The 72,089-nt window shown below is 36.0% G+C and overlaps 3 protein-coding genes and 1 long non-coding RNA gene across 10 annotated transcripts; 3 read left to right on the top strand and 1 right to left on the bottom strand.

Moving 5' to 3' along the window:
- Positions 1-31,801: 31,801 nt before the first annotated feature.
- LOC149380908 (Aldolase superfamily protein) lies at positions 31,802-37,030 on the bottom strand. The gene is made up of 8 exons (XM_089630527.1): positions 36,601-37,030; positions 34,766-34,955; positions 34,228-34,435; positions 33,836-34,018; positions 33,068-33,148; positions 32,687-32,987; positions 32,393-32,508; positions 31,802-32,264 (listed from the first exon to the last, which is right to left on the bottom strand). The coding sequence occupies exons 2-8, from the start codon at positions 34,930-34,932 to the stop codon at positions 32,016-32,018; spliced, it is 1,305 nt and encodes a 434-aa protein (XP_089486653.1). The 5' UTR covers positions 34,933-34,955; positions 36,601-37,030; the 3' UTR covers positions 31,802-32,015.
- A 1,137-nt stretch (positions 37,031-38,167) lies between these two features.
- Positions 38,168-38,814, top strand: LOC149380907 (uncharacterized). Its single transcript, XR_016302041.1, has 3 exons — positions 38,168-38,200; positions 38,424-38,559; positions 38,695-38,814. It is a non-coding gene; the product is annotated as an uncharacterized LOC149380907 (long non-coding RNA).
- Positions 38,815-47,062: 8,248 nt separating this feature from the next.
- LOC149380906 (Putative methyltransferase family protein) lies at positions 47,063-49,860 on the top strand. Of its 2 annotated transcripts, none has more exons than XM_089630528.1 (8): positions 47,063-47,286; positions 47,380-47,447; positions 47,813-47,932; positions 48,168-48,241; positions 48,337-48,406; positions 48,487-48,588; positions 48,944-49,055; positions 49,464-49,860. In XM_089630528.1, exons 1-8 carry the CDS (start codon positions 47,225-47,227, stop codon positions 49,579-49,581), a joined length of 726 nt encoding a protein of 241 aa, XP_089486654.1. In that variant the 5' UTR covers positions 47,063-47,224; the 3' UTR covers positions 49,582-49,860. The 2 variants fall into 2 exon arrangements, with proteins under 2 accessions (XP_089486654.1, XP_089486655.1); XM_089630529.1 differs by having other exon boundaries at positions 47,064-47,286; positions 48,337-48,394.
- Positions 49,861-53,162: 3,302 nt separating this feature from the next.
- Positions 53,163-56,504, top strand: ALG10 (DIE2/ALG10 family). Of its 6 annotated transcripts, none has more exons than XM_089629700.1 (9): positions 53,163-53,354; positions 53,498-53,604; positions 53,687-53,775; positions 54,281-54,617; positions 54,705-54,978; positions 55,148-55,285; positions 55,381-55,585; positions 55,803-55,945; positions 56,036-56,504. In XM_089629700.1, exons 2-9 carry the CDS (start codon positions 53,515-53,517, stop codon positions 56,296-56,298), a joined length of 1,539 nt encoding a protein of 512 aa, XP_089485826.1. In that variant the 5' UTR covers positions 53,163-53,354; positions 53,498-53,514; the 3' UTR covers positions 56,299-56,504. The 6 variants fall into 6 exon arrangements, with proteins under 6 accessions (XP_089485826.1, XP_089485830.1, XP_089485829.1 ...); XM_089629704.1 differs by having other exon boundaries at positions 53,449-53,604; positions 55,803-55,863; positions 56,124-56,504; XM_089629703.1 differs by having other exon boundaries at positions 53,449-53,604; positions 55,803-55,863.
- The last annotated feature ends 15,585 nt before the right edge of the window (positions 56,505-72,089 follow it).

Below are 72,089 nucleotides of genomic sequence, written 5' to 3'. Positions count from 1 at the left end.
TCATGAGGAGGTGTCATATAAACTTATTCGTAAAGATCACCATACAAGAATGTATTCTTCACATCCGTCTAAGATATCTTCCATCGATGAACAGATGCAATTGTGATCAAAGTGAAAATGGTCATCACCTTCGCAATAAATGCAAGTCTCTTCATAATCTATGCAATAATCTTGTGAAAATCCTTTTACAACAAGACGAGCCTTGTACCGCTTCACGAACCCATCAGATTTGTTCTTTATCTTATAGACCCGACGCAAGCTATTGTTCGCTTCCTCGATTGCAACGGTATGAAGTCCCAAATGTGAGTCTAATGTAAAGTAATAAGTTTCTCGACCATAGTAGTGTCAACAACAGCCTCTCTATAAGATAAAATCTCAGACAGAAGTGAAGAGACACGACAAATGACACAAAAGGAGTAGAGTAAGTGGTTGGAATTCTATTGATGACATAGCAGTGGAAAGAATCGCTTCAACCAAAAAAAACACTACGAACCTCACTTGACAACAAAAAAGTTCGGGCTATTTCAACAAAATGACGTTTTCTCCTTCAGCAATTCCGTTTTGATGAGGAGTTGACGTATTATCCTATCAAAAGCAAGTAACTGCAAAACTCGTCAGACGTGTACTCACCCCCCAAGTCACAACGAAAAAATTAAATGATTGCAAAGAATTGTGTTTTTATGAGAGCTCAAAAATCACAAAAAACGGTACGAAATTAGATCTACGCTTCATAAGATAAACTCAATCATAACGAGTGAAATCATCATGAAAGAAACATAATACCTAGAACCCCTTTAAATGAACACGAGATAGAGTCCCCACACATCAGAATGCACAATGTCAAAAGGAGCGAGGGATGATGGAATACTTTTAGAAAATGGTAAGGCTGAAAAATTTGTCCAATTTACAACCACTATAATCAGAGATATCATGAATGTGCAAATTTCCTCTTGTAGATACCAAAAAAAACGCAAATGGACGCAGAAACATGACCCAAATAGATTAAAAAAAAAGAACGAAGAACTCAACCGAAAAGAGGACAAATCTACACTAGAGATTGCAACATCTGATACTTTGAGTTCATCTAAGACATACAGTCTCCCTAACCAATGGCATGTCCCAATCACCTTCGCGAGATAGCGGATCCTAAATACAACAGACGGAAGAAGATAAAGACATTGAGTAACACTAGGAGAAATATGACTTTCTGGTCGGGTGACTATCGGATGCAACTAGTCACATCCAAACAGGTCATCAGAAGGACAAAGTCGCATCTGATAGGTGTGACGTACTTTCGGATGTGACAAAGTCGCATCCGAAAGTCAAAATTCCAAGCGGACTAAAATTTCCCCCATTTTTCGTTCATTTAATGACATGGCATTTGTTTTTAATTTCATTATTTTTATACTTTTGGATGTGACTTGGCTCTTAGATTTAGTTTTTGGAAGCAACTAGTCACATTCGATAATACCTTTGGATGTGACAAAAATTAGATCAAGTCTGTTTTAACTCATCTTCTCTGCCTTCGTCTTCGAAGAACTGAAACCCATTTAAACTTTAGAAACCTCAATTTATCTCTCACTATTTCTCTTCTCTCTCTCTCTCTCTCTCTCTCTCTCTCTCTCTCTCTCTCTCTCTCTCTCTCTCTCTCTTTTCTCCAACCACCACTACCATCGTTTCCACCTCAGTCACTCGGAAACCCCAAAACTACCTTCACTTAGTCTTTGGAAGCGACAGATCGCATCCAATACTCTGCCCACCAAAACGCGGGAAAGACTATTGGATGCAACTAGTCGCATACAAGATCAACAAATGTGGACTATTGAATGCGACTTTGTTGAATGCGATTTTGTTGCATCCAATGTCGCATCCATTTTAATCATTGGATGCGTCTTTTGCACTTTTGGATACTACAAAAGTCGCATCCAAAAGTGCTTTTTGTCCTGTTATAACCATATTTACACAATTGACTAACAGAGATAAGATTTACCAACACCTTGAGATGTGACAACAGAACCAACACCTTCAATGATATATGAGTACCATCAATAGTCATAACATAAATAGAAGGATGATGAGACAACGAAATAAATGACGAGATATGAGGAGACATGTGATAAGAGGCACAAGAATCCAAGACCCACAAGGACGACAACATACCTGAGATACACGATAGTGACAATGACAAACCCTTAGAAGACATGATTGCCATGGCATGGGGGTGCGAGACAAACAACTACTCAAACATATATGTGTCCAATGATGAAAACTTCAAAAAATCAATCGATCAACTTCCAAGACCCTGAATTCGCAAACACAAATTGCAACCAAATAGCCAAAAGGCCCAAAGCAAATAAAATTGCTCAAACAATTTGCAGCTTTGTGATTCACCGAAAGGCAAACTTAGAAAGCTCAAAACTCTAATCCCACCGTTGAAAACATAAGTCTAATTGTCACAAATATTTTTTTATGTTTCATGACAATCCAACGATTGACGAAGGTGCAAACTAAATTTCGGTTGGACTAAACAGAGTTGTTGCAAAAAAAAAAATCATTGACGACAGACGAACTTAAAAAGCTCAGAATTAGCGATTATGTGTCACGAACATGATGTTCAAATTTCACGATGATCCAACGGTGAAAAAATGTGAAAAATTGATTTTTGTGCTCTGATACCATGATAAAATAGAGAGAAACGAGATTTCGAGATAAAATTGAATAATGAAAAATACATGAGTCTTTAGGCTTATAGAATAAGAAAATATATGAAAGGACTAATCTACCCTTGCACAATAACAAGAATAACTCTAATATGAATAAATGTTAATAGTACGGATTGTCATGTTACTTAAAAATATTAAACACTAAATAATATTCAAAAGAACTTATAACTCGTTTGATTCGTAGGGACATAAAGACCATGGATATAACTTGATGGGTGTTATGCCGATGCCGGACATCAACGACGAATTATAGAGTAATAATAATAATCTACCAATATATATATATATATATATATATATATATATATATATATATATATATATATATATAGAAAACAATTCAATGATATCATGGTTTAAGGGCCATACCCTAATGAAATATTTCATGTTGTAATGAGTGCATATTGAGCCATCATTAAGTTAGAGACCATAAATGAATTGCTCGGCAAGCAAAAATTGATAAAGTAGACAGCTTTTCTTTTGCCTTTGTTCTTGACCATTCTTTGAAGTGTCCACCTTTGGTGGTCAAAGTTACAATGGTCTATCATCATTGGGATCTCAACAACTTTTTGTAGACTGTTTTCACACCAGCAGACTCATGTTCTTCTCTTAATCATGTGCACCAAAAGATCATAGATTGTTAATTTTGAGTATTAGTGAGGGGTATAGTCTTACCATCAGCTCCAGTACATTTGTAAGTAAAATAGTGTTGCTAGCAGGAATTTATGGTAAACTGATTAACCAACTGTTTAACTGTATTCATAATCACGTTTTTTTACGTGGCGATATAAGCGATGCATTGATCGCCCGTTTTTATAGAAATTGAAACCGAATTTCTTGTGACATTATAACTTTATTTAAAATGTATAGAACGTTACTGGTTGAGATTATCAGATCACAATATTTAACGTCATATATTTTTTGTAACAGGCTACGAATCGCTGACTAAAGCATATATCAGCATGGATTTTGCACAACGGCTCCTCAAGATCTTCCAAGCAGAAAATGGTACTCTAATCCTAAAACATAGTACTTTGCAAGATGATTTTAAAAATAAATAAAAAAAAAACGTTGTATAATCTATTAAAAAAAGATTAAAGAAATGGATATCGCTGGGTGAAGTAATGAATTCTCAGCCGTGAACTCTACTTTGCATATGATGGTTCTATAAAAACCACCGGTTGATAACTTAAACGTTTGCACCGTTAGCAAATATTATGTAAATAATATTTGTATGTGCGGGATAAATAGACAAGCTTGCTGGAAATTAAATAAATAAAAATATGGCAGAATTACATTAAATAAAAGAGCAACAACAACATAATATGAAGAACAGAAATAAGAGAAAAGAAAAGAGAAACGCCGAAGACTGTTCGACAGTTTTCTTAAATTAATATTGATGTCTCACGGGTGCTGAAAACGACGAGCAATTTACCTCCCAGGATACAACGGCGGAGTGAGAAGACTTTTGCACCAACCGAACTTTCTCCTGCGAATCAAGACTATAGCAGAACCAAACACCGACTACAAATGAAAAGAGCAACTTCGAGAGGAGAGAAAGAATAAGAAAGAGTGCAATTTTTTGGTTTGTAACCTTGAGCCTATAAATACATGCCTTCAGCTCTCATTCAATTTCTAACCATTCAGACTTTGGTCTATAAATACAAGCCTTCAGCTCTCATTCAATACACACCCAAAATCACATTCTCTCTTATTCTTTCTCTTTTCCCGAAGTTGCTCGTTTCCTTTGTAGCCGGTGGTTGGTTCTGCTACAGTCTTAGTTCGTTGGAGAAGTTCTATTCGTGCAAAGCTTTTCTCACTCTGCTGTTGTCTCATGGGAGGTAGATTACTCGTCGTTTCCATCACCAGTAGGAGAGCAATATTACCATAAGGAAACTTTCGAACAGGCATCGGCATTCCTTTTTTCTTTTCGCTTATTACAGTTCTTTACATTGTGTTATTGTTGTTGTTCTTTTATTTAATTATTTTCTGTATAGTTTTATTGATTTATTCAGCAAGTTTGTCTACCTCGTGTATATTAATATTATTTACGTAATATTTTCTAACAATCTTAAAGTAATATTATGTTTAGACAGCTTGCTCGTGGAATGAGTTTTTGAAATAATTCCTATTATTTTGTGTTGATTATTTTTCATCTTGATACTAATATTGGTTGATTTCTTTTATAGTAATAGAAATCAACAACAACACGAATAATGATGTGGATGATCGAGTCGGAGAATCCGATCAATTGGCTTCCAACGTGGAGGTGTTAACTACCAACGCCGTGAATCTGAACATCATTGTGCAACCACTAAACTCGGTGGAGGCTTTGGCTGAGAACAGACCCGCGGGTCTTGTTCACTCGATGGCGGCTATGACCGTGAACGGACCCGCGGGTCTTGTTCCAAATACGGGCACCGCTTGAGGGCCTCCCGTGATGATGTCGTCCGAGAAGTTGGGGAAGTTTGATGGCTTGAACTTCAAAAGATCACAAAAAACGTTACTCTTCTATTTGACCACCATTGGTCTTGTGCAGTTTTTAACTAATGATCATTTGACTCTCCAAGAAAATGAGGCTGATCCGAAAGTGAGAATGGCATTTCTCACTTGGAATAATTTTGAATATTTGTATCAAAATTATGTGATGAGTTGTCTAGCGAACTCCCTATACAACGTGTATAGTTGCAAGGCATCTTCTAAAGAACTTTGGGAATCACTTGATTGGAAATACAAGACTGATCACTCGGGCTCAAAAAAATACATCATTGGTCGCTTCCTTTAGTTCAAAATGGTGGTCTATAAGATGGTTGTGAGTCAAGTGCAAGAATTGGAACTAATCTTTCACGAGATTCGGGCCGATGGAATGATTATAAGCGAGTCTTTTCAAGTTGCATTCGTCATCGATAAGCTACCTACGGGTTTGGAGGGAGTTCAAGAACTACCTCAAGCATAAGCGAAAGCATATTAGTCTTGAAGATTTGGTGGCTCGCCTTCGCATTGAGGAAGACAACCGTGGCTCCGACAAGAGGTTCAAGACCACTTTTGAGCGATCCAACATCGTCGATTTTGGTGAAAGCTCAAAAGACAAGAAGCCCGCTTACAAGCTTGGACCGAAAGAGGATGCCTTCAAGTTTGTTTGTAAATGCTTCAACTATGACAAAAATGGTCACCACGCCGTGGATTTCCGAAAGTCGTAAAAGAAGAAGAATAGAGAGGCCAATGTCATGGAGGTTGATGGAGATGAAAAATTCCTCATAGTCGTGGTCGCCGAAGTGAACTTGGTGGAATTCAACCCTAAGGAGTAGTGGCTAGACACTGGAGCTACCCGCCACATTTGCAACAAGAATGCATTTTTCTCTCTCGACGCGACGGACAGGAGAGAAGATGTTCATGGGAAACTTGACCACCTTCGATGTCATGGGGACGGGCCACGTCAGCCTCAAAATGACCTCGGAGAAAGAGATGAAGTTCACGAATGTTCTCTATGTGCCTGAGATTATGAAGAATCTCATTTCTGGAACTCTACTTTGTAACCATGGGTTTAAGATGGTTTTGGAGTCTCAAAATATTATTCTTACTAAGAATATGATATATGTGGGTAAGGGCTTTGCGAAAGATAATATGTGGAAGATGAATGTAATCGCCATTACTAGCAAAGAAACTATCAATGAAATATTTCTTCTACTTATATGCTTGAGTCATATAATTTATGGAATGGTTGACTTTGTCCTTTTAATTATGACACTTTACCTAAATTAATTAATTTGGATTGCATATCCAAATTTAATATTGACTCTAAACACAAATCTGAGATTTGTGTTTAAGCCAAATTAACGAGAACATCATTTCATAGTTCTAAAAGAAAAAGTGAATCTCTTGAATTAATCTATACCAATGTTTGCGATTTAAAATTCATGCCGACGATAGGTGGTAACAAATATTTTTTTAATTTCATTGACATGTACAAAATATTGCTATATTTATTTGCTTAAGAACAAAAATGAGGCAATCGAGAAAATCGCCATGTACAAATTAGAAGTTGAGAATTAACTTGATAAGAGGATTAAAATGGTGCGACGTGATCGTGGAGGTGAATATGTGGAACCATTGGTGCTTTTTGTCCACAACATGATATGTATTCATGAGATCACACCACCATATTCTCCTCAATCGAACGGCGTTGCCGAACAAAAGAATCGCACACTCAAAGAAATGATTAATGCGATGTTGCTTAGTTCAGGGTTACCATAAGAAATGTAAGGGGAAGCCATCTTATCGGAAAATTATCTTTTAAATAAGATACCTCAAAAGAAAGAGGACAAATCATCATCCGAGTTCTTTAAAGGAACGAGGTCTTCCTATAAATGTTTACGAATGTGAGGGTGTTTAGCCAAAGTTTTAGCTCCCGCGCCTAAAAAGATGAAGATTTGTCTGAGGACCATTGATTGTGTATTCATTGGTTATGCACATTATAGTAATGCTTATCGCTTTGTTGTGCATGAATCAAAGACTCCTGATATACACAAAGGTTCTATTATTGTATCTAAAAATGCGTCGTTTTTAACATGTTTTTTCTTATAAGTCTAAGGAGGATGAACCGAGTTCATGAAATCAAGATTTTGAGAATATTGAGGAATATCTCAAGAGATTGATGAAGAATCCAAGGATGAGACGGAATTTGAAGAATCTCGGAGAAGTAAACGATCTAGGGTAGAAAAGTCATTTGGGTTTAACTTTCTAATCTATATGATAGAGGCCGAACCACTAACATATAAAGTGGTTGTAAATTCAGTCGAGGATCACTTATGGAAAGATGCCATAAGAAGTGAAAATCACTCTATATGCATAACCCCACGTGAGAACTAGTTAACTTTCCACCTAGAAGTAAAACTCTTGGTTCAAGGTAGATCTTTACAAGGAAGATGAAAGTGGATGGTTCAATAAAAAAAATACAAGGCTGGAGTTGTAATCAAAGGCTATAGACAAAAGGAAGGCCTTGACTATTTTGATACTTATTTTCCCATGACTAGAATAACGTCTATAAGATTGATTATAGCCATTGCCACTTTGTGCAATCTTGAAATCCATCAAATGGATGGGAAAATTGCTTTCCCTACATAGTTATCTCGAGGAAGAGATCTACATGGATCAATCTGAGGGTTGTGTTGCACCTGGACAAGAGAAAAAAGTATGTAAACTGGTCAAGTCTTTGTATGGCCATAAATAAGCCCCAAAGCAATGAAATGAAAAATTTGACAATGTGATGATGTCAAATGGTTTCAAAATCAACGAGTGTGACAAGTGTGTTTACATTAAAACCACCGAACACGGTTATGTGATTTTGTGGTTATATGTAGATGGTATGCTCATTGTTGGAAGTAATGAGAATATGATTAAGTCCACAAAAGATATATTGAACTCTGTGTTTAATATGCAAGATTTGGCACTAATCGATGTTATCTTGTGGATCAAGATTAAATGAACATATAATGGACTTGTCTTAAGTCAATCACACTATGTTGATAATTCTAGACAAATTTGCAAAGAGTGGTTTTGGAGTCTCTAGAACTCCAATCGATGTGAGTCAACATTTATGTAAGAACAAAGGAGAAAACATGTCTCAAATTGAGTATGCTAGAGTAATAGCAAGTCTAATGTACTTCATGAATTGTACAAGACTTGACCTAGCTTACTCCGTAAGTAGACTTGCGAGATACACGAGTAATCCAAGTTCTGAACACTGGAAAATAATCCTGAAAGTCCATAGCTATCTACGATTTACTCGTAAATATGGTTTACACTATATTAGATATCCCGAAGTCATTGAAGGATTCACTTATGCAAGTTGGATATCTGATATACAAGACTCTAAAGCCACAAGTGGTATGTATTCACTTTGGGTGGTGCGGCTGTGTCTTGGAAATCCTAAAAACAAACGGTTATAACTAGATCCACGATGGAATCTGAGTTTGCTGCTTTAGATAAATATGGTGAAAAGCCTGAATGGCTAAGAAACTTCATAGAGCACATGTGCATGCAATGTGTATATATTGCGATAACCAATATGCAATTGTTAGAGCACAAAGAGTGAAATACAAAGGTAAGTCTAGACATAATACCATTAGACAACTTCTCTCTTATGGAGTCATTAGTATTGACTATGTAAAAGCCAAAGAAAATATTGCGGATCCGCTAACCAAAGGGTTAAATAGGGACCAAGTAGATAAGACGTCTATATGATTAGGACTAAAGCTCATGTAATAAAGTTGTGGCAAAGGAAACTCAATCATGATGACTGTGTTGTCAATGGTGCCCACAAGAAGAGTAGTAGTATCTATTTATGTACATTTGATGTAATATAGTCTCACGAAGACTCTTGCTTGTAAATGCTGAATCATTAATAAAAGTTGAAACGGTCATTCATTCTTCCTTGTCTGTTTGAAGCTTTATGATAATCTATAGTCTTTAGTCCTTAAACAAACCTAACAACATATGAAGAGACAAATGTAGATTTGCATGAACAAACTCTTCATGGTTTACTTAAAACTGTATATTCACAATCTAAGGATCAAAGGACTATTGATCTCAGTACGATTGTTAGGAGAATCTATGATGTCTGGTTATAGGACATTGAGACTTGGAGACTCTATAGTTCTTCCAGGTATCTTCTGAAGATACTGAATTGACCAGTGCACTTCTAGAGACAGAATAAGAACAAATCATTTAACCTCTTATGTCTCGAAGTCACTACGTATGAATTGCTTCATGCTTACCTCAATCCTGAAATGAGACATGTCATTTCTTAGCTTACGTATTCTCATTTGAGAAAGTCGGAGTTCGGATTCACTACATGATTCTGAACAGGACCTATTGATGAAGGACTAAGTTATGAAGATGTCATGAGTAACTTTGTGAAGATCTCATAGATACGGAATTCATGTACAAGATTGCTGAAATGCAATGTATATCATATCATGTTTTGTTCCTTGGGATGTGAATAAATGAAATGGTCCGTGTCCAAATTGAGTCATGACTCTTTTGGATGAATCAATGTTACTTGTTAGCTCCTCGTCAATACATTGTTTCTAACTTATTCACAAGCGACAAATAAGTGGAGGAAATAACAGCTAGAAGGGTAAAATGGTAATTTTGTAAATCCCGACTAGCTGATGATATTCATGAAGGGTAAACATAGATAATATTCAGTGGATCCAATCATCACAATTAAGTTGAATTCTTGAGTAGAAAATAAATTCATTTGAACCGAGAGATTCTCAGTGTCAACTCTTTAGTGGAGTCAGTTGACATTAAGCTGAACTTTGAAAAGGTTTGTGAACTTTTGAGTCCAAGTATGTTAGCTCAAGCTTTATTCATTTGGATCCATGAGGTCACTATCACAAATCATATCGAGTATAATTAGTTAAACTAGAAGCTAAGTCAAAACAAGAACGAGACAAGTTTTACGAAAATTGTCTAAATGGTGTTTTTGTCTTTTTGGACATACGATGAAATGAATGTCAATAAATTTTTTGACATTGTCATATGATGACAAATAAACCACTCGGCCATGATAAGATTTTGGGCCTTGAGGATTAATTTCATTTCATGGAATTTTACATGAAAATTCTTAATGGGTCTTTCTTATGTTGTCATGGACAAATGAAGAAACATCTAGAAGCTCCTTCTAGATGCCCCTTGGCCGTCCAACATAGCTAGAAAAAGAGAGATTATTTTGTGCACTGATGTATGAAGATACTTGCCAAAAGAAAAAGAGGAAACAAATTTCCTCTACAAGGAAAGAGGAATTTCGGCCAAAGCAAGAGGGGAATCAAAAGAGGAAACAACCTTGTTGAAGGTAATTCCTCTCCTATAAATAGAGCCCTCATTCCTCTCATTTTATTCATTCCAAAGTTTTAGAGATTGAGAGCTTCTTTCTTTAGAACCTCTTGGCCGCCCCCTCTCCCTCTCTCTCTCTCTAGTTATTTTTGTTTTTGTTTTGGCTCCTAGGTCCACATTTGACCTAGTGTTTTAGCTCTTCGACTCTTAGACTTGTTCTTGAGTCGTCGTGTTTAAAAGTGTCCACACACTAATTCATTTCTTTCTCGAGTGATTCATGTGATAGAAACTTTCGTGGTTACTCGAGTTTCCCGAAGAACGAAGAAAGACGAGCTGCGTGGGGAGACGAACGTTTCAACCTTCCTAAGGCTTCTCAACGTTCAAGTTTCACAAAGGTTAGTAAACGAGTATTGCTTTTAGATAGTTTTAAATATAAACATGTGCTTGCTCTTTATCTAGGTTAGTAAAATTGTTTTACTTGTTTAAAAGAAATTTTTTGTTTTCCGCCGGTTGCTCGAAGCGTCAAATATTTTCTCAACCCTAGATCAATTCCAATAGACTGGAGATCCCAAGAACTTGGTTCAAAGGTAAAACCTAACTGCTGAGACGAAGTGAGGTCAGTGTGGGCAAAAAACCCCGGTCCTAAAACGGTGACACCCGTACGAGGCTAAGCATTGTGCTTTTAATGACTCTGTGAAATCGGATCTTTAAGATTCCGAATGAGTAATATGTGAATACTCTTTGGATATAAGAATCACCAATGTGTGAGAGAGAGAGAGAGAGAAGTGGGGCCGCTTTGAAAGAAAATTAATGGGGCTTAATTATTTAAAAACTCTTACAGAACTAGGCGAATGTCAGGGCTGAAATGAACATAACCATGAGAGCTAAGCATGTAGCTGTGAGATATTAGTGGGATATATATATATATATATCGTTTATATACAAACGACTAACAATTCAAGGACATCGCGTCTTTTGAGTAGTCAGTAACATGACATATATATTTCAACGAGGGAAGGTTCAAGGACTCTGTCTACCTATCATATACTTGTACTGACCGTAGAATCAATCACCATATTGAGTTGTGTCTTTTGTTGTCGTCATGCAATTTCATTCACGTGGGGGATTGTTGGAATAAAGTGGAGAATATGATAGTAAATAGTATATACTATCATGTGAGCTGCTTTTTTTTACAAAGATTTGAGTGTGGTCTACTCATCGGAATTGCCTAATTCTTGCATATTATTATTCCTTGCGGAAATAGGTATAATATCGATTATAAGTTTTCCAAAACCAAAACTATAATGAATGAGAAATTGATGCTCAAAGTATGCTTAAAGAAACACATTAATTATGTACAACACACTAGTTATGTGTGAAAAGTAAAATGCAAGAGTCTCGCAGGGAGTGGGAATGAACAAATGTATGAGCTTATATAACTAATTTGTTCAAAAAGGTTTGGGTTCCCAAGGGTGACCTCATTTTGTAGAGGAGCGAGGGTTTAGAAAAGCCCAAGTGCACCACACGCGCACGCGGCGCCGCCGCCAGTCGTGCCATGTAGTGCCGAGCCAAACCGGGCTTGGGCTTGTTTGTGAATAACTATGTAGTTATTTTGGGAATTAAAATAGAAACCATGTGTTAATGTGGTAGTTAATGGCTACGGCTTTATTCCTTAATGAATTCAAACGGAATAAAACGTAACATAGCACATAGCAATAAAATGTTTGCATTAGTGCGTATTAATGCATTAAAAGCCAAAATGGCTTACCGTTTTTTTATTTGTAACCATTCAGCCCTTGACCCTATAAATACAGGCCTTCAGTTCTCATTCAAAACACACCCAAAATCGTATTCTCTCCTATTCTTTCTCTCCTTCCGAAATTGTTTTTTTTTTTGTAGTCGGTACGTAGTTGGTTCTGCTACAGTCTTGGTTCGCCAGAGAATTTTTGTTGCTGCAAAACTCTTCTCACTCTGCTGTTGTATCTTGAGAGGTAAAATGCTTGTCGTTTCCAGCATTCGTGGGAGATGAATATTATTATAAGGAAATTGTCGAACAAGTCTCGGCAATCCACTTTTCTTTTCTCTTATTCGTGTTCTTTATATTATGTTGTTGTTGTTGTTGTGGTTTTATTTAATTATTTTTTGCCATAATTTTAATTATTTAATAAAAAATTTAGAAAAATAGCCAACTTAAACGTTTGACATTGCTAAATAGCCAATGTTTGGTAAATCTTAGGTAAATAGCCGTAAATAATGACGTGGTCTAATATACGAAGGTGGCTATTTATCTAAGATTTACGTCTGTAAATACATAAAAATGGCTATTTACCTAAGATTTACCAAACGTTAGCTATTTAGCAATGTCAAACGTTTAAGTTGGCTATTTTCACTACTACAAATTAACATATTGGGTACGGAAGGGTATTAGGTGCGACATGTCGCACCTAAGCACATATTCGGTGCGACATGTCGCACCAGATAGTCCTCCAAGCGACTAAAAATTTCGCTGATGATTAGTGGTATTCAGTGCGACAACGTCGCACCGGATACCAATCTGTCGCACCGGATACTATTGGGTGCGACGGATGTCGCACCGAATACCATTAGGTGCGACACGTGTCGCGCCTAATAAGTTTAAAAATTGAAACGGTCAGAAAATCCCCCCCGAATATTTTTGGTTTTGTAATTTCATATTCGGTGCGACATTATATGCGACATGTCGCACCGAATAAGGGTATTAGGTACGACACTGTCGCACCTAATAGTTTTAGGGTATTTTAAATACCCGAGCGTCTTCTTCCTCGCCCAAACAGCCTCTCTCTCTCTCTATCTCTCTCTCTCTCTCTCTCTCTCTCTCTCTCTCTCTCTCTCTCTCTCTCTCTCTCTCTCTCTCTCTCCGACGTGCGTTCAACCTCTGCCGTAACCTCCCCCCCCCCCCCCTCCGCATGTGACCCCTTCGTCATCCTCCTCCAAGGTACGTCTCTCTCTCTCTCTCAATCACTCATCTCTCTCTCCATTTCCGACCAGCCTGCCGTGACCAGCCCGCCGCCCCGGCGCTGTGACCAGCCCATCGCCCAAACCGCCTCTCTCTCTCTCTCTCTCTCTCTCTCTCTCTCTCTCTCTCTCTCTCTCTCTCTCGTTCTTCTTCCTCCGTCGTGACCTCCCCCGCCGCCGTGACCCCTTCGTCCTCCTCCTCCAAAGTACGTCTCTCTCTCTCTCTCTCTCTCTCTCTCTCTCTCTCTCTCTCTCTCTCTCTCTCTCTCTCTCTCTCTCTCTCTCTCTCTCTCTCTCTCTCCGCATCTCTCTTTCAATCACTCATCTCTCTCTCCCTTTCCGACCAGCCCGCCGCCCCGCTGCCCCACCGTCCTCCCGCCCCGCCGCCCGCGACCCCCACTCCGACGCCGTGACCAGCCCACCGCCCCGCTGCCCCACCGCCCCGCCATCCCGCTGCTCTACCGCCCCTGCCCCACGTCCAGCCCCGCCGCCCTGGTACATCTCTCTCTCTCTCTCACCGTTATCGCCATCTCACTCGGTCTCTTTGCAGGTTCGTCCAGCTCCCAACGACAAGCCCCGCTCGTCAACACCGCCGCTGCCCCCACCGTCGCAACCCGTGCCCGACCCCAATAAGCGAGGCTGCCCCCACCGCCGCTGCCCGTCCTCGGCCCAGCCCCGACACCGTGTTACCTCGCATTGAAGGTTAGTGACAATACTTATATAATTGTTGTTTAGATTGAAATGAAAATTGAAATTGATATATGTTTAAATTAGAATATTGAGTTAAATGGTTGAAATTAAAATAAATAAATGTTGAAATTGGAATGTTGAGTTAAATTGTTCTATGTTGAAATTAGAAAATTGATTTGGAATATTGAAATGGATATTCGTCTGTTAATTAGTTAATTAGTATCATATGTAGTTAGATTAATTAGTAATATATTTTAAAATGATTAGTAACATGTTACATTTAATGTAATTATTGAAAATTTATTGCGACCGAGCCACAGAGGCTCGGTTTAGTATTTAGTATGTTAATAGGATAGACCTGGTTGGTTATTATATATGTATTTTTTTTTTAATTGCAGATTTTGGTTAGTCAATATTTTAGGGGAAACTCTGCCGAATTTTCGGTAGAATAATAAATATATGTAATATAACGAATTCTAACCATTTTTTCAAATTAATACATATTTTTCACAATTTCTCTTTCACTCTCACTAATTCGCTCTCGAATCTTTCAAATGTTAACGAGTCACTCTCAGATTTCTAACAATTCATCACTCTCAATTTCATAACAATTCACTTTAAATTTCAAATATTCACTCTCAGTTTTACCTCTCAATGTCAATAATTCACTCTTACAAAATAAATTCTAACGATTCATTTTTATCTCCCAACTTCCAGTCTCATTAAGAAGAATGTCAAATCCAAGTAGGGACTGGATTACCGAGAACAATCGGTTGAGTTTGCAATAGAAAACAGGGGTTAACGAGTTTATCCGCGTTGCAAGCAAACTCCCGAACGAAAACGGTCATTATCGTTGTCCTTGTAAGTCTTGCTATAACGTGAGATGTCTGGATATCGGGGTCGTAAAGAATCACCTTTTGGACAAGGGGTTTACCCCGGGATACACCGAATGGTATCATCACGGCGAACGTCATGAGCTTACCCAAGTAGAAGATGCCAGCGAGACTAACCAAAGAGGAGTCGGTGGAGTGCACGATGCTCTCCATGATATAATGGATCACGAGGACTTCGACGATTTTACGGATCCGACTCCGAATGAAGTGTGTGCAGATGAGCAAGTGGAAGATTTGTTCGTCGAGTTGGAAGCAGAATTGTACCCTGGATGCAAAGAGTTTTCGTCTTTGTCGTTCTTGGTTTCGTTGATGCACATCAAAGTCACGAACCATTGGACGAACAACTCGTTTACAGAATTGTTGCAGCTCTTGAGGAAGTCTCTCCCAATTGGTAACCGAATTCCGGAAAAACACTACGAGGCAAAGGCGAAGCTGAAGCGTTTCGGCATGGGATACGATATGATCGACGCGTACATCAACGATTGTGTGTTATTTCGAAAAGATCTTGAGAAAGCTGAAGTGTGCCCAATTTGCATGAGAGCAGATGGAAGCCAACCGGGAATAATATATCACAAAAGATATTACGATACTTTCCCTTGAAAGATCGATTGAAGTGATTGTACGCTTCTCGACACACGTCGCTTGAGATGCAGTGGCACGAACGAGATCACGTCAAAGAAGAAGGCGTTGTGCGACATCCTGCAGATGGTTCGACGTGGAAGAATCAAGATGAGAGATACCCAAATTTCGCTGCAAAGCCTCGTAACGTACGTCTGGGACTAGCTTCTGATGGGTTCAACCCGTTTGGGGAAATGAGTCTAGCGTATAGTATGTGGCCCGTGGTACTAACTGCGTACAACTTGCCACATTGATTGTGCATGAAAAAAGAGTACTTGATGCTGACGCTTTTGATACCTGAATCGAGCTCACCTGGAAAAGACATGGACGTGTTTTTAGAACTACTAGTTGAAGAGCTGAAAGAATTGTGGGATACTGGATTCCAAGTGCGAGACGGGGCGAACGATGAAAATGTTTCGGTTGCGTGCCGCGCTTCTATGGACGATAAACGACTTTCCGGCTCGATCGTATTTGTCGGGATGGAGTGGCCAAGGGTATCTTGCGTGCCCCACGTGCAACATTGAGACGTAATCTATGAAAATTAGAAACAGAATTCTCTACTATGACCGTTGTCGATTCTTGCCTACGCCTCACCGATTGAGGAAAAGCACTGATCACTACGTAAATCTTCATGAGAAGCGCCTGAAACCTGTCAAGTTGACTGCGAATTGAATTGGACCAAAAAGAGCATCTTCTATAAGTTGTCTTACTGGTCAGAATTGGAGTTGAAGCACAACATGGACGTCATGCATATAGAGAAGAACGTGTGCGAGAATATTTTCGGGACGATGCTCAGCTTGGAAAATAAGAACTACGATACGGAGAAGTCGAGATTTGACTTGATGGACTTGAAAATCAAGTCTTCTCTGCACTTGAGACAACAAAGGAATGGGTGGTACAAACCGCCAGTAGCGTACACGTTAACGCTTGAGCAGAGACACCGGTTTACCGAGTTCCTCCAATCTGTTAAATTCCCAGACGGGCTCGCTGGAAATTTGAAGAAAAATGTAACTGCTGACGGGAAGCTCACAGATTTGAAATCGCACGATTGTCACGTGATCATGCAGAGGCTGTTGGCTGATGGTATTCGCCCTTTTGTGCCAAAACCGATACAAGAGACGATCTCCGAGCTCTGCAACTTTTTTAAGTTGATCAGTTCTAGAACCCTGAGAGTGGACGATCTCGAAAAAGCACAAGATTCAATCATTGAGATATTTTGTAAGCTTGAGATGATATTTCCGCCAGCTTTTTTCACGATCATGGTTCACGTGGCAATTCATCTACCAGATGAAGCGTTGTGTGGCGGTCCGGTGCATATGCGATGGATGTACCCAATTGAGAGATACCTTGGAACGTTAAAACAATTTTTCAGAAATAGAGCTAGACTCGAAGGCTCCATTGCGGAAGCGTACGTTGTAGAAGAGGCATTGACATCTGTTGCAAGGTATCTCGAAGATAAGAAAACTGTCGATGAAGTTCAAGTGCGGGAACTTAGTGTTTTCCGGTCTGAAAATTGTGTGTCTTACGGGATGATGAAGCCGATAGTTTTAGACGACGACCAAAAAGAGAAGGCGGAGTGGTACATTTTTACCAATTGTGCAGAAATCAATCCGTATTTGATGTAAGGGAATCTTTCATTTAAATATGTACATTATCTAGCTCATTGATTTACATCTAATTACGTAATGTTAACAGTGAGCGTTTGGAACTTATACAAAATAACTATGAAGCGGGAACTGCAGATTCTGATCTCGAAGCAATGCACAGAAAAGAATTCAAAATTTGGTTTGCGAAAAAGGTAAACTGAAAGGATTCATTTGCTGAAAGCATACTAAAATTTCTAATGACATCATCTTAATTTGCATATTCCAGATTTATGACATGAAAGTTAGTGGTTCCGACGTGTCTGAAGAGCTTTACGCATTGTCTACGGGATCTATGCAAATTGCTCATCAGTATCCGAGTTGCTTTGTGAATGGCGTGAAGTTCATCACTCGTCGTCGTGATAACCAACGAATCACCCAGAATAGCGGTGTTTGTGTGCCCGTGAACGACTTCAACTTTTACGGTCGAATGGAAGACGTAATCGTGCTGAACTATACACATAACTGTCGTGTCGTACTGTTCAAATGCATATGGTATGGTGACAAGTACAATGCAGGACGTATAGTGCACGTTGATAAGACCACCGGAGCAACGAGTTCGTATACCGCCAAAGAGTGGTTTACAGAAGAGCCGTTTATACTCGCGACTCAAGCGAAGCAAGTGTTTTACATCCAATATCTCGTTAAGGGTCGCGAATGGGAAATCGTTCAGGAATGCAGTCAACGTGGGATATGGGACATTCCTGAAGTTGATCTGACCACTTCAGCATCGATTCCATTGACAATAGAATTGTCAAATATCGACCGTCTTAATCATCGACACGAAACCGCTACGGTCGAGCTGTTACTGTCGTTGAAGATGATGAAGAAGATGAGGCGCATACCGTTTTTGAGGGAGACGATGTTGATGTCAATACTAACATTACATCGAGTGACAACGATGAATGACTAACACCATGTAATAACCATAGTCGTCGAATACTAATTAAATAGTAAAAATACTAACTACAATTCATTTTGCAGGATGTCTACTTCAGGTCAGGACCCATCAGGAGGAGAACGTGACCCCCCGCAGATGCCGAGGAAGAAGCGGAGACCAATGACTGGCCTCGTTTCTGTGAGAGCTGGTGTTGGAACCCCTAGAGCGAACACAGTTCGCTACGATCAGATTGTGCAGGCGTTCTACCAAGACGTCGGGGAGCAAAATCCGTTGATTGGGACGTTCCAAAACCGATTAGGAAACCTGATCAAGAGTACCATTCCAGTCGACCTCCCAGACTGGAATCATGTGCCCGTGCAGAGTATGGCGGCTCTTATGACTTCGATTCATAACGAGTATCGCTTCGTTTATGAACATCCCGACAGTGGCGAGCTTGTGCCTGCAGATCCTATTCGTAACGAGATTGATATGGCTATCATTCGCGATGCGAAGAGGATGCGACGTGGCCAGAAGTCGAGGTTTTCGCAGCTCTTCTTCAAGACATTTTGCGGGAGTAAGGATCTCCCTAACCTCCGCATGCACCGCAACCAGGTGTGACTGATCAGCAGACGCCAGGTTCCACGCCGGGTTCTACGCCTGATTCTATGGATTTCTTGCGAGACCATCCTTACGGAAGCGGCGGAGCGAGCGGCAGCGCGTCAGGCAGCGGTGGACGAGGACGCGGAAGCGGTTCCCGAAGTTCTGGCAACTTATTCGGTAGAGGGAATTCTACTATCGATAAGTTTTACAGGAAAAAAAATTAGGAATTTATTTTTTCGCTTTTTAAGAATGAATTTGTATTTTTAATTAAGAATTCTATTTTCAGAATATTATTTCTAATTAATTTATAATTTTTTTAATTAATTTTTATTTAATTCTATATGAATTTTGATTTAATTTTCTAATTCTGTAATTTTTTTTTAATTAAAAAAACATATTCGGTGCGACAATGTCGCACCGAATATAATGGCGGGAACGGCATTAGGTGCGACATTGTCGCACCCGATATGAATTTACCCGCCAATTTTATTAAATTTGGCAGGAAAAAAGGTTGGGCATTTGGTGCGACATGTCGCACCTGAAATTGTCGCACCTAAAGGTGTACTTATTAGGTGAGACATGTCGCACCTAATGCCTTTAGCGACGGGTTTTTCGGTGCGACTCTGTCGCACCTAAAGTCGCACCTAATAAACTTTTAGGTGCGACATATGAAGTATTCGGTGCGACAATCGTCGCACCAGATGACGTTTTTTGTCCTAGTGTTTCCTAACGGAACCTTATTTAATTTCTAGAAAGTTTGTCTATTTATCTCGCGTATATAAATATTATTTACGTAATATTTTCTAACATGACTGTGATTAAAAATCGTCATGCATGCTATGGAGATAAATTTACAAAATAAATAAATCTTCACTGATCTGGCGGGACCTCGGACCATGATTTATACAACAAAAAATTGGTTGCTTAAGCCACGGAATGTGTAGCAATTTAAAATTGGCCAACGTTTTGTTAATAATCCGTAAATAGCCTAGATGCTTACGTGGTAGCTCATTTAAGAAGGATTGTTTACTGATTTGCCCTTGTTTGACCGATTTAGTAACTTCTTTTTTAGGCAGTTTTTTTGTTTGAAATTTGAAAAAAATTTCGGAAAGTTTTAATTAACCAATATTCATTTCGCGAGAATTTTGAAATTTCTCATTCAAAATTTTAATTTTGAATACGTGCAGGTAGTTATTATGAGCGCATATTTTTAGGATTTTTAGTTTCTAATTTTGTTACAAATTATTCTCTGGAAATCTGTTAATAATAAATATATTTATTGAAAATATTATCAGTTGATATTTGTTGAACGCTTTATTCAAATACATTTGGCCGCCAATAGTTGTTCAAATTTTTATTTCCCAGGTTTCAACGTTTGAAAAAAAAAATTTATTCCCAGGAATTAAACCGTCCCAAAGCATGGATGAATGGTCGTCTTTTTCTCTAATTGATTCAGGTATGTGTTTTTTATTCATTTCATGCAGTTTCGAAAATTGTTTCCTCATGCAATTTTACCCTATTTTCAGTGAATTTATTTGAGCAACAATGCCATGAATCGTCGAAAGCTTTAATGCCTCATTCTAGTCATGAAGAACCACCGGCAAAAATTGTTTTGTATGATGAACCGGATTTGAGGAATTTTCCTATGAATTTTGAAATTAATGTTAATAACGTATTTAGACGCAAAGATGTACTTCAAATGGCTATTGGCATGACTGCAGTTCGCAACAATTTTGAATTCAAGGTGTTGAGATCCAGTAAAACGCGTTATAGTATTGGTTGTTCGGATATGCAGTGTTCCTAGAAGTTAAATACGTCGGTTTGCGAGAATTCTAGATTATGGGTCATAATGTCATATGTTAAAGACCATACTTGTTATGGTAAATCTATTGTGCACAAGAATAAACATGCATCGTCTGTTCTTATTAGCAAATGTGTCAAAGATGATTTTCGCGGGTCATTGGCAAATCAAATTACGCCTTCCGGTGTGGCTGAAATTATGAGGACCCGATTTAATGTGGAGGTAACATATTTTCGGGCATGGAAGGGTCGTAAAGAAGCTTTGAGGGATCTTCGTGGTGATTTTGAAGAGTCATATAGTCATTTACCACTAGTTGGTGAAATGATCAAAGAGAAAAATCCAGGTTATTATTTATAGCTTATTTACTATAATTGTAGTCTGTAAATATTATATACATTTACAATATGGATTCAGTTTTCGTCGGTTATTTACTGAACTTGTTGTAAATTAATGACTTATTTACAATCCTAAAACTGTTATGTTTGTAGGGTCTTATACTGTGACCGAGATTGAACCTGATGGGACATTTAGGTATTTCTTCTTGGCATTTGGTGCTTCTGTTCAAGGATTTCAATATTGCCGCCCGGTAATATCTATTGATGGTACTTTCTTGAAAGGAAAATCTCATGGTACATTACTTCTGGCCACTGCTCAAGATGGTAATAATCATTTGTTTCAATTAGCCTTTAGTATTGTGGATTCTGAAAATGACAAATCTTGGTCTTGGTTTATGATGCATCTTCGAATTGTGTATGGTGTTCGAAAAGACTTGGTTTTTGTGTCGGATAGGCACAAGTCAATTAACAAGGCGGTTGGCAATGTTTTTCCGGAGGCGAAATTTGCTATATGCATGCAAACATCTTTGGGGTAATGTGAAGGCCAAATTTGGTAAAACATACATTCAGCCACTTTTTTATAGATGTGTTAAAGCTTATTTTGTAAGAGAGTTTGAATATTGGCTTAATATACTCTCCAACAACAAAGTAAAAATCAAAAAGTATCTTCTCAAAGCTAATCCAGAGCTGTGGGCTAGGAACAAGTTTCCGGGGAAGAGGTTTGACGTAATGACCACAAACATTTCTGAGTGTTTGAATGCTGTTTTGCGAGAAGCTAGAGGCTGGCCGGTTGCATGTCTTGTTTTGAGTTATAGGAGTCTAATTCAAAATTGGATCAACAAGAAGAGGGAGCTAATTCCAAAGATGCATTCATGACTTACAGGAATTGGGTTCAAGATGCTTTTTGATTCGCAGGAGGCTGCTCGATCAATGAATGTGAGTCCAGATTGTCTGTTAATTGCATTATTATTTACAACCTATTAACAACATATTTTGACAATACTTATTTACACGCTTTTGTAGGTTAATGCCATCAATGATAATGAATTTGAAGTTGTTGATGGGGCAATTCGTCGAGTTGTTGATGTTTCTCTTAGAACTTGCACATGTTGTTATTGGCAGCTTGAAGACTTTCCATGTTCTCATGCGTGTGCGGCTTTATATAGGAAAAATTTACGTCCACTTGATTTTGTGCCAGCATATTATAGTCAAGAATACTTTGTTGCCACGTATGAGAAAGATGTTTTCCCAATTTCTCATGAAGGCGATTGGGAGCTGCCTATTAACGCTCAAGTTATTAAGCCTCCCATTCATAAACGTCAAGCTGGGCGACCGAAAGAGAAGAGGTATCGGTCGAAGCATGAAAAATTCCACCCGTACAATCATAGATGTGGCAAATGTAGCCAGATTGGTCATAACAAAAGGGGTTGCCTAAGTTAGTTGGTTTTTGGGATGTTTTTAATTGTTTTTAATTTTTGCTGGTGATGTTTGTATTGTTTACTTTTTTGGTGATATTTTGAATAATTTTTTGTTTAATTGTTGAACATTGATGTTTTATGCTTATTGTTAATCTTGAGTACATGAGAAGTATTTTGTATTTTATTGTAATAAAAGATTTTACAGACATGTATGTTTTGAATATGTTGTTATGACGTTATTTTATTCAGTTGATAACTTATTTATTAACAACTTTTCAAACAACAGACTTGATTATACTGTTTTTATAATGTAAATAGATGGTAAATAAGATGACCATTAACAGAAATCTACACGAACTACTACTGTAAATAAATGGTAAATAAGATATCAATTAACATACTCGGAACGCTAAAATCTTTTAACATAGTAGGAAAGACTCAAAATATAGCTGACTAAAGCATAATACTGGATCTATCAACGACCTTAACACCCAAAATGAGTGTCATGTGCTAATTAACATTCATGCTTTAGCACTCACTCACATAATAGCTATGTTTATCAAAAGATAACTTAGGAACAATTACACTAGAGTTTTAGTAAATAACAAATTTTCAAATTCCTATATCAAAAGATGGTTGGCTGCTTTCTTCATTTTCCATGTTATCTGTGTCCTCGCCGTCTGGTTCTTTGTTAGGTTCTCCTTCTTCAGTCCTCTTACTTCTAGTTTCGGTGACGTATGGTGAGGTAGTGAACACCGATTTCCTACATGTTCGTTTTGGACGTTGTGTGACAGGCTGTGGATTTGGCAACGTCCTGCCTATCTTTTTTTACTTTTGATTATCATCGGTGACCTTGTCAACTAACTGTTCATTTACAAATAAGAATAATATGATAAATTAACAACTATTAATTCACCAATTTTTAACATTATTTTTAGAACATGTATAACATTACATGCGGGTTGTGTTCATCAAGATTTTGGGTTTGGATATTTTCGGTCACTATTGGAGGTGGCTGAACAGCGGTTGTCATCGTTCGCTTTGGAATTGGTTGGCCATTCTTTCTCAAGCGTTTGTATACTTGCTTGTTTAGAACTTCTTGCTGGGCCACATTCTCTTGAACAACCTGTGGAAGTTGTTCAAATTCGTACTTGTTAGGAATGCTATTCAACACATCATTTACGGTAAAAACCCAATCATGTTGTAGCTTCTGCAAATCGTCCTGTGATAAGTCATTGTTAGTCTTAATCTAATTGCACCATATTATAAAGTTATATTTATTTGACGTACCGGACTATAACATGCTACCTTTTCCATTCCAAGCAGTGGTGAAATATCCTACCATAAAAAAGTCGTAAACGACGTGTTAATAAATTAGATATGACATTTTTGTAACTTCAATTATGTTATATTTTGTACCATAGAAACAGAATCAGGGATTGTTGGCTCCATTTTTGAAGTTCTTTTTCGGAGCATCTGTAAATGGATTGGCATTAACATTAGTGTCAAAACATCTAGTAATATACTGTAAATAAGATGTAAATAAGAACACCATTAACAACATATTCCATTGAGTCTTATGTAAATACTATGTAAATAAGATGCCTATTAACAAATACTAGATGTCATGAATATGCTCAACGTAATACCATGTTTGTTAGTGTCACTTGAGTTGGCTTTGGTTTTGCTACATTCCTAACTTCTGGGACCTGTAAATTGATAACCACATGACGATATTATAACATATATTAACCACTGTAATTAGTATGGTTTACCTCTTTTGTTGTTGGGATTTGCACAGGTGTAGTTTCTTCCTGTTGATTGATAGGTTCCCTGTTAGACATAATTGTAGTCACATTTAAACACATATTTTCAGTGTTATGTTTAAACTAATTTACACGGAATGGCGATAGCGTACATGAACATCTATTGGAGTTTGATTCAGATTTTCAACTGTCTTAGTATGCTTTGTACCACTTGAGACCTGTATAATAATTGTTTGTTATTGGTTAATTTGAAAAATTAAACAAAATTAATACTTTTTCTTTTCTTGGTTGTTGCGGTGTTGCTTCATCGTAATCTTTTCGTATGTACACTTGAAATACATCCAATAAGGCGTCGTACTTCTCATCCGCCTCTTCGACACGCTTCTTGAGCATTTCTATTGTTTGGAGAGCATACTCCAGCTTCATATGAACATCATCTGAGGAGTTGATTGTTGTTTCACTTTCCAAACCCTTAGAACTGCTAGCCACTCCTTTTCCTTTTTCAACAGATTTGGGGGCAGGCTCCGGACTAACAGTGTCTACTCGTTCTATGTACCCAGCTGCTTGCTCTTCTTCAGTAGCATTTACTGGATTAATGCGCAGCTACAACAAAGACAGCGATTATTTACAAGAAACTATTAACATATTTACAGAATAACTTAGATTCAACTATAATGTTTTCAAGTACCGCGTCATTGTCGAAGATATATTGTTGCAGTTCGTCGTACTCCGGGCTGTAATTGTAATTCCACTTGAGGAGTCAAGGTATGGTCATTTCTTTTGTACGAGTTGCATATCCTTGGGCTTCAAACTCTGGAATAACTTCATATGCCCAAGCAATTAACGGATGTAGAAACCCATCTATATTGAATCCTGTTTTCTCAGCGGCATAGTTTTTGGATTTCTTTAGGGAATGACATAGTGCGTTGAAGCTAACCGTGCCCCACGGATAACTTTTGAATAATTATGTGTCAATGGCCATTTTTAAGTGGTCATCGGGAATTTTAGCTTGCCGTTCCCTAGGCAGAATCATCGTCTCTAGTATGGCCACGTTAATCGAGTGTCCTCGTCCATACCTCCAAATTTGTTGCTGAGAATGTCAAGTAAGAATTGTGCACGTTGAGTTCCGGTCACCTTGAAGTATTCATCCTTCAAAGGATTATCGGAGTTTATCTTGTCGTGTATACGTGGCACTCGATCGCAATTCAGCCATGTAAATAACATCCCTTAAACCGTAAATAACTCATCAATTTACAAATACAATGTGCTATACTCAGCAACTATTATGTTAAACATTTACCTGATATCAACTCAAAGTAATACATATTGAAAACCAATATGTTTCCACATATATTGAAATGCAGTTCATCTACATTCCCGGACTCTACTTGACTGGGCACTAGTAAGTGTGCCAGTTTTTTGGGATATACATGGCCTTGTAGGTGTTGAAGATGAGCAAATGGCCCACGACCGAACAGCTCCTGTTGGTATTCTGTTTCTAGGAGTGACATGAGGTTGCTAATGACGTTGAATGATGAATGAACTATGATTCGTTGTTTTAAATCCCAATTCTTCCTTTCTACAATCATGTCCCCTATCTACACACAAAAATAATAATCAAATCATAAAAAAATTTCAAACTGCACTCATTTCATATCTCAGAGCTAAAATTTATTTACACAAGAATACAACTTATTTACAAACCCAACATTTGCAATTTTTAACACTAATTTAGTGTATATACAAGATTTACAAAATTTATTTACATATTAACCGATCATCATATATATTTCCATTAACCCCAAATTCTTATCCATTTTCATTCAGCACAATAACATTTCGTTGTACTTACAATCAAGCGATCAGTACCCTAAAATACATTTATTACGATTTAAATCAAATATCTTGAATTCTTCAAGTTTATTAACCATTATCGAGAATGACATTAAAATCTCGGCATAACAAACATACCTTTGTTGCATTTGTTTTTTTCCGACTGAATTTATTCCCCTTTTCTTGGCTCACTTCAGGTTGGATTTTTTTCTTTGAGGGGGATTTCCTTGCCATTGTTCTTTACCACAGCGATGTCGTGTGTTAAAAAAAATAAAAACAGGAAATCTCATATTATCAGTGTTTCATTCTGGGTAAATTTGTCGATTCATAGACATGCAAAGAAACTTATGCAAAGAAGACCGATACGAATCTTATTTTCCGATTTATTTACTAACCTCTGTTCGTTCTTCTTTGCGTCGCTGTTTTTGAAGCCTTTCTTGTTTGGGTTTCGATTTCGTTTGTAAATAAAGGGGTTGATTTTACTCCGGTTCAAATTTGAGCAGTTGTTTCTTCGCGATTTTCTGGCTTTCATTTTTTTTTTTTAAACACTAAATTGAGGGGTTGTGTGTTAATGTGAACGCAGCTGACGGTTTTAATTACTCCTCGATTTTCGCGTGCATTAACATCCAAATATTAGAGCTGATCACGTTTTAATGACACGAATCGTAGTGGGCGGCAAAATATAAGGGTAGTAGCGTCCTAATTTAGTTGTAAATAAATCCTCTTGGCTATTTACCACTTATTAACACAATGTGGGCTAAAAATAAATTGTCTATTTTCAGGAGGCTATTAAGCTTAATAACCCTTTATACAATTTGAGACCAAATATTGTTAACTACCTTAATCACGGATGTGATCATATTAAATTATTAAACACGTCTAGAATTAGTTGTTCGATAAAAATGCAGAATATCTACGTGTAAATAGTAGTTTTGATTATCAAATTATACAACAATATTATATAATGATTAATGAACTAAAGTAGAAATAAAAGAGACGCAAACTGGTAAGTCGATTTGGTGATAAATACCTAGAGGAAGTATACTTACCTCCTCGATGGTGGAAAATAATTCACTAACAAATAATAGGTGTATTATACCATTTAGAGTTAGACTTTAAGACTCCCTCTTAAGTGACCCTACTTTATCCTTCTTTTTAATTGCAACCTAAATTTCTCCTGAGATCGACTCACTTTTACGCATTTTTCTCATGAAGACAGTGACGGATCTAGAAAAGCTTATCAGGAGAGGGGCAAATTTGGGAAAAAAAAATCAGGGGGGGCTAATTTGAAAAAAAAATTCAAGTGGGGTTAATTTGTAAACTTTTAGGTTAATTTTTTTTTAAAATAGGCTAAAAAAAATAAAATAAAAAAATAAAAAAAAATTGAGGGGGGTTCACGTCCATGTAGAATTGTCACTGCATGAAGACCCTTTAGTATATCAGTGGTCCATATATGGAGAAAGATTATGTACCCAAAGTTACCAAGGAAACCAAAAGGAGCGCATCGAATCCAATTTTTGGGATTCGACCCCAAATCATTGTATGCAATTAGCCACCATATTGAGGAAGCATGTTACAAATTTATATAAAATCATAAATTAATCCTCTCATCGATAATTGAAACATAAAACCTATACTTCACAACGAACTAATTTTTTTTTTTTTTTAAGTAACTTCGAAACGAACTATATATCAACACAAATTATCGAAGAGTGGTTTTGCCAAATCACGAAGCATCCCCCAAAGGGACCAACGTACGTAATGCATCTTTTTGTTGCTTTCGTTTTATTTTTCTATCTTTCAGTTTCTATTGATTATTTTGCGCAGCTGTTTTCATATGTCGATGTCTATTATTGATTTTAGTTTTTGCTGTGATAGATATTACTTTCATTAATATTAGTTTAATGATTTTTTTTTTATAATTACATATGAAGTTGAACAACATAAAGACAAAGCTAAGACAATATTACTCTCCGACAAGCAAGAACATATAGTATTTTTATTTTATGAGATACATAGAGCAAAAATTATGACTGATGACACAAGTGCATAGTCTTTTTGCACGTTTAACTAACACAATCAGCAGGTAAACAGTAGTGTATAAAAACGTCTTTATCCTCTCCCGCCAAATAAAGCCTTGAGCCTCCTGATTTCCACGGGGTTGATGAAGGTATTGACACTCACCAACTCGGTAGGTAAATCATTGCCGTACAGGCTGAAAGGCACGAACTGGATTCCGGGGTTGTCGCTGTTAAACGAGACGACGATTGTGGCCGGCTTTAACGAATATCAACTTGGCTGGTTGTATTGGAAGTGCAAAAGGCCTTGAGGGTAGACGGTAACGTCGCCTTTGTTGAGAGTGGTGATGAGGACTTTGTTGTCTGAGGTGATGAGGCCCGAGATTAGGGTTCCCTCGGCTACGATAAGAATTTCTGAGCCCCTCGGGTGAGAGTGGAGAGGGACTATACCGCCAATCTCAATGTCTGCCCTGGCTAGGGAAATGCCGAGGCCGTTCACCGCCGGGAAGGTTTTGTAGGTCGCCAAGGCAAAGCCGACTTTGAAGATATTAGAAGTGTTGGTGCGAGGCCCGAGAGCCGAGAACACAAAGTCTCGGGCCGTGACGTTTGAACGGGCTTTGCAGGGAAACCCTGAAGGGGTCTCTTGGGAGGTGTAGTCTGCAATACAGAAATCTTGTACCGCGCCGCCCAAGGAAGGCGAGACAAGGACGGAAAATAGGAAGATGGCAGAAACAAGTGCCATGTTTTTCATTTTCATGGCTCCAAAAATGTTTTGTTTTTTCTTGGTGTATTCTTTTACTTATTTTGTGATGGATTTATAGGCTTTCATGTCAACGTATTATTATTGGCAAAAAAATAAAAAGGATTATAATCAACGTTTTCCACGTTTGACTAATATTGGCAAAAACATCCATGATTTTTTAAGATGGATTTGTTTTTTCAGTTTTCATTTTAGTAATTAGTATTATTTGTTTTTTCATTTTCGTTTCAATGCTTTATATCTATATATTCGTTGTGTCCAGTGATATCAATCTTATGAATCCAGATTTTTGTCCCTTTTTATGTGTCTATTGATATTCTACAATCAAAATAAGCCAATTTAATCATTTTGATTTATTTTAGAATAAATATAAATTAATAATTAAATAAAATGATGACAATCTTATGAATCCAGATTTTTTGTTCCTTTTTCATGTCTTCATTGGTATGCCTCCAATCAAAATAAATCAATTTAATCATTTTAATTTATTTTAAAATAAATATAAATTAATAATTAAATAAAATGATGACAATCTTATACATTTCAAATTACCCAATATTTACACTTTTATATTTATCATATATACGAATTGTGTGAATAATCTCATACTGACAAATGCTCATATGCTTATCCAATTTTTTTTTTTTTTTTGAAAACATGCTTATCCAAAATTTAATGCGCTGAATCTTTATACTGGTTGATGTTCCTGTTGCAAATATTGTGTTTCATTATATCAGTTTTTATATTACGTTTACATTTTCAATTTTAAATGAGATCATATAGAGAAGTGAATGAGTACTTTTTAGGATTAGTTTTTATAATTATTGTGGCTAATTTTTTTATTGTTTTGTCATGAAAATTAAAACCAAATAAATTTGGAGCTACTTAATTCGAGTGTTATAATCTTTCTATTATATTTGAACTTGACTCCAATATCTAATTTACTCTCCACAACTTCAGACTCTACATAAGTTTGGTGAAAATAATTAAAAGATAGTTGACTATAGGAGCTGCTTGCATTTAGGAGATAAATGTCATAGCTTAGCATGGCGTACGGAAAATTTAATACGTACCCAGCTTCGTTGACATTTTTAACCTTTTTCGTTCAACGGATTTTTAGTTTATATATCCTTTTATTTTATCATGGTTTAATATAGGGGAGTTAGATATATATATTGTATTCAAACTCTCTACGTTAAAATTATAGTTAAACTATTTAAAAAATTTAAAAAGTAATCAAAAATAAGACATGACGCATGCATCATATAATACAGATATATGTATATGTTGGATTAGTTTTAATTATTTAAATAATTTGACTATAATTTTAATGGAGAGTAATTATTTGCCTAATTAATATAGTTTCTTGTGTAATATACCAAGCAATATATAGAATATCGAATATCTCATGTGGTATCTTGCTTTCCCTTATACCTAATTTGAACATTACATGTCGTATACTATTATTGGAGAGGTAAATCGCAAATAATAATAATAATAATAGTAATAATAATTAAAAAAAATCCCGCCATATTTTAAACAAACCCTAACAATATTTTGTCATATTAATCAATATTTATGTCTTTTTTAATTAGCGTCCTGGTATTTTTGACACTCTATGGTCTATTTATTCATTGTTTTCTTTTCTATATTCTATTACTTAATATCCTTTTAATTTTGAAATTTGTAACTTATTAGTTCACTCCAAACATCATGTTTTGGATATGACCAACGTTTGAAAACTTATTAAAAAATAGAAAAACAGATGAGGTGAGACTTAAATAAGTCATTTGAATTTTCCATTTTATCCTCTTTTCTTTCTATTCATATGTGTATATCATGTTATTTATTTCTAGTTTGTTTGCAATTAAGATTAAGATTTTCTTATGACTTTTTTAGGGTAATTATTTTTTATCATATATCGAGATTAATTATTTATTTAGAATAAACTAAAATAATTTCATATGTAATTTTATGATAAATTAAAACAATTACAAATAGAATATATAATTATAACAAGTATCATGGTCGATTTGTAATTAATTACACTACTTTTATATTAATAAAATCTCACTCCAAAAAGGAGTGGAATGAATAGTGAAACTCAATATTTATAACTTTTTATGGAGTGGAAAATGGAGTTGGATTGGAGCAAATCCAACTCCATTTTGTCATATCTCACTTTATTATGAAGTTGGTTGGAGAATGCTCTATATATGGAGTTTCATTGTTTATTTCACTCCATTTTAGAGTGGGATTCGAATAATATTTAAATAATTTAACCAATTGCAAAATGACCCCAAAATTTATTGTATTTTAATATTTATTTTGTAATTATATTAATTTATCACAAAATCATTTTATGTTATTCTAATTTGGTATGAACATCAATCAAAAGTAGTCATTAAATTACATAGCATACATACAATTAAAATCCTAAAAAAACTTGCTAAACATAATACATTACAAAGTCAAGTGCACACAATATGATAAACATATTACCTTACAAAGTCAATTGCAAACGCATAGATAGTTCATGTTTGGAAAAATTATATTAAGGGCTCTTTAGATATATAGTCAAATGAAAACTCAAGTTTTTCTATATAGCCAACCTTTGGTAAATTTTAAGTAAATAGTCACGAAATTTTATTAACAAGGCCAAAAATACATTAATAGTTATAAATATTCGTTAATAATTCTAAATAAATATTACTCGTATTAAGAATTAGAAGCTTATTCAAAATAGACGTGATTTCAGCTGCGAGAGTCAACTAGCGTCTAATGGTGCGCGACTCGTTTTTTTTTTTTTCCCTTAATACGATATGAACAAGGTAATATAAACAAAAAAAATAAATGAACCGCTTACACCTACTAGAAACAAACCAGAGACTTGGATAAAATGGATGGAATGGTTCTGCCATTTTCTCTGACTTCAAAACAGAAGTCACTAGTAAGCATGCGCAAATTGCTTAATTTTGTATTACTTCATATGTGCGCGTCAATTCGACACAAGAATTACACGTAGTACGAGTAACGATGTTAAATAAAAGCGAACAGCTTTTGATCAATATTGGTTGTATAATGGCGAATATCATACAGAGGGATTTCCCAGGAAATATAGTGGCATACTACGGTCTTTAAATGTAAAAGAAATCCCATATATTTGTATATATATTAGCTTCTATACCTTTAGACCTGTGCTCCTCATATCTTAGAGGCGTCGGTGGTGACTCGGCTCAAGGCAATGGCGGTCTTGGAACCCGATGGGCGACCCAAGTGCCTACTGATGAAATCCCCGGCTTTGACGAGCTTTGTGAGATCAATGTTCGTGTTCACTCCAAGTCCGTCGAGCATGTAAACAACGTCCTCCGTAGCAACATTCCCTGAAGCACCTTTTGCGTAAGGACAACCCCCCAAGCCCGCAACCGAGGAATCGATGATGCTGATCCCCATCTGATAACAAACAAAGCAAAAGTGATGAGAGTTCGATAAGTAATAAACTTTAACAAGTTAGGCCATTGATGACGTCACCTTTCTTGTTCTTAGATGAGTTTATATAAACGTCTTAAGGAGAGACTTACTTGGAGGGATATTAGAATATTTGGTAGAGACTGTCCGTAAGTGTCGTGGAAGTGAACCGCCAGCTTCTCAGCCGGAACGACAGCCATCACAGCCTCGAGCATGGGAACAACACTTCCTGAGACAGAAAATGAACAGAAGTTAGGCCCATCTGGTGACTCACAGGAACATTGAACAAGAAATAAAATGAAATAATACAAAAAATGCCGAGATTACAATTTCCAATGTATATTTAAGTTTATGATTTTGTCGTCTTTTTCAGATAATATGCAATGACTAGAGTTGAAGAAAATTACCAGGTGTTCCTACTCCAATAGTGTCACCGAGAGAAATTTCAAAGCAGCCCATATCATAGAGCTCTTTTGCTATGTACGCAACTCTCGATGGTTGAATTGCACCTTCCACGGGACACCCAATGACGCACGAGACATACCCTCGGACAGGAATTGAGAGCTCTTTCGCCGCACGAGTAACAGCGCGGTAGCGAATAAGACTTTCTTCAATGCTGCAATTGATGTTTGACTTTGAAAACGACTCAGAAGCAGAGGCAAAAATCGCTACTTCCTTGGCACCGGCTGCAATAGCAGCTTCAAAGCCCTGGTAGCAGATATAGCATGATAAAATTCTCCATCACGACAAGCTAAGTATTTGATTTTTGCAATTGATATTTTACCAACTTTTAAGTTAGGTGTTAAAACTGGCAATCTTGCACCATCCATGTTGCAGACCTCTTTCATTACATCCTTTGCATCAGCTAGCTATAAAAGATGAATAAAGTTATAATTAATTAGTAAATAAATAAAGTTATTATAGTTTTTTTTTTTTAAGGCAATAAAGTTATTATAGTTGCAGAGACCGATCCCAATAAAAGATGTATTTGTTAAACGAGTAGAAATTTTGGATTAATGTTAAGGAAATGAAATTACTGCTGTAAGATTAGAATGGCGACTAAAAGGAAATAGATGGAACCTAAATTCTTAGTTCCTATGATGTATTCAAACAGAACCACTTGACTTCTTTGCTATCCTACAAAAACAAGCCTGTGTTCTTCTCGTTGAAAAATAAATATAAAAAATAAAAATAAAAACAAAAAAAAAACCATTATTTTCATCACCAGTAGCTTATCACCATCTTCAATTCTATGGCCATGTAATCAAAATATGAACCACAACAGTTTGTCACCTAAAAAGAAGAAACTATTTCCGTTCTTTGGAAATAAATAGCAAAACAATTTTATCAACTCAATCAATAAGTCCTTTTTAGAATTAAAAAAATGAACAAAAGAAAATATTCCTAAAGAACTTATTGGCACCATCCAGGTTGCATTTCAATAATCTTATCCATACAGTAAATCCAGACGAGCATAATATTTACGAGTAAAAAAAATTCATGCCACAAGTGTCGTGATTAAAAGTTCAACTTATTAAATGATATTTAAATATTACCTGAGGAACCCATTTTGGTGATACAAAACTAGTAGCCTCAACAACAGACAATCCAGAAGAGACTAGTTTTTGAATCAGCTTAATCTTCACAGATGTAGGGACAACATTCTTCTCATTTTGTAGCCCATCTCTTGGACCAACTTCGACTATCTTCACAAATTTCGGTATATTCTTGAGAAACAGCTACATTAAAAAATCAGATCAGAAAGGAAACTTTAAATACAAAAACAAACCAAATTTGTGATGTGCAAGTGTAAAAGATGAATACACAGACACAGAAAGTACAGGTAATTATGAATTGTTAAGCATATTGTACCGATGATATCTTGACCATGAATAATATTTCATAGTCAAACTGCACTGTCACATAAAATTTGAAGCAAATTAATCACCTTGTTTGCAGTACCCTGTTTGTCTTTGTCACCAAACTTAGGGCTGTTTTGATGGTCAGAAGAATACCATGACGAGCACCGATTTCCAAGTATAACTTGATTCCTACATCCGTTTGTAGTTCTTCGGTTCGAGGAGTCTCCCTTTCGAAACTCTCTACTGTGCGTTACCCACGGAAAACTCTCTGATTCAGACTCTTCGTAGTTGTCACTATAAAAGAACAAATACTGCATATTATATAATCAATTCAAAATAGTACGCGAGTCAAATTACTAAAATGAACTCATCTAATAGTTACTAAATATTAGAAATTGCCACATTCATGCAGTGACATCAAATACAGTTACAATTTCCACAATTTCATGTGTCCAGGTGGTCGTAGAACACTTTCTTCCAATTATGTTTTAAAAATGAGTTTAACAATGAGAATCTAAAACAAAAGAAAAATACAAGTGAAGTTTGCAATCGACCCCAATCAACACCAGGAATTTGATAAAAAGAAGTAACCAAAAAAAATAAACTTAGGAAAGTCTTCCGTACCTGCAGCTGTTGGATGTGCTACAAGTTCTTCCTTCAATCCAGCAGTTTCCCATGTTAATGTTATCCTCTCTCGGCCTACAAGCACCAGAAGAGAATCTCTGGATTCTATCCATAGTGCTCATGCTCGGCAACTTATCAAAACCAAGTGGCTCTTGCAAGCTCGACATGATGGAAGGAAGATGCGAAAAACCTGAAACGAAGAAAACGAGAAGAGGCAAGTTCTCTGTGAGTTATGAATTTCGAAGAATAAATCTACAGCAATTAATAACAATCCTTTAAGAAACTATGAGCTTTTTAGGGGAAACAAAATCTTTTCCTCACTTCCTTGTTTGCATATAATGACAAAGTGCGGGAACAAGGGTGAAAAATCAAAATTCACGCTCTCCCTTTTTTTCTGTGTCTCTAACCTCCCGCATTTCTCTCCTTGCTCAATTTGCAATTATATTGGTTCAAATTGTTCTGAAGTACTGAGCACAAGAAAACATATTTATTTTCTTCTCTGATGTTTTCTAAAAAAACAAACGGACTTTTATTGATGACAAGGCAAACAGCCTGTGAATACACTCTCCGATGTTTCTTTCTCCCAACATTTTCTTCACTTTTTTTATTTAACTAACAAAATCCTATCTCGAAACATTATATTTTTCACCACATAATCCATTTCAGCACAAGCTTAATAATAATTTGTCGTGAGTGGAGTAGCATAAACTCACAAAGCTCAGTTGACAGCTCAAGAATCAAGTGCAAGGTGTCAAACTTGCTAAATTTTTAAGTGAATACAGACAAAAAGAGAACATTCAACAAAATTTTCTACAGGCATGCTGATTTTTTCAGAAATAGGTGCATAATCATGACAAAGCAAAACCATGAAAGATGGGAATGAATTTAATTTGACAAACATGATAAAAACATAAAATCACCACACAGGGATTAAGCACTGATCCTGCCCCATCTTGCTCAAACTATACACCTATACGTCATATTCACAGCGAGCTATATTTTTTTTTTTTTATCAGCCTTCGAACCTACGATAAACTCACTCTATAGATTTCATTATACCAAGAATACTTTTTCTGTCATAAATTTCATATAATGCCTACAACTTCTGCTAAAAACAGAACCTTAATTGTAGACTTCACTGTTTATATTGGACAACCAGTCCATTTAGAATCATTCTGGTCGAATTCTGTTAACATAACTAGATCTTTGTTTCCCTAGAATTAGATCGAAGCAACTGATTCAACAACCAAACTAAATTTTATTGACAATCATTCCAAATCGCTTCCTTCTGTTCTGTGCACCATAAAAACCTCACAATAGCTTGTACTTCCTCTTTCTCACCCATGCCGAATTAACTGTACTGTTAGCTAACTACGTTTTTGTATGATCAACTGTAAATCGCTGACAATATAATCACTTTGAGGGTAAAAATCTTCAAGTTTAGAATGATTATAAAAATAAATAACTATATAAACAAAAGCGAAGTTATGACAATCATCAAAAGCTGAATCCGGAGAAAGTAATTAATTGTGAATTTTACTACACAATGCCAATTTCCACTTTAAAAAAGTATTCCAAATCCCGCACTTCTTTTTTTTTTCTGCCGGTAAATTCAAACATTTTACGATCACAAAACCCGCAGCCAGAAAAACACGATACAAGAACCGGAAAACGTAAAATTAAATACGAAATGCACTTGAATTCAGTCACAATTCAGACGATTCAAATAAAAGTCCTGAGATTTTAAAAGAACACCAAATCAAACAAAATGACAAACACCATAATGCAGACAAAAAAAAAGCCAAATAAAAAAAGGAAATGTGAAGAGAACCGACCTGTAGTTCAGTCTTTAATTCTCAGAATAGAGGAAATCCCACAATTTCGGGATTGAGAGAATATGAAGCTTTAAGGGGGAAAAAAAATGGAAAATTGACGGAGAAAGACGAGCAGGTAAGTAAACGTGAGCGAACGAAAAGGTTTCAGCGTGGTTGGTGGAATTTTAAACGCGCACGAATAAATTAATTGACTGAGAGGAAATATAATTATTTTCTCGACTGTGTTGCGAACGTTTGGTGTTTGTTATTGGTTATCAGTTTTAAATATTCATTTAAAGATTTAAAGTTGTGTATAACACTTTAACTTATAAATTTTGATGATGTTGCTGACATTTTTTTTTTTTTTTTTTGGAAGAAGAAGAAGAGGCGTGAGTGAATTTGAAGGCTGAGAGTATGTTGTGTGGTCACTTTCTCTCTCTAGACTGGTGAGTGGACTGGTGACTAACTCTGAATCTCACGCGGGATAAAAGGAGAGAGAAGGGTTGGAGAAAACGGATGGTTGGTATATTTCAGTTGGAGGTTGGTCATTTTTCTTGCCAAGTACTTTTTTTGTTAATTGTTTCTGCTCTTCTACGGCATCTATATTCTATATATTTCGTGGACCACTATTTTTGTTTACGTATGCATCGTCAAGGTTTAAAATGCCGTTTTCGTTGCCGTTTCGAGGCTCCTGATTTACGGAAAGTCGTCATACCGATGGAAAATCGAACGGAAAATGTGGAAAATGGCAAGTGAAATGTCATTTTCCATGGAAAACCGACGTACCGATGGAAAACCGAACGGAAAAAATGTGGTAAAATATATTATAAATATATACATACATATATTTTTCAATTTTTAAACATCTATAAAGAAAATACATTATGTATATAATCTTTTTTAATAGAAAATTGTATATATATAATATTTTATAAATGTGTGTTATTAATAATATTTAATATATATAATTTATAAATGTGTGATATTATCTATTAGAATTATCTCATATAGTATGTGTGATATTATATATAATAGAATTGAATACTATATATAATTTTTAAATGTGTGATATTATATATTAGACTATGTGTGATATTATCCATTAATTGTGGACTTGAATAAGGAATTAAATGGATATGACCCATTTGCAACAAAAATTAAGGACCCAGTTGCAACAAAAAAGTTAATTTTGGGTCAGAAGTGAAGCTTAGGGAAAAAGTTGAGGACTTAAATGAGCAATTAACCAACTCTTGGTTATTACGTTTGTTTTCTTCTTCTTCTTCGTGCGTCATCTGCTGCAGAAAAAAAAAAAAAAAAAAAAAAAAAAAAAAAAAAAACCAGAGTTTCGTTTATTTTTTTTTCTTTTCCTGGGAATGTCGGCGACTTTCCACGACACGTTGATGGTTTTATACAGGGAGATGAACGACATTGACCGGCAGAGACCAAGCGAAAACGACATGCCGTTTCTTGGAAAACTGAACGACAAATTAGAAGGAAACGACACAATTGCTTGTCGCCGGCCGTTAACCCTCCGAAATGGAATTTCCAGGCGACTTTCCAGGATTTTCGCCGGCATTTTGAACCATGGTATCCATATTCAAATTTCAAGGGTATTGTTGAGGTACTTTGATTTTTTTTTAAGCGTCATGGTTGTATTTCAATATATTTTAGTATAACTCTAACATTTCGTTGCTGCAAGTTCACAATGGCTGAGTTTTCTCTTATGCAATCGAGTGTGTTCTTTTTGTTCTTTCTTCTTAATTTTCCCTATGTTTTATTGTTTCTTGATTTTTTACATTACCACGAATAGAACTCTTGTTTCAATATGATTGTGATTGAGGCAGAGGGTGAGGACTGCGGGATTCGACGAGACCGGTTGCAGTCTTCTCGACATATGACTAAGGTGAGGACAGCGGGATCTGACGAAGCCGAGGCGGAGGGCTGAGGCGGAGGAATGCGGGATCCAACGAGAAGGATGAGGTACGAGAAATTTTTGTTCTTTTATTTTCTAGGTTTTGTTGGTTTTCAAAATTAAATTGACGATATTTTAATTTGATTTCGATTTTGTATCTTTGTGTGTGTTTGTGTCGGTGTTTGTTATGTTATCTACAATAGATTACTGACCGGAGTATAGCAGTTTGTGACGATGAGCACTGTTGAGGAAGTTGAGAAGGCTGTGGATTTGAAGATTTGAGTCTCTCTAGAGAGTTTTCGCTTCGTTTGAATCAGCTGTAAATATTTGTAAATAGTTCCAATAAGTTGTAAATAGTTGTATATGATTGTGGAAATATTGTTCATTTTGCAATAAATCCATTAGGAAAATAGCCAACTTAAACGTTTGACATTGCTAAATAGCCAATGTTTGGTAAATCTTAGGTAAATAGCCACTTACAAAACCTTGGCTATTTAGCAATGTCAAACATTTAAGTTGGCTATTTTCCTAATTTAATGTTAATATATCGTAAATAGTCAATAGATTCAAATATTAACTACAAAAATGTTCGTAAAATACAAGCTAATAATTGTAAATAGTCGTTAACATGCAATAATAAAAATCAATAACCGTAAATAGTAGTTAATATTTAACGTCAAATTATCTCAGAATGTTATAAAATCGTTTCAAATAATTATATGAAAAATAAAATAACCCTTTAATAAACATAATAACTGAATACTCAATTGAATCCTTAAATTATGGAAAAAAAAATCTACTGATAATGTGTGCGGTGGATTTTGTTTATATGTTTATCACAATTACTAACTAATACTCATATTAAAGTTTGTTTAATTTTAAATTTGGGGAATTTTTTACCGGGAAGGTTTGCAGTCAATTTACGCATGTATTTACATGGACGTGGTCATTTATCTAAAATTAACGAAATTTTTGCTATATAATAATGTGGAGTTTTTATTTTGTATGGCGTTATAATATCAGAAAAAATTGGATGAAATATTTTTTTTGTTCAAATATATAGTGCTATTTACTATTTATTATTTTTACAAAAAATTAGCAAAATAGCCAACTCAAATGTTGGGAATTGCTAAATAGCTAAGGTTTTGTAAATATTAAGTAAATAGCCACTCGAATGACGTGGTATAACTACAAATACAGTTTTCCAGTGCGGATGACTTTTGGGTGCGACTTTTCGCACCTAAAAGTCGCACCAAAAAAGACTTTCGAGTGCGAAAAGTCGCACCTAAAAGACATTGAAGCAACTAAAAAATTCGCTGATTTTTTTAAATTTGGGTGCGAAAAGTCGCACCCAAAAGTTAGTCAAAATTTTTGGGGGCAATGCCACGTCGAAAAAAGTGGGGAAAAATTATGCCGCTCAAATTTTTTGACTTTTGGGTACGACTAGTCAAGACGTAAAATTGTAAAATTTTTACATTCTTACATTTGTTAGAATACGTAAAATTGTGTAAATAATGCAAAGGGTTTGAGTATTTACCTGAGAACAGCTCAAAATCGTAGACATTGAAGGTCAAAACTTTACCCCTAATATTGAAGAGGAGTTCAGTAGGGTCGTCTGAATGTGTTTGCGATAATACTAAGAGATGTATTAACTTTTTTGGGTAAGTGGTTCCTTGTAAGTATTGGAACCTTCCGAAGGGGCCTTGGTTGAACAAATATTTTTGGAATTCTGTTGTCAGTCTCCTCTTCAGTAAATACATGATGTCAAATTGGGAGTGTGCAATTATTCTCTGTTGCGTATCCCAATTGCTCTTTGGTATTATGAGTTCGCCGAACTGAAATAACCATATACAGTTGTATTTAAATGTAGTAAATAATTTTACGATTTTTTGTTATATATTTAGTCTTACAATTACCTTGGGCTCAGTTGGGGTAGTTTGTGAGCCTTTGTCGGTTGTCTCTCTTCGGGATCGAGCCATTTTTCTTGATCGCAAGGTTGGTCTCTACGGTATACAATTTTGAACCATTACTGTAAATAAAACCGAGACAAAAATTATTCAAACAAATAATAAACGTGTAAATAATGACCTCTTTTTCAGAAAAAGGCGTTATTGTGAGCGCCTTGTTTTTTACAGCAGTTGTTCCGGTGCGACGAATGTCGCACCCAATGCCTCAAATGTCGCACCTAAAGGTTTATTAGGTGCGACAATGTCGCACCGGATAACCCGTCGCAGAAGGTATTGGGTGCGACATGTCGCACCTAATAAGTACCCCATTAGGTGCGACACTTCCAGGTCCGACTTATCGCACCTAATGCCCAAGTTATTTTCCTGCCAAATTTTATAGTATTGGCGGGTAAATGCATATCGGGTGCGACATGTCGCACCTGAAAGTTTCCGCGCCATGGTATTCGGTGCGACAATGTCGCACCGAATATGTTTGTTTAATTAAAAAAAAATACAAAATTAATAAAAGTAAATTAACAAAATAAAAATGAATTACATAATTCTAAATGAATTAAAAATAAAAATTCAAATAATATTAATTAAACAAAATTCTAAATGAATTAGAAATAATATTCTGAAAATAGAATTCTTAATTAAAAATACAAATTCTTTCCAAAAAACGAAAAAAATGAATTCCTATTTTTTTTTCTTATAAAACTTATCGATAGTAGAATTTCATCTACCGAATAAGTTGTCAGAACTTCGAGAACCGCTTCCGCGTCCTCGTCCACCGCTGCCTGACGCGCTGCCGCTCGTTCCGCCGCTTCCGTAAGGACGGTCTCGCAAGTAATCCATAGAACCCGGCGTGGAACCTGGCGTCTGCTGATCCGTCCCACCTGGTTGCGATGCAGGCGGAGGTTGAGGAGTCGTGGGAGGCTGGTTGTGCTGCTGGCTGAGGAAGGCGATCTGTTGCCGCATCAGTTGCAGCTCGGCTTGTTGGGCATCCATCTGAGCTCGCATCTCGGCAACCAATGGATCGGTCTGAGATGACGAACTTGACGAGCCTCCATCTAGCGTTTGGGCAACACCCAACGATGACCTTGGGATCGAAGGCCCTAAACCGACTTCCCAGTCTCTGCGCACTCCCAAAACATCGCGCATCGCGTACATCTCCGCATCTTCTTGGGAGATCACGATGTTTTGCTCCTCCGCGTGCCGCAAAATATCTATCGTCTGGGCGGTGACTTGATCCTTCAAAATAAAACCACAAAAAACTTATCAGATAAGAAGAAATAAAGTAATTAAATATAGTAAATAAAAAAAATTAACTTACGTATTGCGTCTTCGCGAAGTCCGTCGTCCACGATCCCTTAGCGTCCTAGTGTTTTTCTAACCATATCGCTAAAGCCGAGCCTATACTCTCATCTTCTCTTCGCTGTAATTTTTCAACATTAAAATATGAATCACATATATATTACATATTAATTTTAAGAGACTTACGTTCCTCGAGCGATGACCAAAAAAACTAAGCGAGCCTTGCCTCGCCTTCGTCTTCTTCATCTTCGAATTTTCTCGGTTGCGGAGAGATTTCGCCTGCAAGACATAAATACGTGAAGTTTAATTTTAAGAAATTCGAATAATCATCGGAAGTTCAACTCATACCTTATGCTCTGGCGAGTCGAACGCCTCTATTGCTTTCAACCAGGCTTCCTGGTTGTAGCCATCGGGAGTTTCATTTTTAGCGAGATCCTTACTCCCGCAAAATGTCTTGAAGAAGAGCTGCGACAACCTCGACTTCTGGCCACGACGCATCCTCTTCGCATCGCGAATGATAGCCATATCAATCTCGTTGCGAATAGGATCTGCAGGCACAAGCTCGCCACTCTCGGGATGTGCATAAACGAAGTTATACTCGTTATGAATCGAGTTCATAAGAGCCGCCACACTCTGCGCAGGCACATGATTCCAGTCTGGGAGGTCGAGTGGAATCGTACTCTTGATCAGGTTTCCTAATCGGTTTTGGAACGTCCCGATCAACAGATTTTGCTCCCTGACGTCTTGGTAGAACGCCTGCGCATTCTGATCGTAGCGAACTGTGTTCGCTCCAGGGGTCCCAACACGAGCTCTCGCAGAAACGACGCCAGTCGTTGGTCCCCGCTTCTTCCTCGGCATCTGCGGGGGGTCACGCTCTCCTCCTGATGGGTCCTGACCTGAAGTAGACATCCTGCAAAATGAATTGTAGTTAGTATTTTTAATTACTATGTAATTACTATTCGACGACTACGGTTATTACATGGTGTTAGTCATTCATCGTTGTCACTCGATGTAATGTTAGTATCGACATCAATATCGTCTCCCTCAAAAATGGCAAGCGCCTCATCTTCTTCATCCACTTCTTCATCATCTTCAACGACATTAACAAGCTCGGCCGTAGCAGTTTCGTGTCGATGATTAAGACGGTCGATATTTGACAATTCTATTGTCAATGGAATCGATGCTGAAGTGGTCGGATCAACTTCAGGAATGTCCCATATCCCACGTTGATTGCATTCCTGAACGATTTCCCATCCTAATAATTCATTCTTACAAAATGAATTCTAACGATTCAGTTTTATCCCCCAATTTCCCGTCTCATTCAGAAGAATGTCAAATCCAAGTAGGGACTGGATTACCGAGAACAATCGGTTGAGTTTGCAATATAAAACAGGGGTTAACGAGTTTATCCGCGTTGCAAGCAGACTCCCGAATGAAAACGGTCATTATCGTTGTCCTTGTAAGTCTTGCAATAACGTGAGATGTCTGGACATCGGGGTCGTAAAGAATCACCTTTTGAACAAGGGGTTTACTCCGGGATACACCGAATGGTATCATCACGGCGAACGTCAAATGGTAGAAGATGCCAGCGAGACTAACCAAAGAGGAGTCGGTGGATTGCACGATGCTCTCCATGATATAATGGATCACGAGGACTTCGATGATTTTACGGATCCGACTCCGAGTGAAGTGCGTGCAGATGAGCAAGTGGAAGATTTGTTCGCTGAGTTGGAAGCAGAATTGTACCCTGGGTGCAAAGAGTTTTCGTCTTTGTCGTTCTTGGTTTCGTTGATGCACATCAAAGTCACGAACCATTGGACGAACAAGTCGTTTACAGAATTGTTGCAGCTCTTGAGGAAGTCTCACCCAATTGGTAATCGAATTCCGGAAAAACACTACGAGGCAAAGGCGAAGCTGAAACGTTTCGGCATGGGATACGATATGATTGACGCGTGCATCAACAATTGTGTGTTATTTCGAAAAGATCTCGAGAAAGCTGAAGTGTGCCCAATTTGCAATGAGAGCAGATGGAAGCCAACGGGGAAGAATGTATCACAAAAGATATTACGATACTTTCCCTTGAAAGATCGATTGAAGCGATTGTACGCTTCTCGACACACGTCGCTTGAGATGCAGTGGCATGAACGAGATCGCGTCAAAGAAGAAGGCGTTTTGCGACATCCGGCAGATGGTTCGACGTGGAACTTTACGCGTTGTCTACGGGATCTATGCAAATTGCTCATCAGTATCCGAGTTGCTTTGTGAATGGCGTGAAGTTCATCACTCGTCGTCGTGATAACCAACGAATCACCCAGAATAGCGGTGTTTGTGTGCCCCTGAACGACTTCAACTTTTACGGTCGAATGGAAGACGTAATCGTGCTGAACTATACACATAATTGTCGTGTCGTACTGTTCAAATGCATATGGTATGGTGACAAGTACAATGCAGGACGTATAGTGCACGTTGATAAGACCACCGGAGCAACGAGTTCGTATACCGCCAAATAGTGGTTTACAGAAGAGCCGTTTATACTCGCGACTCAAGCGAAACAAGTGTTTTAAAAATTGAGAGTGAATCGTTAATATTTGAAATTTAGAGTGAATTATTATGAAATTGAGAGTGATGAATTGTTAGGAAATTGATAGTGGATCGTTAATATTTGAAAGATTCGAGAGCGAATTTGTAAGAATGAAAGAGAAATTGTGATTGACATGTATTAATTTTGAAAAGTGGTTAGAATTCGTTAATATATACAAATTCACTACTGATTTCATTAACGAGTTAACCAATTTCGACAAATTAGTTAATTCGTTAAAATATATTATCAAAAGAGTTAATTTTCTTGACAAATACGTTTTATTCTACCGAAAATTCGGCAGAGTTTCCCCTAAAATATTGACTAACCAAAATCTGCAATTAAAAAAAAAACACATATATAACCAACCAAGACTATCTTATTAACATACTAAATACTAAATTGAACCTTCGTAGCTCCATTGCAATAAATTTTCAATAAGTTTAAATTAAATTAAATATGTTACTAATTCATTTTAAAATATATTCATATATATTATTAATTAATCTAACTAAAAAAGTATTAAATTAATTAATTAACCAAATTTTCAACGAATTGCAATCAACTTAAACAAATCATGTTACAATTACATTAAATTACACTAAACACGTTACTAATTAATTTAATATATTACTTTTAACTTAATTAATCTAATCTAACGTCTTAACATCTAATCAAAGTTATATTTTCATATATATTACTAATTAATCTATATGAAATAATCTAAAAATATTAAATAATCTATAAATATTAATAATTACAAATAACTACTAACGTTTTTCCGAGGCGACGACGGGGCTGCGGCGACGGCTGGGCCGAGGGTGGGCCGGGGGCTTGGCCGAGGGCTGTTGTGCGTTCGCCGGGGGCTGGGCCGAGGGTGGGCCGGGGGCTCGGTTTTCGTTCTCGGTGTACGAGGTGAGGACTAGTTCGCCGGAAGATGTTCGGGTGGGTCGGGCCTGGTCGGAGAGAGACAGAGTGAGATTGACGGAGAGAGAGTGAGACAGAGAGAGAGAGAGAGAGAGAGAGAGAGTGAGGCGTACCTGGAGGACGGCGAGCTTCACGGCGCCGGGGAATGGAGGCGGGGCTGGTCGCGCCGGAGACGAGCGTCGGGCTGGAGGCGGGGCTGGTCGCCCGGGGACGAGCGTCGGGCTGGAGGCGGGGCTGGTCGCGCCGGGGACGAGCGTCGGGCGCTGGAGGCGGGGCTGGTCGCGCCGGGGACGAGCGTCGGGCTGGAGGCGGGGCTGGTCGCGCCGGGGAATGGAGAGAGAGCTTCACGCGTGGCGGGCTGGAGGCGGGGCTGGTCGCGCCGGGGACGAGCGTCGGAGAGAGAGAGAGAGAGTTAGAGAGAGAAGAGAGAGTTAGAGAGTGAGAGAGGCGGTTTGGGCGAAGAAGAAGACGTTCGGGTATTTAACATACCCTAAACCTATTAGGTGCGACACAGTCGCACCTAATAGTCATAAGTGTCGCACCTAATATGACTATTAGGTGCGACACTGTCGCACCCAATGTGAAATTCCAGAACCCAAAATATTCGGGGGGAATTTTTGACCGTTTTAAATTTTTTTAACCCATTAGGTGCGACACGAGTCGCACCCAATGGTATTAGGTGCGACATATGTCGCACCCAATAGTATCCGGTGCGACAATTGCAGCGACAAAGTCGCACCGGATAGCCATAATCATCAGCGAAATTTTTAGGCGCTTGGAAGACTATCGGGTGCGACATGTCGCACCTAATATGTTCTTAGGTGCGACATGTCGCACCTAATACCCTTCCGCACCTAATATGTTAATTTGTAGTAGTGTCGGCCGGAGGCGGCAAAGGCTCGTCCGAGCCAGATCAACGCCCACAGGAGGCGGTTGACGAGAGCGTAGGGGAGGGAGCCGATGTTCTCGGAGTCCGGAGGGAGGCCGTGGTCGGCGTTCCGGAAGGGGGTCGCGACGAGCCTCACGGCGGTGGTTGGCGGGAGAGACGATCGGAGCTTAGTTACAGGTGGCCCGACTCTCACTGTCAATTTTTTTTTTAACAGTGAAGATTTTCGAATGTCAGATTTTGGAAAAATGTAGGGGTACAGATGATTTATTTACATTTATTTCCATTCGAATTACTTAAATGTGGAGAATGAGATAATTTCCAGTAGTTTACGTTTATTATCTGTGTCGACAGGTTCCCAACAGTAACGTCGGTTTTGGTGAAGCCGTTCTAGATTAGCGCACCACGTGATTAATGATATCTTTGATAAAATATTTTGTTGAGATTTGTTAGAGGTTAAAAACTACGTATAACAATTTTGAAATTGTTGTTATTTTATATTATTATTGCCTATTATTTAATATAATTATATTCATTATTTCCATTTGATTAAGTAAAAGGGCAAATTAATCTACTAATTATTGACACCTAAGCACGTTGGCTATTTCCCTAAAAATTATGAAACATATGCTAAAAACAAAATCTATAGTTTCAAACTGGCTATTTTGCTACAGTGCCCTTTTTTTTTAATATTATCGGCATTGACGATGGTGTGGGAAAAAATTTGGGCATTTTAGTAAACTTAGATGTGTAATTAAAAACTGCTGGCTACTTAATATTTACAAAACTTTAGCTATTTAACAATTCCTAACGTTTGAGTTTGCTATTTTCCTAAATTACCTTTATTTTTATATTATTTAATATATCTAAAAACAATATAGTCGGTATATTCATCGACATTTAAATAATCTTCTTTTTTTTTTCTTTCTTTTTTTGAGCATCAAAACGACAGAATATTTTTTTGAAACCTTGTGAAGACTCAGAAGTATGGAAACCTGTTGAGAAGAGCTAGTATATATAATGAAAACACAAACAGGTGTTTTGAAACTTTTGATTGGCAGAGATATATACAGCGTATTAGGATGGGAATAGAAGACGAAGACGACATAGTTTGCTTAGACCTGTCTTTCTTCCTCAATGACAAGTAATTTTCGTTTTCACTTGCTTTGTTTCACGAATATATTTTTCTTCAAGATATTTTAGAGTAACGAATTTTTTTTTTTTTTATGCTTCACAGTTACCAGCTGACCACATTCACATTTGGGTCTGAAGAGATTAAGCTTCTTTGTCTCCAATCCGCTTCGAGTAAGTTTCTTTCTCAATTTTCTAATTGCCGTCGTAGATATATATAGGTTGTATGCTCTAAATTTCTCGTATTTGTGTAAACAAACTTTGTTGTGAATACGATTAATTTATTTTTTTGAAATCTGGATAGCTTATGTTGTGAATCACAAGTCACTGATCCTTTTATATATGAGCTCCGTAAAACAAAACTCGTTCTTAGGAGTTTAATAGAAGAACCCCCAAATCATAAAAAATAAATAAAAATAAAAAACAGAAATATGTTTATTTTGGCATTCTGTATGCAGTATTGGCTTCTTTGATAATTATTTATTTATTTTTTGTGTGCAATTTTCTTGACATAATGGGACTAACCACTGCTCATACAGCTGATTTCGATCTGACCGGGCAATTGGTATGGCCCGGAGCAATGATTTTAAATGATTACCTCTCGAAGAACGCTGATTTGCTGAAGGGATGTTCTGTTCTTGAGTTAGGTTCTGGTGTGGGTAAGTGACAAATCTAGAGAAATTATCTCTGATTAATGAAAGTCGGAACTTCATGTTTAGGGATTTATGGAGAAATTTTGGTTGAATTGTATGTGGCCGTTTAATCACTGTCCTAACTTTAAATTAAAATAAAAATGCTGTATTGTTTTCTCTTAATCTTTTTTGGACCTCTCGCCATAATTGTTTGAGAGTGCTTTTTTTTTTTTTTTTTTTTTTTTTATATATATATTCACAGGTATTACCGGAATACTTTGCAGCAGATTTTGCCGTGAAGTTGTGTTGACAGACCACAATGATGAAGTACTTAAGGCAAGGTCATGGAATAGTAGTTTATTACTAGAGAAATCTGATATATATGCTCTCTGTCGTTTACTCTTCTTCTGACTACTGATTATGTACCTCAGATCCTGAAAAAAAACACTGAGTTGCACGAATCTCTTGAGAAGCCGAGCTCTGTTGCTGGTGAGCTCAAGTGTAATTCAACACCAGATATTATAATTACCGCAATGGGTTTCTTTTTTTCATTGTAAAAACTCTTGTTTTTTTGTGTGTAGATTTTGAGGTTGAAAAACTCGAGTGGGGTAATTCTGAGCACATATGTGGCATCTTGGAAAAGCGCCCTCAAGGATTTGATATTATTCTGGGAGCAGACATTTATATCCAACTACATAGACTGTTTATTTCTCTTCGTATTTTTTTATGTGCTCATTTTTTAGGGGTTCTGTGGTAGAAGTAATCGGAGTTTCCTAAAAAAAATTATCTTGAACAATTGACCAACATCAAAATTTATTTGCCACCATTTTCCTTAGCGATTCTGTTCCGAAAATCACATCAATTCTGCTCCGAAAATCACATCGATTCATGCTTCAATAGGATAAAGAATAATGGAGCGTTGTTATACATTGCAAGGGCTGCTTTAATGCCTATATGATAATTAGGCGTAGAAAGCAATGTGTTTATCAGCAGATCAATCTAGTTCATCACTTTCAAAGTGAACCTTGACAATTGCAAGCTTTCAGCAGTGCAGTGTTCCATTGCTGTTTGACACGGTGGAAAAACTTCTCCGAGTCAGAGAGCAAGCTCAGTGCAAATTCATACTAGCCTATGTTTCTCGTGCTAAAGTGTAAGAAGCAATTCATTTCTCGTGCTCTTTCTTTGATAATACACAGCTTTAGAGATTCAAAGTTGTATATAATTACAGGATTTGTGCTATTTCTTGAAAGTTTGAAAGTAGTAAAAAAAAATTATGGTCACTTGGATGAGGATTTTGTTTGGTGAGAAATTAGGAAGTCTCGCTTGTTGATTTTCTTATCCTTAGTTGATCTCTAAGATTTCTTGGACACTTTATAGATTAATATTATTTTTAAATTAGTAATCCAACTACTCAAATGATTATTAGCCCATTAGATTCCAAAATGCATCTTATTCAAATCTTTCTGCAACCTCGAAGGTGGCTATTGCTGAGCTATGATTTTCTTCAAACTATAATATTATTTTCACTTAACAAGTTCATATTCATCTTCTTGAATAGCATGGATTTGATGGTAATCAGTGAAGCCGAGAAGCACGACCTGAAGATAAACGAAGTGCCCGGGACTCGGCGTGTTGTAAGCAATCTTGAAGGACTTATCTTCGAGGTGACCCTCTAGGCATACTTTTGAGCAAGAATAAATACACTTTGCTACCGTGTTCTAAAGTTTTCGGAGACTAAGAATAGGATTTTTATTTCCGTTTTGAAGAAGATTCAGTTCTGGGCCACGGCCCTGGTTGCCATGAGGAAAATTGTCGGCTCATTGCTGATTCTTTAGTTGGTAAATGATTGGACAGGCTTTGCATTTGGACTCTTGTTTGATTAAAAATGTTGTAGTATTTTTTCAGGATAAAAAAAATAGTGTTGAATTTAATACGGTGATCTTTCCTTTGAGTTATTTTATTTGTAAGTTTTCACAAGCAGTTAGATATTGCGACACGCAATGAAATTTTTAGTCGGATTTGATAAACCACTCTAGTTAATTACAATATCTCCTAATTTGATACTTTAACTAGTATAATGATAATGAGCACCTAAAACAAATTTTATAGACATACAAACTTTGCAGAGTTCAACAAACTTATTGATGTAGTGAAATTGGTTCAAGAGATCATAGTTTTATCCAAAGTTTGAGTCACTCTTTTTTATCAAAAAATAAAAATAAATGTTAAATAAAAATAGAAATCATATGCCTTTAAAAAATAAAAATAAATACAAAAAAAACGAATATAATTTTATAAAATTATAAACTATTCCTTAATCAGCCGTTCATCTTCTCTAATGGAGATTATTAACTAATAGCACTATTTTTTTAGTAGCCGTTTCATCCTCTCTAATGGGTACCACTCTCTAATCGTCTTCTCCAACTTCAAAATTCTTGAGAAAGAAATCAAGGTTTCAATTTTAAACTCAACAGGTTGAAGAAATCCATATAACACTTGTAATTTAATCTCAAATATCTTACTTTATGGAAGATTTCTCTTACTACGTAAGTAGTTAGGACGTAGGAGTTTAGATTCGTAAAAAAATGTAATACATGTATGATTTAAAATTATATTTACTGAAATTTTCGCATTAGAACGAATATGAACATGTCAACTATTCTGGGAAATTTACAATTGACTCGGTTGAACCAATTGACTTCGTCGATCTGGTCGACTCGGTCGATCCTATATTAATAGTACTCATATAATCATTAAACTTAGTTAATTATAACTTGTTTTAATCACAAATCTCTTACTTTATGGAAGATTTCTCTTACTACGTAAATAGTTAGGACGTACGAGTTTAGATTCGTAAAAAATGTAATACATGTATGATTTAAAATTATATTTACTGAAATTTTCGCATTAGAACGAATATGAACATGTCAACTATTCTGGGAAATTTACAATTGACTCGGTTGAACCAATTGACTTCGTCCATCTGGTCGACTCGGTCGATCCCATATTAATAGTACTCATATAATCATTAAACTTAGTTAATTATAAAATAACATATGATAATCTATAATTTATCATGTGAAGCCATTAAATATCAGTGTGATAATTTTAAATATAAAATATAGTTTGAGCGACTAACCTAACCGAATTATAGTCAATTAGTTGACATACACAGTCTTTATGGTCAAACTAGTCGTCAATTGACAACTTGATAAGAGTCGTCCTAGTTGTCTAGTTCAATATTAAACAGCTATTTAGTGGTGTAACTAGTTGGCTTAGTCGAATTAAGAAACTACTAGTAATTTCTTATAGTCAAACTTTATTAATCATAACTTGATTTATTTATTAAATTTCAATTCCGTAAATCATTCTAATATCCTATAACAGTTATTAATACAACTTCGACGATGATGTTTGAAAAACATTTGATAGTTTATTTATATTATTGAAGTTCAATTTTATAAACAATTATAATTTACTATAGCAATTAGTAATATAACATAGTCGTGACACATTTAATGTTGATATAACTTTAATGATGATGAGTCAAGTCATTAAGCATATCTGATATCTCAACTAACATATTATAATCTATAATTTATCATGTAAAGTCATTAAACCGCGAAGAGGAAAAGAACAACTTTAAGAAAATGCGAAAATGATAGAATACATCGATTACCGACGCCAAAAACGAAACGACATTGTCAAATTTCACCCGTAACTATGATTAAAAAGACAAAACCGGAGAAATTGAACGAGAAAAACTCTGTCGGTCTGAGTTTGAAAAGAAAATTTTTAGAAAATAATATAAAATAAGGTCGGGACAGATATGTATATGAGTACGCACCTCAAATCTCTCCTAGAATCTAGAAACCCGAACGAGATTTTAAATATAAAATATAGGTTGAGCGTCTAACCTAACCAAATTATGGTCAACTACTTGACATAAACAGTCTTTCTGGTTGAACTAATCGTCAATTGACAGCTGGATGAGAGTCGTCGTCCTAGTTTTCTAGTACGATGTTAGACAACTATTTAGTAGTTTGACTAGTTAGCTTAGTCGAATTGAGAAACTACTAGTAAGTCTTTATATCCAAACTTAATTAATCATAATTTGATTTAATTATTAAAGTTCAATTTTGCAAACCATTCTACGATCCTATAGCAATTATTAATATAACTTCAACGATAATGTTTGAAAAACATTTCATAGTTTATTTATGTTATTGAAGTATAATTTTGCAAGTAATTATAATTTACTATAATAAATAATAATAATTCATAGTCGTGACACATTTAACATTGATGTAACTTTAATGATGATGAGCCAAGCTCATTAGGCATATTTAATTTTTCAATTAACATATTATAATCTATAATTTATCATGTAAAGTCATTAAATATTGGTGTGATCATCTTAAAAGAAATTTATTTAGCTTGAGCGACTAGCTAATTAGATTATAGTCGACTAGTTGACATACACAATCTTTTTGGTCGAATTAGTTGTCAATGGACAACTGGATGAGAGTCGTCCTAGTTGTCTTGTTCAATATTAGACAACTGTTTAGTAATTGAACTAGTTGTCTTAGTCGAATAAAAAAAAACTATTAGTAAGTCTCTATAGTCAAACCTAATTAAGCATCGAAGTATTTACTTATCGGAAAATTTGAGAGAAGAAATCGCAAACCGATGATCAAGCTTCGAAATTCGGAAGGCATTAATTGAGAAGGTTCGATCGACATCGGAGTCGTAAACTAGTCCGGGAGGGGTTAAGCGTTCAAGGCGACGTTTCATGGTCACTTCAAGAAATTTTGACTTTGCAGGACAGTAATTTTATCACGTAAAGACTTTGCGCCACAAGCATTGCGTGACATGTTGACTAAAAAACTTTGCGTGACAGAATTTGATTTTTTTGTGATAGATCATTCCGTCACGCAAAGCAATTATTTTTTATTTCGCAAAAACGTCTCCGTGTCCGTCATTCACACCTTCCTCTCCACCACCGGCAGTAAGTGCTTCAACCATGAGTCCGGATCCAAACAATTATTCTCCGTCTTCTATTATGCTTAATCCCTCACACAGAGAGAGAGAGAGAGAGAGAGAGAGAGAGAGAGAGAGAGAGAGAGAGAGAGAGAGAGAGAGAGACGATAGTGTCGGAAAAAGAAAGGGGTACTTTAGTCTTTTTGTGTGTTTTATAATTAAAATATAATAAATTTAATTGAAAAATAAAATGAGTTTTATAACTAAGTCTATACACAGAGAAGGTCGTTGATACAAAAAAATCCGCGAAATCATGTACTTGGGCTAAGCCCATTGGCGATTACCGCTTGATCTTGGATTTCTTCAGTTCAGGTTGTTCCAGCTCGTCGTCACTGGATGGAGTCACCTCCGACGACCACCACCACCGCACAATTCCCAGCTATAGCCTCAATCTGATCCACGATATCTAGTCAGTACTTTTCATCTGATAATTCTTTTTTCGTTTCTCTTCGATCGCCGATTAATTTGTCTAATTGTTTTGGTCTTCATCGATTATTTTTTAGGTGACTCGCAGCATCTTGAAGTATTTTCGTTTCCTCTCTTACATCGCAGGCTGTGCTCAAAGAGAGATGGGAAAAATAGCCGTCGCAGCGATTGTGAGCCTGTGGGTTGTTCCAATCTCAATACTCTTTAATCGCATTGTGCCTCAACCTTACATGGTAATCCCATATCTTGTCCATTCTTTGAATTTTGCGGATAAACCAAAAACCAAGGCTGTATTGTATTTGAAATTTTGTGTAGGATGAGATATTTCACATACCTCAAGCTCAAGAGTACTGCAAATCTAATTTCAGAAGCTGGGATCCCATGATTACTACTCCTCCTGGCTTGTGAGTCTCTTTCTCTATCTTATTTTCTTTGATAATTGTGGTGACTGTAATTGACTGGCTTTTGTATTATCACGTCCTGTATTAGGTATGGACTAAATTTTATGGAGTCAAATTTAGAAGTGAATCAATCTTATTTATATGATTTTTTCCTTTCTTTTCTTTCTGAGAAGTTCACCGATGTATTATTCCGTAGTTTTAGCGTCAAGAATCCTCTCAGGATTAGAGTACTGTGAATGAGCTTTCAAGTACCTTATACAGATCCTCATGGAATTGGTTTAAATAGGAAGAGAAGCCGTTTAACCGTCACTAGACAAAGTTCACAAGTCGGGGCTTGAGTGCTGAATAATTTATTTCATATTATCGCTTAAAACCTCTTGTTGGGGGATAATGTTGTGCTGAGAATGACCATATCTGATGCGGGTTAAATTCCCTTAAATTACGATCAATAATTTGAACCACGGTTTTCGTTAAGGAATTTGAATATACATTTTAAAATATTTTGCAGGTACTATCTTTCACTAGCCCACATTGCTTTTTTGTTTCCAGGCATGTTGCTGTCGAGATCTTCTTCTTCCACTTTTCTCGATGCATGCTCTGTTGGCGTACTCCGATCCACAAATGGTATTTTGGCAGTTGTTTGCAGCGTAATCGTGCACGGGATAATCACACACTTGAGACCAGCTCTCGATGATAAAAAGGCAACGCTCTACACGGTTGTCCTGGCGATGTACCCTCTGCATTGGTTCTTCACGTTTCTATATTATACGGATGTTGCATCACTCACTGCGGTGCTTGCTATGTATCTTGCTTGTTTGAAGAAGAGTTACTGGTTAAGCGCATTGGTAAATGAACTGCCTCTAATCTTTAGTATACCGTGATGAGTTTTCATCTTACGCTCATGTATATACATTTCTTTTGCTTTTCCACAGCTTGGTGCTTTGGCAGTTTCCATTCGTCAGACAAATATTATTTGGTTGCTTTTTGTTGCAAGTAGCGATGTTATAAATATAGCTTTAGCTCAGCAGAGAATTGATTTAGACTTTCAGAGTTCTAGTACCTTTGTTGCCAAGAACGATCAGCATACTTTAAAAGATGGTATCCCTTCAGGCTCGAACTTGAGAAAGCGGAAGAATAAAGGCATAGTAGAAACTAGAGTATCTTCGAAATCCGCTGGCAGCACCTCTTTGGAAATTCCCATGCCAGGTTTGATTTCATAGGTTTAAAATGCTCCAATCGAACAAGACGAACTAAAAAAGTTCTAGTGGGCATAGGAGATTGATTTATTAACTACTTATAGCCTGCAATATCAGCTTGTGATGTTTGGTTTCCTTGTTTATGCTGTTTATTGGAAATTTCGGTTTATTGATGTCAGGTTTGGTTGATGAGATTTTGATCGTTACTAATACGATTTTGCGTATGAAGAAGAAGCTTTTTATCTCTTTTGCGCCGTATATTTTAGTTGTCGTTGCTTTTGTTGGTTTTGTCTGTTGGAACGGAAGTGTAGTTCTTGGTAACTCTTAATTCTTAATCTCCTTATTTCTTTTCCATATTGGCATTTGGGCACAGTCGAGCCTTTCCGTTGTTAACTCTGCGTTAGAAACGCAGGTGCCAAAGAAGCTCATGCAGTTTCTCCGCATTTCGCGCAGATCTTGTATTTCGGCCTATTTTCAGCTCTTTTGATGGCTCCGTTGTATTTCACTTTTGGTCAAGTAATGGGTTTCTTGCGTTCCTTCCGGAAAAACATGCCGAAGAGTTTTGTCCAATCACTTTTGGCACTAATTGCTGGCATTTTATCAGTTCACTATTTCAGGTCTGCAGTTTTCCCCATTTTAACGAAGTTTATTATATGTTTGTAGTAACTATCTATTTGATAGCAATTTTCTTGAATTATTGCTGAATGCAAGTTCTTGCTTCTAATTTGAGAGGATGAAGATGATATATCAGTCTCATTCCATTATCTTAATATACTGTGAACCCAGGTAAAAATGCTCATGAGTTTCCCTTGCATTGTTTGATTTGATTTGCAGTATAGCTCATCCATATCTTCTTGCCGATAACCGCCACTATCCCTTCTACTTGTGGCGTAAGGTGATCAACGCTCACCGCTCGACCAAATATCTCTTGGTCCCACTCTATGTTTACTCGTGGATTTCCATGTCCACAAGGCTGGGTTAGTTTTCATTATTTAATCAGTCTATGTGGGTTCGTGATTGTCCAAACTCTATGTATATATTTGTTTTTGTTTTTTTTTTCCTGGTAGGCAAAGTTCAGAGGACTAAGATATGGGTTTTGGGATATTTCTTGGCCACTGCTTTGGTTCTGATTCCCGCTCCGCTGATTGAGTTCAGGTACTATACCGTCCCATTCTTTCTGCTGGCCTTGCATTCTCACGATGACAATATCAAGAGCTGGTTTCTCATGGGCTCTTTGTATTTGGCTCTCAACGTCTTTACTGTCATCATGTTTTTGTACCGCCCGTTTCACTGGGACCATGAGCATGGGACCCAAAGGTTTATATGGTAAACATGAATGTGTTTTTCTTATAATTGCATGAAGACAGGAAAAACTTTTTCTTATAATCAACTCTAATATCATTTTCGCAGCTAACTTAAAGATATTTTAGGATGATTGATTTGTATTCTAGGTTAAAGTTTATACAATACAATACTTGCAGTTGCCTTACAATTGCGTACTAAAATCCCAAATTTATATTTATTTATTGGTTTTCACGTTTGCTCCCCCAACGAATCGCAAAACTTTCTTGCTTGATCGAATACTAGCATCGATATTGAGTTATTATAGTGTGTTGATTATTATTATTATTATTATTATACATCTAGTAATTTACATTTTAAAATAAATGGCATGCTTTATATTAAAATTGATGCTCCCTCCAATGATTTTCGAATAGTAATTCACGTAAAAAGAGTAGTATTGACGAAAAATAAATCAATAAAAAGGAAAGGAATAAAACAAACCATTTTGTAGAAATACTCTTCAAAAGAAGATTATTTCATGGCTCGGTTATACGCACTCTCACACCATCGTCAATGACACATTGAAGATTCCCTAGCACTGGGAATGTTGAACAAAAATATAACCGTATCGTCAATATTTTTGTGAGAGAATCTCGTCGCTCTCATTGAGTTTGACTTAAAAGACGTATTTAATGGTAGAATCCCTAACTTGAACATCTAAAGTCCAAAGCGTAGCAAGACTACGGATTACTTGCTTTTTCAATCACGAAGTAAGCCCTCTGTTTAACTGTACGTAGACGCAACGTGTCTTTATATTGTAGAAATTACAAGCTCACCCTAATTATATATACAAAGATACACACACATCCATACACAGATATATATCTTGGGTTGACAAAATAAGATAATTGATAAGAAGGCACGCATTTATGGTTGAGAGCTTGCATTAATTAGCGTACGTGACATAGTTCGATTACAATATGTGGCCTACTTGTGTATACGTAATTGTAACGGAGGTATACCATTCAAATATGTTGACTACGGATATTCGTTTCTAAACAGTGATGTATGATATATTGACTTCGAAAATATTAGAGAATGTGGTGTTCGAAAAAAATTGTGATAATCAAACAAATAGAAGCTTAGAAAACACTATTCGTAAACCATACAGAGAAAATAGACAACTTCTCGTAATATATTTTTAACCTTAGTCGAATAATCAATTTTTTTGTGATGAAATTGAATATTGGATTATATATTATCCTATGTCGACGATGCTCTTAATATTTGATGATTTTGTAATGTTGATATGATATATTGAGTCGTAATTTGATATACTGATTTAAACATGACCAAATATTGAACACAATTATATATAAATTTAATTAAACATATATAAATTTATGTATAATAAAACATCAAATTATATCTAACCTTCAAACACGATTAGTATATAGTCAAATTCAATTTTGATATATAATTTATGATGTATAATTTATTGCCACACGATTACGACAAAAAGCACTAATAATTTCCCACCCTTAACAAGAAGGACCACGTCTTTCGAGTATTGTAAGGACTTAAATTGATCTTATCACTTTTTCATCGATATAATTCATTTAAATAACAGTGTATTAGAGCCTCAACTTTTTGGGACACGATAGTTCTTTTTTATTTATTTAATTATTATTTCTTATAGTATATATTTTTGAGGTTATAATTTTTTTCTGAGCTTTAATTATCACAAAATTGTTGGATCTTTAATCCAATATGTTGGATCCTTAATCCAACGTTGGACTTATATGTTAAATAATTATGTGTTGTGAACTGTCAATAAAGATGGTCCGTTAAAAATGATCTAATTTGGTGTACGGTTATTGGACTTTAATGTATCTAACAGGTTGTTGGCCTTTAATGTGTAGAGTCATTATGAGCTTCTATTTCAGTGATGAGTTGAAATAGGAAGCCCACTAGGGTAACCTAGAGTTTCTCTATAAATACGGCTGGTCCCCAGGTCACACGTAATATTCTTGTCATTCCTGATATCCCGTCGTCAGAGTGAGCCAGAGAGAACTGAAGGGACTCTCAAAGAAATACGTGTTGATCTGGAAGACCAACCGTCATGGATTCATCAGGTACGCTTCCGCTATTTAGTTTATGATTCTCCAATGTTCAACATGATCAGGTCGTGGAATTAGGTGATGGATTTCACCCGTGATATTCGGATATAACAATTGGTATCAGAGCCTATCATGTTTGAATTTTTGGAGAAATTCGGAATTATTATTCGTAAGTTTTCTTCTCCTCATATATATATTATTATATATATATAAAGCAAAACCCCCGGATTTCACTGTTATATATATATTATTATTTATATTATTATATAAATCGGGGGGGGGGGGGGGGGGGGGGGGGGGGGGGGGGGGGGTTTAAAGAATGCCACTCTTTTCCGTGACAATATACAATAATGATAAACATATCTGACAAAATCTTATAAATTTAAAAAAAAAAAAAATACAAAGGCTGCCATTGAATGTATCCGAACTTCTCCCGAAAAAATTACATTGAATGCCACTCTTTCCCATGACAGTGTGCAATAGTGATAAAAATAGCTGACAAAATCTTATAAATTCTTTAAAAAAAAATACAAAGGCTGCCATTGAATGTGTCCGGACTTCTCCCGAAGTGTCTTCTACTGAATGAGCCTAGATAGTTCTGGATACTTTATCTGTAATATAAATACAAACAATAGCTTCATCATCGATGAGAAAATTTATTGGTCACACAAATAAAAAGAAACATCACTTCAGAGGTAGTTTCATTCCAATGACCTATTCAGATTATTTATCAAAGAAACTTTGGCCAAAATGTCAAATGATTGTAGATCTATATAGTTTAAATATATATATATATATATGTTAAAATATTCTTATTTTTTAAACTCTAATTAAATATTTTTTTTTCTGCATACCACAAATTAAGTGAAACTACATTTATCTTTTAAATCTTTTCAACTATAATCTCATATGATTATATTCCCGCTGCAAAGCGCGGGTACAATACTTGTATATATATATACATATATATGTATATATATATGTATATAGTTTAATTCGGAATAAGGCTATCGGTCTCTCTGCTATTATCAGCTTTAGGATTCTTCAGTTTTGAAACTGTTTGAAATTTCTTTTGCTTGGTCATGCAATTATGGATTCATCAGACCATAATGAATTTTTTGTTTTATTAGGCGGTTTGCCTATATATATATATATTCAGTTTCGTTTATTGTGTATATACTATATAGCATATACATGTATTGTCATGTGGTGGTCATCATTCTTTATGATTACTGCTTTGTCTCTGTCGCAATATTGAAGTTTTTATTTATTTATTTATACACATTTATGTATATAAAGACGCTTGCTGTGGATGTTTATTTTTTTTTAATTCATCAGTTTGTGCTCTTCTAGCATATTCGTAAATGAATATAGATCAGTTTTTTGTTTTAGTATTTCATCAGGTCGGTGGCAGGCATCAGATGGCCGTACCGTCAAAAGGCAGCTGCCATCTGATTATTTAAAGTGGTGGGTTCAGCCCATATTAAAAAAAAATAAATTAAATTCAAATATTGGTATTATTTAGTGTGTATATATATATATTTTAAAATAATTTAATTGAAACAACATGTCACCAAAGTGACCTCTCTTGTGGAAATTTATTTATTTTAAAATATAAAAAGTATTGTACGTGTAATTTTTGTGAATATTTATCGGCCCAAAGAAAGGTAAATGTTTAACTTGATTGCATGTATGTTTGCGCTAATAAATACGTGATAATTCTTCGGTTTTACATGTGAATAGTAAATCGGCCCAAAGGAAGATTTATTATTTGATATGTTCATTATTATCAGTATTTGATTAGTGCACCAAGATATCACTTACAAGTCATTATTCTTGTCCAAAGACATAATATTGATGGAGTGCACGGTATCTTGAGATGGGTTTTTACCATATTTGAATTTGAATTTTTGAGTTTCGGATTAGGTTTTATCTGAGCTTGTTTGTTTATTTGTTTATTGTTCTTTGTATCAGTTACGACTCCTGGAAATATTTCTGCCAACATCAATTCAATTCCTTTGCTGAATGGCTCTAACTTCAAGTCATGGAAGGAGAACTTGCTGATTGTTCTCGGGGTCATGGATCTTGACCTGGCGATACGAACCGAAGCTCCTCCGGCACTTACGGACCAGAGTACCTCTGATGACAAGAGGGAGATGGAAAAGTGGGAGAGATCGAATCGCATGTGCATGATGATTATGAAAAAGGCCATTCTAGAAGCATTCAGGGGCACAATGCCCGATAGTATCAAAACCGCTATGGCGTTCCTTGCTGATATTGAGAAAAGGTTTGTCAAGAACGAAAAGTCTGAAATTGGTACGCTCTTGACAAGTCTGATTTCAATGAAGTATAAGGGTAAAGGCAATATCAGGGAGTACATACTAGAGATGTCTCATCTTGCTTCAAAGCTGAAAGCACTTAAGCTTGAACTCTCTGAGGACTTGCTAGTGCATCTAGTTCTGATATCTCTTCCAACACAATTTAGCCAGTTTAAGGTGAGCTACAATTGTCAGAAAGAGACTTGGTCTCTTAATGAGCTCATCTCGTATTGTGTTCAGGAAGAGGAAAGGTTGCAGCAAGATAAGACAGAAAGTGCTCACCTAGCCTCAACCTCTAAGAGCGGGGACAAGGGAAAGAAAAGAAAGAAGGATAAGGAAGCTGCGAATACAACACCTCAGAAGAAACACCAAAAGCAACCAGATAACCCTGAGGAGACTGGTTGTTTCTTCTGTCGAGCTGAAGGGCATGTAATGAAGCATTGTGCTAATTATCACGCTTGGCGTGCTAAGAAAGGTATGCTTCTTAATTTGGTTTGTTCTGAGGTTAATTTAGCTTCGGTACCTAAGGACACCTGGTGGATGGATTCTGGTGCAACCACTCACATCAGTGTGTCTATGCAGGGTTGCCTCCATTGCCGAAAGCCAAATGATGCTGAAAGATACATCTATGTGGGCGATGGCAAGAAGGTTGAAGTTGAAGCAATTGGAAAATTTAGATTATTGTTGAAGACTGGATTTTATTTGGATCTTGATGAAACTTTTGTGGTACCGTCTTTTAGACGGAATTTGATTTCTGTTTCTTGTTTGGACAAATGTGGTTATTCTTGTTCATTTGAGAATGGAAAATTTAGTTTGTTTCACAGTTCAAATATGGTTGGTTCCGGTTCTTTATCAGGATACGATAATCTATATTTCGTTGAGATAAATGCTTCATTTAATGAATCCTTGCATTTAAGTACTCGAGGTGTAAAGAGAAAATTAACTAGCGAGAATTCGGCCGCGTTATGGCACAAACGATTAGGTCACATCTCTCAAAAGAGAATAGAGAGACTTGTGTCATACGAAATTCTAGATCCCTTAGATTTCACGGACTTCAATATCTGTGTAAATTGCATAAAAGGAAAACAAACCAATAAAAGGAGATTTGAAGCCAACAGGACTTTGGACGTCTTAGAACTTATTCATACAGACATTTGTGGACCTTTTCCAACATCTGCTTGGAATGGTCAGCAGTATTTTATAACGTTCATAGACGATTTTTCAAGATATGGCTACATATATCTCATTCATGAAAAGTCACAGTCACTAGACGTGTTCAAGAAGTTCAAAGCTGAAGTTGAAAATCAACTCAGTAAAAGAATTAAAACCGTCAGATCTGATCGTGGTGGTGAGTACTACGGTAGATATGATGGTTCAGGCGAACAACGTCCAGGACCGTTTGCTAAATTCCTAGAGGAATGCGGCATCGTCCCACAGTACACTATGTCGGGTTCGCCCACTATGAACGGTGTTGCTGAAAGACGAAACAGAACGCTTAAAGACATGGTAAGAAGTATGATTTGTCATTCTACTTTACCTGAATCGCTCTGGGGAGATGCATTAAAGACTGCAGCATATATCCTTAACAGGGTTCCAACTAAGGCAGCGAGCAAAACACCTTACGAACTTTGGACGGGCAAAAAGCCTAGTCTAAAACATTTGCAAGTTTGGGGATGTCCAGCTGAGGCAAGGCCTTATAAGCCTAATGAAAAGAAACTGGACTCAAAGACTGTGAGCTGCTATTTTGTTGGATACGCAGAGAGATCCCGGGGGTACAAGTTTTATGATCCCACAATTAGGTCAATTTTCGAGACAGGAAATGCTCAATTCTTTGAGGATGTCGAGTTTGCAGAGGGAGATACGGTAAGAAAATTTGTCTTGGAAGAGGAATATGTTAATATTCCCATAGGTGGCATTGACAATGATCAGGACTTTACTCCTGACATTGTTCAAGACTCAATTCATGACAATATTAGGGAACCCTTTGCGCAACAAATTGTTCCAGAAGAACAAACTCTACCACCTCAAGAACATATGCCATTAAGAAGATCCACCCGAGAAAGAAAAAGTGCAATACCAGATGATTATGTTGTATTTCTTCAAGAACATGAGGATGACATTGGAGTGAACGAAGATGATCCTATCAACTTCCTTCAAGCCATGAAAAGTTCTGATTCTCAAATGTGGATCGATGCCATGAATGAAGAGATGAAATCTATGAAGGATAATGACGTTTGGGACCTTGTACCATTACCAGAAGGTGCGAAACCCATTGGTTGCAAATGGATATTTAAGACCAAAAGGGATTCGAAAGGTGATGTGGAAAGGTACAAAGCTCGTCTTGTTGCAAAAGGTTTCACACAGAAAGAAGGCATCGACTATAAAGAGACTTTCTCTCCGGTTTCCACGAAAGACTCTTTTAGAATTATAATGGCATTAGTGGCGCATTTTGATCTTGAGTTACATCAGATGGATGTGAAGACTGCGTTCCTCAATGGTGACATCGAGGAAACGATCTATATGGTGCAACCAGAAAATGATGTGTCCAAAGACGCAAATGATTTGGTCTGCAAACTTAAGAAATCCATCTATGGACTCAAACAAGCATCTCGACAATGGTATTTCAAATTTCATCAAGTGATTATTTCGTTCGGTTTTGAAATGAATTTTGTGGATGAATGTATATACCATAAGTTCTGTGGGAGTACGTGTATTTTTCTGGTTTTATATGTTGATGACATTTTGCTTGCCAGCAACGATATAGGCTTATTGCACGAAACCAAGAGATTTCTAGCTAAGAATTTTGAGATGAAAGATCTTGGTGACGCCTCTTTTGTATTAGGAATCCAGATATCTCGAGATCGCTCTCGGGGGATTCTTGGATTATCACAAAAGAGCTATATCGAAAAGGTTCTAAAAAGATATGGCATGCAGGAATGTGAACCAGGTGATACCCCTGTGGCTAAGGGAGACAAATTCAGTCTCAATCAGTGCCCTAAGAATGATTTTGAAGATAAGGAAATGCAGACGATTCCCTATGCTTCGGCAGTAGGAAGTCTAATGTATGCTCAGGTTTGTACGCGTCCGGATATTGCGTACATTACAGGGATGTTAGGCAGATATTTAAGCAACCCAGGGATGGACCATTGGAAAGCAGCTAAACGGGTCATGCGGTACTTACAAAGAACAAAAGACTACATGCTCACATATCGGAGGTCAGATCAGATCGAGATCATCAGGTATACTGACTCTGATTTTGCTGGATGCCAAGACAGTATGAAATCTACATCGGGCTACATTTACTTGCTAGCTGGAGGCGCTATATCCTGGAAGAGTGCTAAACAGTCACTTATAGCATCTTCCACTATGGCAGCGGAATTTGTAGCTTGTTATGAGGCATCCAATCAGGGGATATGGTTGCGGAATTTTGTCACTGGGCTGTGCATAGTAGATGGTGTTGATAGACCACTCAAGTTATATTGTGACAACAAATCCGCTGTACTGTACTCCAACAACATCAAGAGCTCCACGAAGTCGAAACACATCGACATCAAGTTTCTGGTTGTGAAAGAAAGAATTCAGAGTAGACAGTTGTCTATCGACCACATCGGAACAAACTCCATGATTGCGGATCCGCTTACTAAGGGACTACCACTCAAAGTGTTTCACGAGCACACTGCTCATATGGGTGTTATTTCAGCTCAGGATATTCAGTTCTAGTGGGAGTTTGTTGTTTTGCTATTTTTAGTGCTTTTATGTTATAGACATGTTTGGTTTTATTTATGATTATTGAGGTTTTCTGCAGAAATTAAGTTTTTTGTTTATTTAGACTATGTTTTTCTAGTATATGGTTTGATCTCACTAAGGTTTAAGGAGGACCAAATGGAAATAGACATGTTGAGGTCACATAACATGAAATTTCCATACTACGCATCCACTTCATGATCCATGTCGTTCAGTTGTATCGATATACGTGACCATTGATGGGTATAACTACGATAGATGTAGTGAATGCCGCTTTGATCCTATGTTGATATGGTTGATGGACCGGATTGGTTATGAGATACATTTTGGTAATGACAGTAAAGTTGAGCTCTTTCGGTTATTTTTTGCGATACATAATTATAAGGTTAAACATATAGTCCAAGTGGGAGATTGTTGGATCTTTAATCCAATATGTTGGATCCTTAATCCAACGTTGGGCTTATATACTAAATAATTATGTGTTGTGAACTGTCAATAAAGATGGCCCGTTAAAAGTGATATAATTTGGTGTATGGTTATTGGGCTTTAATGTTCAACATGATCAGGTCGTGGAATTAGGTGATGAATTTCACCCGTGATATTCGGATATAACAAAAATACATATATCATTTTCCATTAAAAACACTTCGATATATAATGAATAATTAAAATATCATATGTTATGGTGTTGAAATATTGATGGAGGGTATTGAAATGTTGATGGTAAAGGACGCGAGCATTCATTTTATGTTTTTAAACTTCATTAGAAGATTACCTCATTTTCATTTATCAGTATGCACCTACATAAAATATATATTTTTTAATTCTAAATTTTTTTCTGTTTCCTTTATCTATTTTTTATTTTCTAAAAGGTATTTTGATTTATCTTATTCCAGACTTCTAGTCATTCCTTTATCATAATATGCTTTTGCCTTTAAAAAAATATGCCTTTTAAAAATTGGATAGGAGTCATAGGACCACCTTGGAACTAAAATCAAATGCATTAAAAATTGAAGTGCAAATTAGTGGCTTAGATTACAGAATAAGATATTGCACTAACATCTTTATAAACGAACCAGTTATTTATTATTAAGTCCTAGTTTATAGGCATAGGAATAGCTATGATTTGGACTACACTATAAGGAAGTCATCATTAGCATGCATGATAATAAATAATAATACATTTGTGTTGCTTGCTTCCACTAGATTTTTTTTTTTTTCATTCCAAGGTAGAGCTTACATAACTTGTCTCTCTTCAAATTCTTAGCATACCCAATCATATAGATTTGATAATAAATGTACATATAAAATGATAATTTAGACAACTTGAAACATTTAAATTACAATATCGATAACATCCATAATTTTTTTTATTTAAATATAGCAAAAATAATATGGTCATCAAGGTTTATAGCCATATGAAATCATAGATTTACAAAATAGTCAACGTTTAATTAATTATAATTAATTGATCACCATTTTTTTATCAACAAAAAAATTGGCAGCGAATAGGACATATTTACTCAATTGGCTCCCCGCCTATTACTAATATATTTCAGTTTCTTATTCTACATAGGGTAATGTAGCTAATAAATAGCCAATTTAAAGTTATGAATTTGTAAAATAACAAATGTTTGTCTTAATGGAGTGAAATAGCCAAAATGTGCAATAATCTGATTTCATAATATTTTTTTATCCCAAGATTAATTTTTTAAAGTGATAAATTACGTATAATAATCATAAATTTTTTTAATCTTGACTGTCATAAAAATTAGAAAATATAAATTTGGCTATTTTGCTGAAAAATTGAAATTTTGGCCATTTTTCTGATCAATAAGTTTCAAATGACTATTTTGTACAATTTTTTCGTGGCTATAAGTTTAAGATTCAAAATCAAATATTTTTTTTATTGATTAATTAATATTAATCAGTTAATTCCTTTCCAAATTAATAAGAATTAGTTATTCTCTAATTGTTTTATTTTATTATCTTTAAAATATTTTTCTTTCAAACGCTTTTTTATCTTCAGTTTCATATACCTAAAAAAATTAAAATGTCCGCAATTTAGCATTTTTTTTTGCAGACATTTAATCTGAAACGATGCTTATTTATATTGTTATTTATTGCTGAAATCGTGTAAAACTGTTAAATCGTCCACATTTAACAATTTTAGAACAAAATTATGTTTAGAATTTTACAGTTAAAAGAACTTATTGTTTGGATCTGTTTGAGTATGGTTGTTTCATATATTATATTTGTGTTTTTTTTTTTGTTTGATCAAACTATTATAAGCAATTATTGTTAGAAATATTACGTAAATAATACTTATTTTGGAATAAAAAGACAAATTTGATACTTGATAGTAGAAAAAATAAAAGACAACAATAACAATATTATAAACGGAAAAAATGAAGTGAAGACAAGGCAAGAACAACAAAAATCGATGACCGTTCGACGGTTTCCTTAAAGCAATATTGCCAAACCACGGGTACCGAAATCGACGAGCAATTTACCTCTCAGGATACAACGACGGAATGAGAAGAGCTTTGCACCAAAAGAATTTCTCCGGCGAACTAAACTTGTAACAAAATCAACCACCGGACTACAATAGAAAACACACAATTTCGGAGAGAAAGGAAGAAGAAGAGATAATACAATTATTTAGCAAAATAGCCAAATCAAACCTTTAAAATTGCTAAATAGCCAAGGTTTTGTAAATACTAAATAAATAGCCAGATATCATTTAAGACACTTCTAAATTTACCAAAACGCCCAGACTTTCCCGCCCATAACACGCGGTTGACTTAAAAAAAAACAATAAAATAGGTAACGTGATTCCGAGAATCGAGGAAGTAATAACTGCATTTAAAACCGATCATCTCCCCACCGATTTTTTCTCTGCCATTAAAAAAAAAAAATCGCTCCCAAAATTATTTTCATAAACCAGCTCCTCTCTCCGACGAACTGCAATTATTTTGGCGACTTCCGACGAACTGCAACTATTTTTCAGACCAGCTCCTCTCTCCGGCTGTAACAGGTATGCATGTGTGATTTTTTTTTTTTTTCGATTGGAACTCTTATTTACTAATGTTCAACCTCGATTTACATATTAAAATTTTTCAATTTTTTTTTTTTTTTTGGAATCGATTTTGAAATTAGATGGTATTGAACATTCATCTCCCTATGTGTAATGAATCCGTGGATTATTGGTCATTAATCCTAAAATTTACACAAAACCCTTTTCATCACAATGAAATTTGGGGGATCCGACTATTGTGATTTAAATACAAAATCATGTGTCATTCAGTGATTATTATGTTTATTGTAAATCCTTTTGAATGTTTAAATGTTGTTGGAACGGGTTTGATGTATAAATCTTGATGTGTTATATCTATATCTTGATGCGCAGTAAAATGAAATCATGTATCAATGTGTTAGTTTTCCCGATATACCATTGTGAATGCGTTTAGAAAATTGGGTGTTTGGATGTTAGAAGAAAAAAATGGAGTCGACATATTTTGCAGTAAATCTGAGTAAATATTGGATAGTCTAAGTTATTTGGACCAAATATTTATTTACACATATTTACATCTCAAGAAGAACGGCGAACCAGTTGCAGTGAAGCTTGCCATCAATGAGAGACCAAAACGCGTTATAAAGAAACCAGCAATGCTACATTCACCATATGTCACGAAGAAGAAAGTAACAAAGCAGGTTGATGAGAATCCAAGCAGCCAGCCTAGTTTCTCACTCAACATCGACGATGTCTAAACCGTTTATCTTGCTTTTTAATTCACCATCAGGATTTCAAAATTTATTCTATTACTTAATGATGTGTATTTTGAGATTTATGTTTGCTAACTCTTTTGGTACTTTGGATTCTTCGTTAATCCAAAGAAACATATATATGAGTAAACTTTGTCATTACTAAGACCTATATATTTTGATGTTATTGGTTAAACTGAAACATGACTTATGTAAATCTGGGTAAATAACCTATCGACGCAAATGTAAATGAACAATCAACCAACATTATTTACATTAGTTTACTGATCCCTACAGAAATCAAGAATGCAATATAAATCTGGACGGAAAATATAAGAAATAATATATAAAAAGAAACAAAAAAATTACAACTGCCACGTCCATTTAGTTCCTAAAATAAAGAGATCATTAATAGACTAAATCCTGTTCACACTTATGTCAGGAAATACAATTCCAAAAATTTCGAGAATAAATTTCATCCGAAAATTCAAATTAGTAATTCAAAATTCAAACGCTCATGGGCAATTTTCGGAAATAAAAAAACCTATTATTGGGCCACGTCATCGGAATGGCTATTTACTTAGTATTTACAAAACCTTGGCTATTTAGCAATTTTAAAGGTTTGAGTTGGCTATTTTGCTAAATTACCCGAGATAATATGATATCAGGTGTGTTTCGAATGAGAGCAAAATGCCTCCTATTATAGGCTTAGGATCTGAGAGATTACCAGCACTTGATCCTAAAAAATGTAAGCCTTTATGGCCTTTAATCACATTAATGCCCGAAACCCGAGCCCGAGAGCTCGAGCGCGACCCGGCTCGTCGGCGGCTCATGTGTGTGCGCGCGAGGGGTTAAGAGTTAACCCACCCATACTCTCCTCTCTTGTACTTGCTTATCCACTAAAGAAAGAGGATAATATATATACACAACACACTTACCCAACCCATGTGAGATTCTTGAAATTCACTTCATTTACACATAACAAATGTACTCTTTAAGCATAATTTGAGTATTAATTTCTCATTCATTATAGCTCCGAGTTTGGAAAAATTTATAATCGATAGTATATCCCATTCCGCAAGTAATAATAATACGAAAGAATTATCAAATTCCGTTGAGTGTACCCCACTCAAATCTTTACCTAAAATCAGCAGCCTATTTGATAATAAAACCACTTTATTATCTAAACTCTCCATAATATTCCAACAATTATAAACCGTCAGACATTCCTGCGTATGCTATCGATTTCGGTACTTGACCTGCTGAAATTAACCATTATTAACTGTTATAAGCAAGCATAAATAAATCAAATGAACTATAGTTAACAAACTCTTTGAAATACTAATTGCTACATATAAAATGGGCTTCGAAATTTTGATTATTTTTTAATTTGATGATTAAAGAAGAATGAGAGAGAGAGAGAGAGAGAGAGAGAGAGAGAGAGAGAGAGAGAGAGAGAGAGAGAGAGAGTTAAAAATAACGAAGTACTTAAATAAAGGAATTAAAAGTCAAAATAATTTTAATAAAACCAGATAAAGAAACTTAAAATTAAAGCTATAAACGTGGGATTTGAAAACCAAATATTATTTTTAAATATAAGTCTATTAAACATATTTATGTCCTTTAAATATTTGTATTTTTATTGAGATATTTGCATTGACATCAAATTTATTCAAAGTAGAGGTCTAGATCACAAATTATGCATATTTTTATACTTAATGAGGAGAAAAGATATACATATATTTAATTTATAAAACTGACGTTTTGTATAGGTTTAGAATATGACTTGTATATGAATTCATTGGTATCATTATAGGAAGATGTAGCTAAATAGACAATTTAAAGTTATGAATTTGCAAAATAATCAAAGTTTGTCTTAATTTAGTGAAATAGACAAAATGTGCAGCAATCTGGTTTCCAAAAAAAAAAAAAATTGATCCCAAGATTAATTTTTTTTTAAATGATAAATTGCTTATAATAATCGTCAAAAAATTTAATCTTAGCTGTCAAAAAAATTTTGAAAACGTAAATTTGGCTACTTTGCTGAAAAGTTGAAATTTTGACTATTTTGCTAATCAATATGCTTCAAATGACTATTTTGTACAATTTTTCCATCATTATATTAGCTTTGCTTGATATTCTATTTACCAAAGAGTCCTCAATAATAACAATGATGACTCCAATACGACATCAATTAATTTTTTTATCAATCCAAAGTATAAAACAAATTCAACATTTGGGACGTGGACCATAAAAAATTACACTTCCAACAAATGAGATAGATTGCATCTTGTCTCACAGTCCTCCGCGCACTCCAAATGATCACTGCAGCAATGAGTTAACACATATTTCTCATATAAATATAATATACTCACTGATTATCATATCATTTCATATAAAATTAGACATATAAAGAAATTAAATATCATGAAAACGAGCTCTTTATATCTAAAAAACCAAACGGGTGAAAAAATGACTTAAAGCTGAAAGATTGATTGAATTTATAATCAGCGCAAATTAAATTGAATGGTTTTTCTACTGATAATTAATCTTTTCATTGAGAAATGATGTTTATGTATAAATTATTATTTTGAATTTATCTTTTTTTTTTGTTAACCAATGTTTCTGTGTGAGAGGAATAGAGATTCGAGTAGAGAGAGAATGAAATGAGTGATTGACTGAAAGAATTCTCAACTAAATTCTTTGATGCGTAACTGTTTGATTAAATACATATGAGAAGATTAGTTCACAGCCGTCGATCTTACAACTAACTTTAATCTGACGGTTGTGTGCTTATCTTATGATAGCAAAGTTTTGACTTTAACTCCTATTACAAAAATGACGCTGTTCACTATAAACTCTAATACACCCTATCAAATTAAGCCAGGTTGACTAGGCCTAGATTGTTACACAAGTAAACAAATTATGGGATGTGGAGAGCCTTAGTGAACACTCTGCGATCCGATCTTCACTTGGGACGTGTCTGACTTCAACTTCTTTGGCAGCAACTTTTTCTCTGACGAAGTCTACGTCTACTTTCATGTGTTTTGTCCTAGCATGAAATACATGATTGTATGCCAACGCTGTGGTGCCAATGTTATTGCACCAGATAACAGAAAGATGAGGATCAATTTTGATGCCAAGTTCATCAAAGAGTGAATGGAGCCATAGAATTTCTGCAGTAGCTAAAGACAAGGCTCATTATTTAGCTTTTGTTGAACTTTTGGCAACCACATTTTGTTTCTTTGAAGACCAGACGATTAGACTGTTGCTGAGGTAGACTCATAGACCTGCTGTGGAGCGTCTAAAATAAAGATTTTCAGCATAGTCAGCATCTGAATAGGTTGTTAGAGACAACTGATTTATTGCAGAGAAGAGGAGTCATTGACTCTGTGTGCCTGCCAAGTATCTCAGTATCCGTTTGCAAGCTTCCCAATGATTGACTGTGGGATTTTGCAAGAATTGACTCAACATATTCATAGGGTAGGCTATATCTAGTCTTGACATAGTGAGATATTGCAGCGACCCAATGGTACTTTGATAGAGTGTAGGATGGTCAAACACCTCATTGTCTTCTTTGTATATCTTGGAATTTGGACACATTGGGGTTGATGCCACTTTAGCATTGCTCATGTTGGTCTTGTGGAGGAGCTCTCTCAGAAACTTCTGTTGAGTGAGCTTTGGACCTGTCTCATCATGTGTGGCTTCGAATCCAAGGAAATAACTGATGGACCCTAAGCTTTTGAGAGAAAATGCGTTGTTGAGATCGGAAATGGCCTTGGAGATGAGTGTATCATCATTACCTGTTATCAGTATGTCATCTACAAACACAAGCAGAAATAAGCATTTACTGCTTTGGTTGTACGAGTCTGATGTGGAATTGACAAATC

Source organism: Urtica dioica, chromosome 11 (assembly GCF_054948205.1).
Source record: "Urtica dioica subsp. dioica isolate 48M chromosome 11, U.dioica_male_clone48M_v1_H2, whole genome shotgun sequence".
Classification (NCBI taxonomy): domain Eukaryota; kingdom Viridiplantae; phylum Streptophyta; class Magnoliopsida; order Rosales; family Urticaceae; genus Urtica; species Urtica dioica.
This window is presented reverse-complemented; position numbering and strand designations above follow the sequence as displayed.

Excerpts from the sequence above, each read along its gene's own strand:
- LOC149380908 (XM_089630527.1), bottom strand. The coding sequence starts at position 34,932 with ATGTCGAGCTTGCAAGAGCCACTTGGTTTTGATAAGTTGCCGAGCATG. Across the intron at positions 34,436-34,765 it reads AGCACATCCAACAGCTGCAG|TGACAACTACGAAGAGTCTG; the intron begins GTACGGAAGACT and ends GTTCTTTTATAG. Across the intron at positions 32,509-32,686 it reads TATTGGAGTAGGAACACCTG|GAAGTGTTGTTCCCATGCTC; the intron begins GTAATTTTCTTC and ends TTTCTGTCTCAG.
- LOC149380906 (XM_089630528.1), top strand. The coding sequence starts at position 47,225 with ATGGGAATAGAAGACGAAGACGACATAGTTTGCTTAGACCTGTCTTTC. Across the intron at positions 48,242-48,336 it reads ACAATGATGAAGTACTTAAG|ATCCTGAAAAAAAACACTGA; the intron begins GCAAGGTCATGG and ends TATGTACCTCAG. Across the intron at positions 48,407-48,486 it reads TGTTGCTGGTGAGCTCAAGT|ATTTTGAGGTTGAAAAACTC; the intron begins GTAATTCAACAC and ends TTTTGTGTGTAG.
- ALG10 (XM_089629700.1), top strand. The coding sequence starts at position 53,515 with ATGGGAAAAATAGCCGTCGCAGCGATTGTGAGCCTGTGGGTTGTTCCA. Across the intron at positions 53,605-53,686 it reads TTGTGCCTCAACCTTACATG|GATGAGATATTTCACATACC; the intron begins GTAATCCCATAT and ends AATTTTGTGTAG. Across the intron at positions 54,979-55,147 it reads TTTGGAAATTCCCATGCCAG|GTTTGGTTGATGAGATTTTG; the intron begins GTTTGATTTCAT and ends TATTGATGTCAG.